Source organism: Phoenix dactylifera, chromosome 17 (genome assembly GCF_051530095.1).
Source record: "Phoenix dactylifera cultivar Ajwa chromosome 17, Ajwa_hap1_PhDact_Kaust_v1.1, whole genome shotgun sequence".
Lineage (NCBI taxonomy): Eukaryota > Viridiplantae > Streptophyta > Magnoliopsida > Arecales > Arecaceae > Phoenix > Phoenix dactylifera.
In genome coordinates, this window is record NC_143206.1 from 13,381,742 (window position 1) to 13,442,689 (window position 60,948).

General features: G+C 41.8%; 3 protein-coding genes and 2 pseudogenes across 7 annotated transcripts; 4 read left to right on the forward strand and 1 right to left on the reverse strand.

Moving 5' to 3' along the window:
• The first annotated feature begins 7,585 nt into the window (after nt 1-7,585).
• On the forward strand, nt 7,586-13,868 carry LOC103707923 (importin subunit alpha-1a-like). The gene is made up of 6 exons (XM_089928048.1): nt 7,586-7,756; nt 8,223-8,315; nt 8,424-8,555; nt 11,362-11,490; nt 11,829-11,956; nt 12,067-13,868. Exons 1-6 carry the CDS (start codon nt 7,586-7,588, stop codon nt 12,497-12,499), a joined length of 1,086 nt encoding a protein of 361 aa, XP_089784174.1. The 3' UTR covers nt 12,500-13,868.
• A 10,752-nt stretch (nt 13,869-24,620) lies between these two features.
• Nucleotides 24,621-25,521, forward strand: LOC103707921 (uncharacterized). The gene has a single exon (XM_008792635.6). It carries the CDS (start codon nt 24,931-24,933, stop codon nt 25,369-25,371), a length of 441 nt encoding a protein of 146 aa, XP_008790857.2. The 5' UTR covers nt 24,621-24,930; the 3' UTR covers nt 25,372-25,521.
• A 9,833-nt stretch (nt 25,522-35,354) lies between these two features.
• Nucleotides 35,355-37,148, forward strand: LOC103707920 (putative galacturonosyltransferase-like 7 pseudogene; annotated as a pseudogene). Its single transcript, XR_015974364.2, has one exon. The product of XR_015974364.2 is annotated as a putative galacturonosyltransferase-like 7 pseudogene (transcript).
• Nucleotides 37,149-44,565: 7,417 nt separating this feature from the next.
• LOC103707919 (COBRA-like protein 7 pseudogene) lies at nt 44,566-47,048 on the forward strand (annotated as a pseudogene). The gene has a single exon (XR_015974309.2). The product of XR_015974309.2 is annotated as a COBRA-like protein 7 pseudogene (transcript).
• Nucleotides 47,049-49,653: 2,605 nt separating this feature from the next.
• On the reverse strand, nt 49,654-57,227 carry LOC103707917 (two-component response regulator ARR2-like). Of its 3 annotated transcripts, XM_088713250.2 has the most exons (7): nt 56,736-57,227; nt 56,480-56,632; nt 56,005-56,391; nt 55,572-55,648; nt 50,599-51,966; nt 50,393-50,431; nt 49,654-50,256 (listed from the first exon to the last, which is right to left on the reverse strand). In XM_088713250.2, exons 1-6 carry the CDS (start codon nt 56,899-56,901, stop codon nt 50,429-50,431), a joined length of 2,154 nt encoding a protein of 717 aa, XP_088569376.2. In that variant the 5' UTR covers nt 56,902-57,227; the 3' UTR covers nt 49,654-50,256; nt 50,393-50,428. The 3 variants fall into 3 exon arrangements, with proteins under 3 accessions (XP_088569376.2, XP_008790853.2, XP_038973836.2); XM_008792631.6 differs by lacking the exon at nt 50,393-50,431 and having other exon boundaries at nt 49,654-50,253; XM_039117908.3 differs by lacking the exon at nt 50,393-50,431.
• Between the last annotated feature and the right edge of the window lie 3,721 nt (nt 57,228-60,948).

Consider the following 60,948-nt stretch of genomic DNA (forward strand, 5'->3'; position numbering starts at 1 on the left):
CCCTGTTTCAGAAGTTTATTTTTGGGATTTGACCGGCCGACGGTGGCCGGCCGGGGTCAATCCGGCCGAAATGGGTTCGGCCGGAGGTGGGTGAACGGGGGCCGGGCTTCCAGCCCCGGTCTCCCTCTCTTTCCTCCCTTTTCTTCCTCCCTCTCTCTCCTTCTTCTCTTCTTCTTCCCGTCCGGCGCCGCCTGTGAAGGTGGGATGGCCGACGGCGGCTGGCCGAGCGCCGCCGCCGAGGGCCACGGTCGGCCGCCGAGGGCCGACCGGAACCACCAGCCACCCCCCCCCCCCTTCTTCCTTTTCCTTTCTTCTTCTTCTTCTTCTTCTTCTCTTCCTTCTTCTTCTTCTTCTTCTCTTTCTTCTTCTTCTTCTTCATTCGGCCTGGGTTTTTTCCTGGCTTTGAAATCCGTGCCTCAAGTGGGGATCAGACCATGAACCGGTTTAGATTATGAACCGGTTCCACCTAATCCTTGTATTTGGTTTGATCTGGATTTGAGTGAATGGGTTTGGGTTATGGTTTGGATCTGAGTCAGAAATTTGGGTTAGTCTGACTTGAGTCTAATCTGGTCTGATCAGACCTGGTTTGGGTTGGGCTAGGGACCTGTTTTTGGGCTGAGTTGGGTCTGATTGGATTTGTGGGCTGGTTTGGTTTAGGCCCGAGATCTGATTTGGACCTGTAATGTGGTTTGGTTCATTTGGGCCTAATCTGTGTTGGGCCACAATTGGTTTGGGTCTAAAGAATTCTGATTTTTGGGATCTAGTTTACTTATTCTTGGATCTATGAACTTAGGAGTTTAGGAGATTGGAATTAGTTTAAATTATGTTTCTTAATTAATTAAATAATTAATATTTATGTTTAATCAGGGGTTCGTGATATCTGTGGCAGGGATTTTTAAGCGAGCTCAGGTAGGTAACTTTGCTCAAAGTAGATTTACATGTATTATGTATATGTGTATGATTATTTCCAGCATATTGATATGTTTTATATTCTTGGCATCATTATTATTTAGGAGCATGTTTTTGACTGAAAATCGATCATCTGAAAATCTATTATGTAGATATTGGTTTTGAAAACTTATGTTTATATTAAGTTTGATTGTTGGAAATTGTGGATGTGATTTTGGAGACCGCGTGACTATTGTCTAGGATTCCCGCCAATGGGGTGGAAATGTTGGCCCTGTCGACTTGTATGAGGAACTAGTTCCGGCACTATGGGGTGTTTTGGCTCTGCGGAGCATGCTCTGAGGAGCAGAGATTGGGCACCCTGAGGTGCAGCACTGCGGTGCAGGGCTCCATTTGGAGCAGAGTGTTGACACTTCGGTGTGACCATGCCACTGGGTGATGTGGCCGTAGTCATGCGGTTTGATCTGTGGATTATGTTATGCGTGATATGATAGACTGAGATGGTATATATATATATTACTTGAGTATCGGATTGGTTTGCGGATCATCATATTTATTTGTGCACATGACCTGTAGTTATATTGCATATGCTTTAATACATGTTATCGTGACTTTATGCATGTTGTTACCTACTGAGCTGTTGTAGCTCATACCTGTTTTTGACATAATTGCAGGAGATGATTGATGGGGGATTCGGGAGGAGAGGACTTATGACACTGGACATAGATAGATTTAGATTCATTTTGTCATAAGTAATTGATCTTGTAAATAAATGTCATCAACTTTATTTGAGACATTTGAAATTGAATTATTGATTTGATTATCATAAATGATAGATTTTTAGTATTGATATTGTGATCTGATGTTGTGACTTGAGTGTCTGATTATTCAGCCTTGCACGCCCGTGCGGTCCGCCGTGCGGGTGTGCGGCGTCTGGCGCGTCCCGGGCCTAGGTTCGGGTTCGGGGCGTGACAGATTTAGTGGTATCAGAGCTTAAGGTTAAGGTATCCTAGGGTTTATGTTCAGGCGAGTATCAGTGGAGAATTATGATAGAAAAACTATCAGAGATTTGGGTTATAATCACTTGAGATTGTAACAAGAATGATATTATAATCTAAGGTTTAAGACCACTAGGGACTATGGCCTTAGTGGCACTAAAGTTTGAGGTTTAAGATTATTGGAAAATGTGACCAGTTGGAATCTGAGCATATGTTTAAGATCACTAGGGATCGTGACAGAAATATATCATAGCTTAAGGTTATGACCACTTAGGACATGACAATTAAATTCAGTGTTTAAGCTGTAAGATCACTGGGCATTGTGATAAAATGTATGCATCGGTTTGGTTTTCGATGCATACGGAAGGAAAGTATAAATTGTCTTTGATCATGATAAGAGAGGTTTGACCTAAGATAAGTATAGGTCAACAATGGCATATCGAGTATACCATGTTTAAATATTATTTAAATGATTTGAAAGTTCAAATTTGATGGGGGTTTTAATGTGATCATACTTTTGGTTTTGCTGCTAATTATTAGAGTGGGATTTGTATGTTGATTTAGTATTGGAGTAAGCTAAGGAGATTTCATAATATTGAAGGGAACGTTCTTCGAAGTTGAAAATGTATGTGGATTATATCTGGTGTTGGCATGTTGGATATTGCAAATAGGTCTATTTCCTATGGATGTATTTGATTATTTTGAGGCCATAGAGTATGCATATTGATGGGAGAATTCTAATTATTTGAATTCGCATGTTTGGATTGGGCTCCTGAATTTTCTTATAATTGTTGGAGATTATTGGATGTGTTAATCTAAAACTCGAGCCTAGATTTAAGATTTGAGTAGGGATCTTTTGTCATTGTTGATGAAGCCACTAATAGATGTCATATTGAGTAGAGACTTCGGTCATGAGATGTTTACATGAATTATCATATATAGCATTGTTGATGGATGTTAAGAATCTTGGTGAAGAAAGATCTGGAGATCGATAGAGTTAATTCCTACTCATAGTGGTATTGGCTCAACAGATCTAACCTATTGAATTTGAAGTAAATTCTGTTGGAAGGAAAATCAATGTAGATTTTCTAATTAAATTGCTAAGGGAATACAAGAATTACCCCCTTTAAATTAAACTTAGATATTTTTGGATTCTAAGAAGGTTGTGGAGATCACGTAGTGACCTTAAACTTGACTAAAGGATTGGGGGTTAGTTATGATAACTATACTCTATATAAATTGAGGACAAAAAGATCTAGAGGTTTTGCTCTAGTTCTACTTGGAAATTTGAAATTTGGAGTTTCTTAGTCTCAATGCAAAGTGATACTTTAGTCAGAAATTATTTTGTGACTTTAGAGAATTAAATGAATTAAATCAGAGTGTGCAGCGGAAGTGTGGTGGTTTGACTTATTTTGAAACTGGTTAAGATCATTAATATTTGATCTAAAAGGCATTATGATGAAATACTTGAGTTAGTTTCAAGAGAATGTTGTTGATTCTATGGATCTCTTATTTGTTGGGATGATGTGGGGGAGAGGAAAATTCTGGGTCCAGAGATTATTCAGCAGACAGTGGAGAAGGTTCAGCTGATCAGAGAACGACTTCGGGCAGCTCAGAGCAGACAGAAGAGTTATGCTGATATCAGGAGGCGGGATCTGGAATTCCAAATCGGAGATCATGTTTTTCTCAGAGTGTCCCCTTCTAAAGGGGTAATGCGATTTGGAGTTCGGGGTAAGCTCAGCCCCGAGATATGTGGGACCATTCAAGATTCTCGAGAGAGTTGGATCTGTTGCTTATAGACTGGCACTTCCACCTGCTTTATCGGGAGTTCATTCTGTATTTCATGTCTCCATGCTGAGGAAGTATATTGCTGATCCAAATCATGTGATTGATGTGGCACCTTTGCAGCTTCGCGCCGATCTTACATATGTGGAGCAGCCTGTCCGTATAGTGGATAGGAAGGACCAAGTCTTGAGAAGACGCACTATCCCATATGTCAAGGTCCAGTGGAGCAATCATAGTGAGAGAGAAGCCACCTGGGAGCTGGAGGAGGAGATGAGAGAGAAGTATCCAGCCTTGTTCTCGGATTGAGGTATGTTTTTAATTTCGAGGACGAAATTTTTTTTTTTTGTTGGTTAGAGTGTAAGGACCTGAAATTTGGGCCCATTCTTGGGCCCAATGAACTGAAGTCGGCAATGGATGCCGACTTCAGTCTGTTCATCGTGGTCTTCCCACGATGAACACGCCGGCCGAACGGCCAGCGTGATCTCCGCACACCACCCCCCACCTCTTCCCTCTTCCCTCTTCCCTCTTCCCCTCTTCCCTCTCCCTCTCTATCTCTCTCTCTCCCTCTCTTTCTCTCTTCCCTGAGAGCCCACCCCTCAAAAAATTGGGTTTTTCCCTTCCTTCATCTTCTTCCCCTTCCTTGAGAGCAGCTGCCGCTGCCGCCGCCGGAGCCGCCAACGCCGCCGGAGAACCACACGTCGACGACTAGAGGTGAGAAAGGTAACCTATTTTTTTTTTTGGGGGGGGATTTAAGGGGAGAGAAATGAGGGATGCCAACCGGGTTCCATTCCCCTGTTTCAGAAGTTTATTTTTGGGATTTGACCGGCCGACGGTGGCCGGCCGGGGTCAATCCGGCCGAAATGGGTTCGGCCGGAGGTGGGTGAACGGGGGCCGGGCTTCCAGCCCCGGTCTCCCTCTCTTTCCTCCCTTTTCTTCCTCCCTCTCTCTCCTTCTTCTCTTCTTCTTCCCGTCCGGCGCCGCCTGTGAAGGTGGGATGGCCGACGGCGGCTGGCCGAGCGCCGCCGCCGAGGGCCACGGTCGGCCGCCGAGGGCCACGGTCGGCCGCCGAGGGCCGACCGGAACCACCAGCCACCCCCCCTTCTTCCTTTTCCTTTCTTCTTCTTCTTCTTCTTCTTCTCTTCCTTCTTCTTCTTCTTCTTCTTCTCTTTCTTCTTCTTCTTCTTCATTCGGCCTGGGTTTTTTCCTGGCTTTGAAATCCGTGCCTCAAGTGGGGATCAGACCATGAACCGGTTTAGATTATGAACCGGTTCCACCTAATCCTTGTATTTGGTTTGATCTGGATTTGAGTGAATGGGTTTGGGTTATGGTTTGGATCTGAGTCAGAAATTTGGATTAGTCTGACTTGAGTCTAATCTGGTCTGATCAGACCTGGTTTGGGTTGGGCTAGAGACCTGTTTTTGGGCTGAGTTGGGTCTGATTGGATTTGTGGGCTGGTTTGGTTTAGGCCCGAGATCTGATTTGGACCTGTAATGTGGTTTGGTTCATTTGGGCCTAATCTGTGTTGGGCCACAATTGGTTTGGGTCTAAAGAATTCTGATTTTTGGGATCTAGTTTACTTATTCTTGGATCTATGAACTTAGGAGTTTAGGGGATTGGAATTAGTTTAAATTATGTTTCTTAATTAATTAAATAATTAATATTTATGTTTAATCAGGGGTTCGTGATATCTGTGGCAGGGATTTTTAAGCGAGCTCAGATAGGTAACTTTGCTCAAAGTAGATTTACATGTATTATGTATATGTGTATGATTATTTCCAGCATATTGATATGTTTTATATTCTTGGCATCATTATTATTTAGGAGCATGTTTTTGACTGGAAATCGATCATCTGAAAATCTATTATGTAGATATTGGTTTTGAAAACTTATGTTTATATTAAGTTTGATTGTTGGAAATTGTGGATGTGATTTTGGAGACCGCGTGACTATTGTCTAGGATTCCCGCCAATGGGGTGGAAACGTTAGCCCTGTCGACTTGTATGAGGAACTAGTTCCGGCACTATGGGGTGTTTTGGCTCTGCGGAGCATGCTCTGAGGAGCAGAGATTGGGCACCCTGGGGTGCAGCACTGCGGTGCAGGGCTCCATTTGGAGCAGAGTGTTGACACTTCGGTGTGACCATGCCACTGGGTGATGTGGCCGTAGTCATGCGGTTTGATCTGTGGATTATGTTATGCGTGATATGATAGACTGAGATGGTATATATATATATTACTTGAGTATCGGATTGGTTTGCGGATCATCATATTTATTTGTGCACATGACCTGTAGTTATATTGCATATGCTTTAATGCATGTTATCGTGACTTTATGCATGTTGTTACCTACTGAGCTGTTGTAGCTCATACCTGTTTTTGACATAATTGCAGGAGATGATTGATGGGGGATTCGGGAGGAGAGGACTTATGACACTGGACATAGATAGATTTAGATTCATTTTGTCATAAGTAATTGATCTTGTAAATAAATGTCATCAACTTTATTTGAGGCATTTGAAATTGAATTATTGATTTGATTATCATAAATGATAGATTTTTAGTATTGATATTGTGATCTGATGTTGTGACTTGAGTGTCTGATTATTCAGCCTTGCACGCCCGTGCGGTCCGCCGTGCGGGTGTGCGGCGTCTGGAGCGTCCCGGGCCTAGGTTCGGGTTCGGGGCGTGACAGGTATCATACTCCCTCCCGCTTGGATGCTTATTTTTTTTTCAAACATATTTGGTGATTATTCTTGCTGTTATTGGGTATTTTTGATGAAATATAAATCCAAAACATTTTCTTGTCTCATATATTTTTTGGCAAATGGTTTTCCGTTATTATTAGGTTACAGTCATTCAAACCGACAATAGACTCAATTTCTTGTTAAATAATACTCTAAGTATTGTTTTAAGAGCATGATATCTTGTTCCAACATATCTGCATCCATGCACCTTAACATAATTGGAGAGCCAAACATAAGCACAAATTATTATCTTCTCGATGTGGCTCTTAAGCTCGCTTATACTCTATTTTATCAATAAGATGCCTACCCTTGTTTTGTTTGGCAAAACACTTGTTAGTCACTCCTACACTCTCTACCTTCCTTAGATTACTTGCATCTTTTGGGTGTTTATGTTATGCTAGAAATACTAATACTTGTCTCACCAAATTTGAACCTCATTCTCATCGAGTGTCTTTGTTGGTTTCTCTTACAAAGGGTTGTGAATAATCGACGTCTTGCATGGCTGACGCACAATCTTTTATCTCAACACATAGGATTTGTAGAAGAATTTACTTTCAGTAAAAGTAATAGAAGAGTCATGGAGGTGAATAGATGGAGGGGCATGTACAGCTTTGGATGTATATATTGGCAACTGTGATGCATGGGTCGAGAGGGGAGAATCCTGGCCATCCAATGGCTGTGATCTCATCCTGGCCATCAACTCTCCCCGCCAAACCGGTGGCGCCAACAGAGATTTTCCTAACGCTCGTGGGCTTTTCTCGAAGTACTCCTCGGTAGTTAAAACTACGCGCGATCGCTGGTTTTTAACTAACCGATGAAGCTATCAAGATTACCCGATTCTTCACAAACCGACAAAAGATACCCAGAGAAGCACCCTTCATCAGATCCGATGGAGCCCAATAAAATTTCTGCTGGTTCTTCGGCGGTCGTAGTTGCTGGTGCCTTAAAATTTTTGATCCTTTTAGAAATTTTTTGTCGCTACTATCGTACTTTTGGAGTGGGTCGAAATAGTGTTTACTCGTCTCTCGCGGTTGAAATAAAAGATTAAAAAAAACCTTTTTGTTTGGCTCATTTTCTTCCTTCAGTCCTTGCAATCCTTCGGTCCAGGCTTTTTCTTTCGCCTCTCTCTCCCTGTCGGGGGCGAAGGAGCGAGCTATGTCGTTGGGGCCGAGCGCGTGGGTGGAGGTCCGCCGGAGCAAGTACAAGGTGTGGTGGAAGCGGAGGAGGGTCCGCGGCGGAGGGAGCCTACAGAAGAAGCGGCTAGAGGGCATGCAGCAGGCCCAGCCCTTCCCCGCCTGCATCCACGCATCCGCCGTGGAGAAAATGGTGCCGCCTTTACTCTATTTCCTCCCTTCTCCATCGATAATTCTAGGGTTCTTATCGGCAGGTCGGGATCCTTGAGGGATCTATGAAGTTCAGATCCTTGATCGAATAGGAAATCCAGTTGCAGAAACCTAGAGTTTTGCGGATTTATATCATTATTTTTTTTTCTTATGCTGGATTAGCGGTAGGGGTGCTTGATTTGGAACTCATAGAGTTTCTATCTTTCTTATTTGGTATTGTAAATCTTAGTTGGAAAGCCTGCCCGCCGTTGTGGCTGGAGTTTATTTTTTTTGCTGAAACAGTGAAACCTGGTTGGAGTTTATTCGAGTGATCTAAACTTGCAGCTCCAAGCTACCACACAGTTTCGGAAATTGCTTTCGATAGGTATTCAATCAATCATAAAGTTTGAATTTTTATGATCTTTTGGAGTAAAAGTTTGTACTGATTGCAATGGACTAATTTTAAACAGAGCGAAGCCCTCCCATTGAGGAGGTTATCCAGGCTGGTGTTGTTCCACGCTTTGTTTAAGTTCCTCACGAGAAAGGATTTTCCTCAACTTCAGGTCTGCAATGGAATTCTGCATGGGTGGATCTTGCCATTAATTTGCTTGATTAACCTGAGATTATAATTACGTATGTACTTATTTCGGATCACTCGAGCAGTTTGATTCTTTGAAGCTGCTTGGGCGCTAACTAACGTTGCCTCTGGGACATCAGAGAACACCAAAATTGTGGTTGATCATGATGCTGTGCCGATATTTGTGAAGCTCCTAGGTTCCCCTAGTGATGATGTCGGAGAACAGGTATATGATTACTTGATATTGTTAGTAGTTGGACTTTTTGAGTAGTGTTACTATTAAAGATTAATTGTTGGAAATAGCCTTGTAGATAGTATCGTCTTGGTTGGAGTCTCTGGTTTTTGGCATACTTATGTTGTTATTGTTGTATCTTTTTTGGCATTTGGAGGCTGTGTGGGCATTGGGCAATGTTGCTGGTGATTCTCCAAGATCCCATGACCTTGTGCTTGCCAATGGTGCATTGGTTCCATTGCTGGCACGGTTTAGCAAGCATGCCTAGCTCTCTATGCTGAGGCATGCCAGTTGGACTTTGTCGCACTTCTGCAGGGGACAGCCGCAGCCATCGTTTGAGGAGGCTTATCTGTCAGCGCATGTTTGTGTCGTTATTCTGTATTCTGTAGCGCCATGGCTCTTGCAATGCTTATATGAATTTTTTTTCTTCTTCATGAGCAGACAAGGCTCGCCCTTCCAGCATTTGAGCACCTCATCCATTCGAATGATGAGGAAGTTCTCACTGATGCTTGCTGGGCGCTATCATACCTTTCTGATGGTACAAATGACAAAATCCAAGCAGTAATTGAATCAGGCATCTGCGGTTGGCTTGTTAAGCTTCTTCTGTATGTGATTTTATTTTTTTCCCCTGAATAATTTGATGATATGATTTTTTTTTCTTTGGCACATGTTTTCAATTTTCGCAAGTAATTTTTGTTTTTGAATCTTTGTCCTTGCATTCATCCCTCACCTTCAGTTCTTATACCCGCCTTTTGTATTGTTGGTGACATTGTTACTGGGGATGATGTGCAAACACAGGTGTATTACGATCTTCTAATGACAATATTTATACTTTGGTATCGCTCTTACATTGTTACATATTAGTCTTGTTCAGTCATACTTCACAGTTCTGTCACACAGGTGTACTATGATCTTCTAATGACACAGTTATTTATGCATTGATGTTATTCTTACATAGTTATGTATTAGCTTTGTTCAGTTATACTTCACAGTTTTGCCTATTAAGCCCTTTTCTCCCTTCTAATTCGAAACATGTTAACATCTTAAATGTAAGAAATGAGCATGCATGTCGGCTCCTCAGAGGAATTTTTTGGCTCAGATGTTCCCGTACTTGTAAATCTGTAAGTTTGGCATAACATACACTTGGCTGGTTGGTAGCACGACAATCTGTCAGTATATATAGTGTTTTGCAGTAATAAGTTGCATATTGCATATCATCTTGGTGTTCTCACTGTTCATCAGCTATCACTGTCTGTATAGTGTTTGGATTTTGTCTGTTTCCACTTTGGTTTTTCTATAGTGGATGGATCCATGTTTCAAAAGGAGGCCACATAGATCTTCTTTTTGATGTAGGCTGGGACTCTGCTGTCTTGCCTGGGGTCCAGCTCTCCTGGGAGGCCGCTGTACATGGTGTGTCCACCCACCATGCTGGCATGGCCCGCAGGCTTGTGGCAGGCTCGACAACCTGACATTAGGCAGGGTTAACTAAGGTCACTAGTTGTTTGGGTTATAAAGCCCCAGTTTCCCTCATCTCTGCTCAAGGGGCTCTAAGAAGTTGACCTTAGTTTACATGCTACAAATTTCAACATTTGGATTGATTCTTTATTTTTTGTAGCAGTCTGATTGTTTACCTAAACCTTCAATTTGATTGTTTCTTTCTTGTTTGAGTTTCTTGTTAAAATTACTTGAATTACACTTTTTTCTTTTCTTCTTTTTTTTTGGATGAAGTATTGATGTTATTTTGTTATTCCTTGGAAAAGTGGTTACATAATTGACATGCATGTTTCTTCTAATTAGGTCCTTATAAGAATACAAGTTTTCTCCGTTTACATTAATTCTGGTCTATGGTCCATTTTCTTGAATTGGTACTTTATAATAGATAAGTTATGAGAATATATTATTAGAGAATATCTAATGATAATATTTTGCAAACCTGACAAATATGCTTCACTTATCCCATTTGACCCAACCTTGATCTGCACTGAATCAGTGTGCTCTACCTACTAAAATTTGGAGATGTCTCGAGATTGGGTTATACAAGATGAGCTCTGCCTCCAAATAATACGGAAGGAGACAGATGTCCTAGGTGACTAGAGGGGGGACAAAATAAGAGTGGTGACAGAGAGGAGGATGAAGAGGGAGGCTTACTATACTCCACCCGCTCCTGCCATCCCTTTTTGGAACCATTTCAAAACACCCCTAGCTGCTTGGTTTATTTATATATGTGCTTTCGAGTCGGCTTAAACTCTATCCTTGAGATAATGTTTGGGCTATGTCTTGGATGGGTTTTCAGCATAACCTAAACAATTTATCGGGCCGTGGGTTGGAGGTAGAGCAACTCGACCAAAGCCTAGTTATCAGCCCAAGTGCTTTGTAGCAGAAACAGATAAAAAGTGTGGTGGTTATTGAGATTGGGCAAATAAAATGCTCGATTCTGTGTATCACTGTATTTTGATTATTGAGATTGTTTATGAGAGGCAAAGTTGGACTGTTCTGATGAATTTTTTTGCTTATCAAAGCTATAATATGGGAAGTTTAAGCATGATCCCAGCTTCAGGATTTCCCCCTCCTTTTTGTATTTCTGTTAACTTGTTACATTTTGAATTGGTTTTTCACTTCTTTGTCTGTGAGATAGACATGCTATATATAGCTCTGATCCCTCTAGCCAGTAGTATATTCATGCATAGCCACCTTTTTGCATTCTCATGAATTTCATCTGGCATATATTCTTTCATGTTTGCTCATAGAAAGTGTTAGTTCCATTTGTCAAGTGATTTATTTATTTATCTTTTTCTTCTAGCATGTCATCAATCATCAAACACTTACCTTCCTTCTCAATCTTTCGGCACAAAATCATAAGAAAAGCATCAAGAAGGAAGCCTGTTGGACTATTTTAAATACTACTGCTGGAAACAAGGACCAGATGCAGGTATGGTGTAAGAAAGCGGACTTTATGTTGTTTAAATGTTATAGATGACGATATATTAATAGAAGAACTTGGTTGACTTTTAGATACCAAGGTTATGGCAATCTTCCTAATGAGTATAAATCAGTTGCTTCAAAAATTTGAAATTAGTTTGGAAATATGGTACTTGAGTGAAGATATTTGAGAGTAGACATTGTTACTAAACTGATACATCATACTGAAGTAACTGATTGTGGATGAACAATCTAATAACTGATTACCAGTAAATTGTTCTCCTCATCAAATGTGCCATAATTTCCCATCTTTGTCACGCATAAACTTTTGTTGCATCTTTAAGCCAGGCTGTAATTACTGCTGGTATCATTGGTCCTCTGGTACGTTTGCTTCAGACAGCTGAATTAGATATCAAGAAAGAGGCGGCATGGGCTATTTCAAATGCTACTTCAGGCGGTACACATGATCAGATAAAGTATGTCTCTGCCAACTTAATCTTTAACTATTTAAATAAGATTCATACATTGGAGGCTTAAGTTTTTTTTATTCTCCTTGACATGATTGGTTGTAATTTGTCGAGTATAGGTTCCTGGTGAGCCAAGGCTGCATCAAGCCCTCGTGTGCACTTCTTGTTTGCCCGGATCCTAGAAGGGTTACAGTCTGTTTGGAAGGGCTTGAGAACATACTGAAGGTCGGCGAAGCTGAGAAGAACTTGGACACTACCAGGGGATTGAATCTCTATGCCCAGATGATTGATGAAGCTGAAGGGCTAGAGAAGCTTGAGAATCTGCGGGGCCAGGACAACACTGACGTCTATGAGAAGGCTGTTAGAAAAATTAATTGGCGTGTGGCCCGAGATGCATGTCTCGAGCGCGCGCATGCACTCTCTCTTGTGGGCACGCTGGCGCCAGCGCCCGCTGGCCCTTCGTGGGATGATTGCGGACGCGTCTGTAGAAGACGCAGACGCGTCCGCAATAATGTTCCCAAAATGTGCATGCTTCCTTTTTTGGGCCAATGAGACGTTGGCCCAGGAACCCTATAAATATCCCTCTTTTTCCTCTCATTTTGACACGAAAAAATAGAGAACAATTCTGAAAAAATTCAAGAAAAAAGTTCTTCCTCCTTTTAGACACTATTAGTTAGCGGATATAATCACTAGATATCACATAAATTCAATTTTTAGAAAAGCCTAAGTGCAAACTTAAATTACTTATTATGGATTAACCAATTTTCAAATTTTCAGTTTGAATGGATCTGGAAATTACTTCTTGAGGAGTCCAAATGGAGGTATGATAAACCTCTTGGAGGTCAAGCAAATTATTATCTTTTTAAAATAATTGATTACTAATTTTGTGCTAACAAAAGAATTATTATAATTGAGATCTAATATGTCAATTCAAGGAATTATATATTAGAATAATTTATTACCTTATTAGAATAATTGATTACTAATTTTGTGCTAGCAAAATAATTATTGTAATTAAGATCTAATATGTCAATTTAATAAATTATATATTAGAATAATTTATTATCTTATTAGAATAATTGATTACTAATTTTGTGCTAGCAAAACAATTATTGTAATTAAGATCTAATATGTCATAATTCAATGAATTATATATTACTAACAAAAAAATAAACAAATACTTCTTTGGATTGTTAGCAATATATCACCTAAATAAGCAAGTAAAACTATAATTATAATTGATAGAGAATCTTAAAAAGAATAATATATATGTATATTATTTAGCATCAAAAGAAATCTATTCTAGCACAAAAAAATCTATTCATGTAATAAATTTAAAACATAAAATTGTAAATGCTACAGATCTCCTAATATTAAATGTGAAATAAAGACAAAAGAAAATAGCCTGAAAGAAGGTAGGTCGAAGCGCGTAGACGCTGTCCCAAAGATTCCAGAAGGACAATGCCCCAGCTATGGTGATGGGGAAGTCGTTGGTCAATTGGGGAGTCCTCTCATGTTGGTCCGAGTCTTGTCATTCCAGTTGCTTGTGTGGTCGAGGCATTGCTGCTCCAGATGAAGAGGGTTTTCTGATGGAGACATCAAACGCTATCCCTTTCTATGGCTATTTGATGATCTGGTCAGACAAGTTCCCTACCTGTCGATGTAAAGGGTAAGCCAGTGAAGGGAAGGTTACCTCCATTTCAAAGTATCTTGTTACATGCAATAAGCACCGGTTACAATCTCTTGCATCCTGTATTAGCATGAGTAAAAGAGTGATTTCTGTGAGGTCTATAAGAATTATTGTTGGTTTGGTTTATCTCATTATGGCCTTCCTGAAAAGCATACATTTGTAGGCTGTCATGTGGGAAAGGATGCCTATTGAACAAACAAATGAAGCATATCATTTGTTCTGTTGTTTTCAGTTCTGTGCTTGATAGTCGATGGCATCTATTGTTATTGTTGTTTCAGCTTAATCTGGTCATGGTCACTATATTTTTTGAATTATTTCAAATTTATGATTCTTTTATTTGATAAAGAATTCTCCAATTTATAATTGAAGTATATGAACTAAACAGGAAATGGTCAGCTATTCATAAATCGATGTCTTTGCAAGTGAATCAACTAGAATATTCAATTATTCGTGGATCTTAGTATTTCATTCAAATTATAAACAATTTATTCTAGAAATATTCTCCCATGCTTCTTGCGTGCATTAATTACATTAAATATTTAAATTCTTTACTTTTGTAGTTCTTAACACTTTTGATTATCTCGATTCTTTCCAAACTTTTGTGAGGTAATTTTCTGAACTGTGACTCTTGGCACCCTGTCAGGCTGCAGCTGGTCTTTCTTGCTAAATAATGAACCGTGACCAATTCCTTAAGCCTTTTCCCTTGGAAGGAATAATATAAATTTCCTGTAGCCTTTGTTGTTTCCTTCTCCTGTTATCCATTTGTAAGTCCGATTTCTCTTTTAGCAATTGTGTTGGTTTGGCATATGGTTTCGTTGGTGACATCGAGAACCTCTTCGGTTCCATAGTAAGTTGTTATCAGTTATTTGATTATTGCTGCTGTTGTTGGTACAAAGTTATCTTCATGGTCATGGAAGATTGTACCAATGGGCAATCAAATTGTTCTCCGATACTTTATATATTATCGGTGTCCAAATAACCCTAGGTTACAGTCCCTGAAGTTTGTGTTTGTGCAAGTTCTTTAACCTGGTTCTTTGCCCAAGGCCAGAATGGCTAATGGTTTATGGAGCAGATGAATTGAAGGATTTGGGTTGTTTGTTTTGCATGAAAAAAAATGGTGGTTCTTCTTTTGCGACGTCAACAATTGGATCGCATTCTGCACAACATCTTCAAGCACTCCAAACTCTTTCATTCATCTATAATCTATGTCAAAGTCATAGCCTAATGTTATGCGAGGTCCACCGGAATATTAGTATCCTTGGTATCTTTCTCATTTACTAGCAAGTGCCTTCCTATTCTTTAGTATCTTTCGCATTTACTAGTAAATACATACCCTATATTATGCTTGAATTATAAATGTGTTCCATGTTCGCTAAAGGGTGTACAGTCTGTGATTGTGTGAGATGGCCAGCTCTGAATAAAGTATGTAGTTTAAATTGTCATATCATAAAGCATTAATTTATACAATTTATTAAAAAATGATAGTGAAATGTTGGGGGTCAATTTCAATGGGGAAACATCTTTTCTTTCTCTTTTTAAGAATGAAAATGAGAGCACCATCCATCTATTAGAATTATACGTTGAGAAAAAAAACATGTAAAGATTTAAATTCAGATTTTGCTTACAGGTGGACAGCCGCAATGACTGGATCATAGTATGTTTAACTTAAGATTATAAAGTATGATCCTCTTTATCGCAAGTAGTACTCCGAGGCCAACAATTATCATGTAATGGCAAACCACAAATGAAGGGTAGTTGATCATTAGCAAGTAATGGGTTTCCACACATGCATCTCTCCTCCCTTCAACCTTATAAACTCCCATCTTTAACTAATCTTTAGTTTTTTATGATGAGCAAGAAAATGTAACAGCTAAGAACACTATATTCATTTAATTATATATTTTTATATTAAATATGAGAATTGTAATTGTTCTTGCTTTCTCTAGCACATAATACATGCCTAACACTATTCATAACAAAGCTAACTATAGTTGTTAATTTTGTATAGGGTGGGATTTTTTCTTTTTTGCCTCGATTTCTTCTTATGACCATCTTAATGAGAAACCCAGTAGTCAAATAGAAATAGAACTTCTCCTATTAACAGAGTCCGTTAATTCCATAACTTCAAAAAAATAAAAAAAAATTACGTGCCAGTAGAGACTGCGTGCAAAGAAAGACCATCGCATCCTCTTTCTTCCTCATTAAGCGATAAATACTTATCGACTTCTTAATACATATTGTAAGTTTTTTTGATACACACCTAGTAGCAACCTAATACATACGTTACAGTGAATTGATATATAGTATTCAAAATATTATATTTCACGAGTATATAGCATTTGTCTAATTGATACACATATAGTAATATAGTCATCCAATATTCCAATATATACTTCTAGATAAATCAATACATAGTTTACAGGATATAATGCTCACTAGTCACGCTACATGACCAAATGATATATACTTGTCGGCTTTCTGATACATACTGCAAGCTTTTTGATTGTACGCATAGTAGCAACCCAATACATATCTTTAGGTAAATTAATACATAGTTTTCAGAACATGATATTCACTAGTATAAATTGTATAGTCAAGTGATTCATATTTAGCCAAATAGTCATGAAACGTTCCAGTACACACATTTAGGTAAATCGATATACAATTTCTAGAAGGAAGGAAAAAAGTGACTTGAAAGGAGAAGGGAAAAACATTACGGATGGAAAAGATGGCTTGATGAAGAAGAGCATAGAAGGAGAAGCTTGATGAGGAAGAAAGAAGATATCGATGGCCACTATTTTTTTTGTTTGTTAAATTAGAAGACTGATGGAGTTTATTAGTTAAGAATTTTTGGATTTTATCTTTCCTCCTATGATGCCAACCTCATATGATTTTTGTTCCCAAACTAATAGCAATGACACCTAACGATTGCCGACATTACTCCACGTCACCCTCGCATGGAGACATCCTCATCCACTAACGTTCCATGTGAAGCCCACCAACAACCATCCTTTTCTCATTATTCCGTTCCACCGATCCCCGTCTCCGCTTCCGCTGCACCGCCCCTGCCGCGAGCCATCCGAGTCTGTCCCTCCCTCACCACGAAACAAAAAGCAAGAAGGGAGAGAAAGGTAAATAAGTAATGAAACCGTTCGCTTTCGGTAGAAGCATCCATTTAAACATAAGACGTGCCATCGGCACACCAAACCGGCATCATCAATAAGGTAGACAACCGAACATCAGAGAAACTGAGAAAACATTACATTATTTACGAACACTTATTAACTAATAATTACTCTCACCATCAACAAATTCCTGCATTATTTCCCCCTCCCCTCCCCCTCTTTTTTTTCCTATACCTTCCATTACAATAAAATTCAACATAATATCACAAAAATTACATAAAAGTAAAAATTAACGGAAATGGAGGGCTACAAACGGAGATCGGGAGAGAGGAGTTGAGACTTCGTGGTGCCGCCACCGCCGCCGCTTGTGGGAGCAGAGAGGGGCATTTTGGGAACGCCCAGGAGCCCATTTTGGGAATCCTCCGGAAATTCCCCAGTCCTCCGTCTTGTTGATCCGGGACCTATGATCAAAGAGCTCACAAGAAGAGGAGGAGGAGGAGGAGGGGAATGGAGGAAAGAGGCTCCAAGCTAAGAGACCGCGAGTAGGACTTCGAGGGAGGGGGAGGGCTATAATAGTAGAACGGGACATAGGGCGAGAAGGGGTTCGGGGGCGGCGGCGCCGGGTAGTATCTGTTGGACGGCGGAGGGTGGTAGTACGAGCCTCCACCGCCGCTAGACGGAGGAGGCGGAGAGGAGTAGACGTAGGGCGGCGGAGGGGAGTAGTAGGGGATCCCGCCCGAGGATGACGGCGGCGGAGGGGAGTAGTAGAAGATCCCGCCCGATGATGACGGCGGCGGCGGGCACTCGGCCGAGGAGGATGGGGGCGGCGGCGGAGGGGAGTCGGCGGGCTGGCATGGGTTGTCGCACGAGGAGCACATTGAGCACGAGACGTCGTCTTTCATCCGGGCCTTCGCCGCCGCGATCGGGGGCGATGAGGCGGCCAGAAGTAACAGTAAGGCGAGATGAAACGACGAAAACGGGGCGGCGAGGCGTTTCGCCATCAACGAGAGTTGCGGCACTCGCGTCCTTTTCTCCTCCACTTACGAGATAGAGAGAAGAGAGTGATGGAGAGTGGCGACGCCACCCCGTGGCCATCAGATATAAGAAGGGTTGGAAAATTTTTAATCCGACGGCTTTAGCTTTTACCCACGCTCCCACGTTACAACGGAGATAGGTGACGTGGCGGAAGGAGGAGCGTCGGCGTAGAGAGGACGCAACTCGCACGTGTGAAGGGTCTTTTAGATTCCGTCTACGTCTGTCGGGCGGGGAGAAGGGGGAAAAAGCAGAAGTCGGCGGCTTGGCGTCCGCGGGGTCGAACCATCGAAGAGATAGGAGCATGTGCCGCAACGGAGGGGTGTTATTTTATGGCGGAGCATGTGAATGGATGGATGTGATCAGAGGAGGGGATAAGGGACGTGTGGCTGGGATTTGGTGGGTTGGAGGAGAGAGGAATTGGGCAGCGGAGAGATGTGGGTGGAAATGGATGGGGAATCCAAGGCTGCGCTGCATGTGAGTGGGTGGGCCTTCCCAAACTTGGGCTTCAGGAAGAGGGAAAAAAGTATGAAAGGGTTCGTAGCAGGGACGGTGAGATGGAAGAAATGGCTTGGATGTGGAACTGATTTCTTTTGGTAGGAACTGATGAGGGGCAAAACGGATTGTTCTACTCACAACAAACGAACCGCTCAATTTCGGCTAAATGGGCCCTCAGCACCGACCGGGCTGAATATCGGCCCCCGCCAAGAGCCAATCCGAGCCCATATTCTACCTAAGGCATAGTTGACCTCAGCCGAATTTCTCCGCTACTGCAGCCCATAGTAACCCTCGGTACGCCCCAAAAGCCTCTTTGACCTTGAAGTGCCTCCTGTATTCGCCGACTCGCCCTGGTCAAGCTCGGAGCGCCTCATGTATTTGCCAACTCGCCCCGGCCAAGCTCAGAGTGCCTCCTGTATTCGTCGACTCGCCCTTTCCAACAATATGCCCCGACTCTTAAGCTCGAAGCGCTCTGCCGAGCACACCTCGGTACCCATCAAGCCGACCTCGCCAAATGTATGATGTCACTTCTCAACGGGCATGGCCTAGTCAACGGCCGTACCCATGTGCATGCCCCCGCCCTCCTACGTGGCCGTACATTGCGACGCCAACACGCCATGCTTAGCCTGCTGGCCTACGACAGTCAAGGACAACGCATGCTACTCCGGTCATATCCTGCTACCTGTCAATGCCTTACCGTCGCCAAGAATGAACTGCATCACGTGCCACAAGTAAGCTCTGGTTATAGGCTATACCTCCACTATCTAAACATCCCTATCGGGACTATAAATAACCCCGTCAGGTAACACCTAAAAGACTTTTGGGCTGGACCAATTGAATACCACCCTAACTTGATCGTCAGAGGACCCTCATCGGAAATACCGGTGAAATTTTGTGTAGGTACTCCGCCGCGCGGGAAGTGGTTCTCGTCCTTTTTCTCCACACTCCGGCAGCTCCTTCGACTTTCCCGGTGTTGTCATCTTGGGGCCAGATTTGAACCACAACAATAAGTGTTTATCATCGTTTGGCTGTTGAATTACTTAATTGACGTCAAAGGAAAGATTTTGGCTTTATGTCTCTCCCTCATTCGAAGCTTTTGGATCCTTTTTCCCCCGTTGCGGTGACCTTTATTGAGAAGCTGTGCCTACTTTTGGGCTGGGCAGCATTGTGCGATGCTTGCAAGCAACGCATCTACAACATGACATGGGGAGAGAGAGAGAGAGAGAGAGAGAGAGAGAGAGAGATGGGGGGGTGCAGTCCTGTAGAAGAGCAATGCTAGGGCAATGAACAAATTGGTGAATCTCTGCCGTGAAGCCATGGTCCACCGTGAGCAACCCTTTTTTTATTGGAAGTTACGTTATGTGTACGTAACTACATAGCACGCTGTCCCACCAATTTTTTCTACGGCAAGCCAAATATCATTGATGGCGAGACTACTCCAAGCAAACAACAACTCATGAAGCTACAAGACAAACCCTGAAAGAAGTTGTGGAAACAGCGCATAGAGTAGCCCGCGAAGCCACGATGGACGTGCGTCCACAGTGCATGGCTGTCAGGTTGGAAATTATATTCTAAGTGGGATGCATTAAATGGCTGTGCAAGCCACCAAGATGAGCGTTTGACGAATGAGATGCAATGGCTATATAGTGTACGTGATATAGGATAAATTTTTTTGTCGAGGGTTCTAGATAGCCAAAAGCCTTGAGCATCCTCTAAATGGATGGACAGCTCTCATGTATTAAGCCAGTATCTCCTGATCCATGTATCGATACAAATTGAGTCAGCTGCGAATCCTTGCGAGATCTGCAAGCGAGAATCCACATAATGCCACTACATACATATATTTTCTTAAAGAATAAGAAAAAAAGACACTACATAGACAGAATTTTCACGGATTATCTAAAAAGTAGGGACAAGGTTGTACGAACAGTAGTTGGCATGGGATTACACAATTTTGAGTTAATTTTAACGACCCAATCCATGCAAAATCCCTCACACAAGTGAGATCTGCAAGATTAATAGAGCAGTTTATACGCGACCCCTTGGATATCTGAATCTGGATCCCAGTAGAATTTATAGTTCCATTCGTACCTAGACTCGGTCTGACCCGATTACTTGCTTTGTAAAGCTGAGATCAAAATTTAGATCCAACCACCCTAGACCCGACCAGACCCAATGGCATGCGAAAGCCCTTGGACTTTTTTTATAAATATTTTATGAATATTTTTAGACAAAAAACTCTCAGTAGCAAGTAGTTGGAAATTACTCCTTCCAATTTTAATAGTCGCTTCTCCATGCCAATATTCTTCTTCAGTTATGATCGGCCAAGAATAACTTGGAGGGCTTGAGAGCTAAATGAATGATACGGAGAGAAAGTCCTTCAAGCGAATACTAAATGAGCAACGCCGATCACTGAATGTTTAAATTGCGTGATGGGACTCACCACCACTGAAGAGATCTGATGGAAACCTAAAACCTTGTCTTCCGACCTGAACTGATGGAAACCAAATGAACTGGACTTGAAACTAGGCAAGGTTGGTAATGGCCTGCTGCAGTCCAGATTTTGGATGCTCTCGAGTCTCAACCTTGTGTCTCGTTCAAATCATACTTTGTTTTGGTGGGTCAGGCGAGTGATTGAACAAGATAGTGGAAGCCCACAATAAAAAAAAGAAAAGAATGGACTTGAACTCCATTGGCCATTTTCTTTTTTATATATATACATATATTGAAATTAGAAAGCCTAGCAATTTTTTTCCAAAAGAATTGTTTACTAGGATGAATGGGCTACCGGGCATGTTCAGCAACTAGGGCATTGGGCTGGGCCCCAAGCCCATAAGTTAAATCAAACAACAGCGAGACTCTTGGGATGCATGCCAGAGCTCTATTCTTTGGGCCTTAGTTTATTATTGTGCTAATTTGATAAACATATCGGATTTTCAAATAGGCACCTCTCTTGCAGCTTTTTATCTAACAAAAAAGGTGGGATGGATTATTAATGTCGGAGAGGATTTAGCTATATGGAAATGGCAACTAATGCAATAAAGAGCCTCATTACCAACTCTATAGAGATTGGAAGTAATGTCACTATAGAGCTTTATTCACAACCATTAGCAAAAGCAGACGGTGGCACGCTACATCACATCCTTCCGTAGTAGTGTGGCTCAAGTTCGGGTCTATGACATCTATTCTTGTATGCACACATATCCTATAATACTAACAGCTTATTGCTTGACTATGGCAATGTCCTCACAACATTTAATTAAAAGCATAGAGAGGAATTCATGCAACTAATTTAGATGCTCCTAGCTAATTTTAAAGGTCATAATGTCTATATCTAGAAGAACCAGTGAAACTACTACAGTGACCAGAAGGACCACAGTAAGATCCATGTGGAATGGGAATGTTGAATGTATAAATACGAGGAATCCAGCCACTGATGTCTCAAGATTACATGACAATGATAGGATCATGGGACATATAAAATGCACTGACCTTCTAGAGATTCTATGCATGCTCAGTTCATTGTTATGACTTTACATATCATCAACTTATGGAACTTGCTCAATTTGATTCATGGGGTTATCAATTTTTAGGGCTTTAGTTATTAATTGAAACTTAGTTTGGACTCTAATTTTTAGGGCTTTAGGTCAAGTGATGCCAATTCCTAAATGTACGTCTGTGTATGTAGGCTTAAACCTACCAAAAACATAACTCAAGAATCCGAATCGTTATAAATGAGATTAACTGTGTACAGAATTAGTATAAATGACAAGTACAGTGGTCCAAACTGAGTGTGCTATTGTGTTTGTGGTCCTAAACTGATCCAATTATACGTATGTTTGCCAAATGTCATCTCAGTATGATTTTGGCACCAAGTTGGGCCTTTTATGCCATGGTAGGTTGTCTGTGGGCCCGATCACCCTAGTTTGGAGTTTTTTTTTTTAACAGAAAGATTCTAGCGTAAAAGCAACATTGTGGAGAAAAGCCCAGGCCTGAAGACTGGGATCCCATGCAAGTCTATGACAAACTGAACCATGCGAAATTTGTGGTGAGTGCAGGTGACGAATAAACCATGGGCATAGAGTTTAGATTTCAGCCCAGCCCAACTTTGTTGATTGGTCCCCATGCAGGGCATAGAGCATCATGTTGAGAAGAATAGAGAAAAATTCTCCTACGTGATTGATAACTTCATTCTTCAGTCTTTGTAATGCAAACCACACAGGCCTTGAGCTAGGTCGAGATTATATTCTGAAGTGCATGTCCATGTTGTCAAAAATTTTGGCATCGTCCAATTCCATCATGGACATGCATGCATCTTTGGCGCCCCATGAAAGTTATATGCTACATTATCTGTTTCATCATGAGAGGGGATGACTTTAACCCAGATGGCGCGTAGCTAGAAATTACTTGAGGCGCACGGTGCAGTCCATTCTTATGAGCGATAGGGTATTGACAGTTATAGCAGGATATGGCTGGGGTAACATGGTGTTGTCCTTGGCTGTCGTTGGCCGGCAAGCAAAGCACGGCACGGAGGCGTTGCAATATACGACCACATAGGCAGGTGCGGGCAAACTCGTAGATGTGGCCATGAGCGAGGCCGAGCTCGTTGAGCGATCGTATCATATACTTGGTGAGTTCGGCTTGACAGGCACTGAGGTTAGCTTAGCGTTCCTGATTCCGAGATTTGCTCGGTAAAGTACCCCTAGCTCGGGGGTCGGGGCACATCATTGGATAAGGCACCCCGAGTTCGGTCAGGGTGCATTGGTGAGTATAGGAGCGCCCTGGGCACGTTGTCTATGGAGAGCGTTGTCTATGGATGCCTTGCTATGAGCATCAGAGAAGGTTGACACAGGTTGTAGCAGTGGGCCTGTCTGAGGTCGGCTGAGCTCTTGACGAACTCGGAGCTCGAATTGATTCTTAGCGGAGCCGAGGCCCAGCTCAATCGGTGCTGAGGTCTATTCGGCCAAAATCGAGTGAACCTACTGTAGTGAGCAGGACGATCCCCCCATCAATGCTTACAGCTTATTGCTTGACTATGGCAATGTCCTCACAACATTTAATAAAAAGCATAGAGAGGAATGCATGCACCTAATTTAGATGCTCCTAGCTAATTTTAAAGGTCATAATGTCTATATCTAGAAGAACTAGTGAAACTACTACAGTGACCAGAAGGACCACAGTGTGATCCATATGGAATGGGAATGTCGAATGTATAAATACGAGGAATCCAACCACTGATGTCTCAAGATTACATGACAATGATAGGATCATGAGACATATAAAATGCACTGACCTTCTAGAGATTCTATGCATGCTCAGTTCATTGTTATGACTTTACATATCATCAACTTATGGAACTTGCTCAATTTGATTCATAGGGTTATTAATTGGCCACATTCGCCTAAGACTAGCCATGGTTAGTTTAGACTCTAATTTTTAGAGCTTTAGGTCAAGTGATGCCAATTCGTAAATGTACGTGTGTGTATGTAGGCTTAAACCTACCAAAAACATAACTCAAGAATCCAAATCATTATAAATGAGATTAACTATGTACAGAATTAGTATAAATGACAAGTACAGTGGTCCAAACTGAGTGTGCTATTGTGTTTGTGGTCCTAAACTGATCCAATTATACGTATGTTTGCCAAATGTCATCTCAGTATTATTTTGGCACCAAGTTGGGCCTTTTACGCCTTGGTTGGTTGTCTGTGGGGCCGATCACCCTAGTTTTGAGCGTTTTTTTTAACAAAAAGATTCTAGCTTAAAAGCAACACTGTGGAGAAAAAGCCCAGGCCTGAAGACTGGGATCCCATGCAAGTCTATGACAAACTGAACCATGGGAAATTTGTGGTGAGTGGAGGTGACGAATAAACCGAAAAAATAAACCATGGGCAAGAGTTTAGATTTCAGCCCAGCCCAACTTTGTTGATTGGTCCCCATGCGGGGCATAGAGCATCATGTTGAGAAGAATAGAAAAAAATTCTCCTCCATGAATGATAACTTCATTCTTCAGTCTTTGTAATGCAAACCACACAGGCCTTAAGCTAGGTCGAGATTATATTCTGAAGTGCATGTCCATGTTGTCAAAAATTCTGGCATCCTCCAATTCCATCATGGACATGCATGCATCTTTGGTGCCCCATGAAAGTTATGTGCTACATTATCTGTTTCTTCCGTCGAACCACCTTGATTTATTAGACGGCATGTCTGTAAATTGCCATGCATGCACGTTTGCAGGCATCATCATGCATGCGCATATGGGCTGGTGCACAATGCTCTCGCTCTAGACATTCCAACTCTTTATTCCGTCCGTTTGCACAGATCTGGAGGCAGCTATTGCGCGATCCAATGGTTGAGGTCGCGAACGGGGGTGAATCGTTCCTTCGGGTGAAAGATACGACCCGAACCGGCGAACCCCATCGATCCCGTTCCCCATCCCAGCAACCAGATCAGCGGTTTTAATCTGACGGTGAGCTGACCGCCGCCCCATTAAACGAACCCGCGACCAAATGTAGGTGAGAGGATCCCCCATCCCCAATAAATGCCCCATCGTTTTCTCTCCTGTCATCCATCCCCAGGTCGAACCTCCATCGCGGCAAATATCGGAGATCGAGCGGATAAGGGCGAGAGCGAGCGAGATGGAGGCGTACAAGGGGGGGTTGAAGGGGTACTGGAAGCGGAGGGCGTACCAGAGGCTGGACGGCAGCGGCGGAGGAACGAGGCGGCGGAGACGGGCGGAGCTCGGCGGCGGGAGGAAGCGGCGGTTCTGGCGGATCCGCATCGCTCCGCCGAGGCTGAGGTTCCTCGCGCGGGTGGCGTCGCCAAAGCGGTTCCTCGCGCGGATCCGCGACGCCTACGTGCGGATGATGCTGTCGTTCGCCTCCTCCGGGGCGATCGCCGCCGGGTACACCGAGTACGGCGGCGACGCGGCTGCCGGGTTCCGGCGGCCGCAGCTTAAGGAGTACGACGAGAAGATGATCGTCGAGATCTACAAGTCGCTGGTCGCGCAGGGATCGCTGATCTCTGCCGCCGCCGCCGCCTCCGCCGGAGGGGACCCCCAGATCACAGTTCGGCGGTAGGTAGAGGTTCTTCCGTTACATTTCAATTCCTCTCAACAAGAGTAAGCTTTTTTTTTTTTTTGACTGTCTTTGTCGTAACCTTTTCATTTACCATGTCGCCGACGATTTATAAATTATAACGTGTGTGTTTGGTCGACGGAAGTGATCGAATCCGTTATCTTTCTTTACGTAACTAATTCAATGGAAGTAGATGCTTAGGCAAGCATAATTAACCATCTTCTTTTTTTGGGCTTTTACTGGGCAATTTAATTACTTCACAAGAAAGGTATTTTAGGAATACAGGTAAGCATAAATATTTTGTGGATGTATCGAGTCGAGGTGTTTTGAAAAGGAGGTCTCGCCGGAGAACCGCGAGCTCCATTTTTTCGGGGACGGAGTTTGACCTCGATCTAACTCATATGTCATGCTACTAATTCTGTTCACGGTAACGAAGAGGCATTAGGGCGACGACGTGCGGCTTTTGCTTGGACCTTTTCCATCTCTATTGACCCCCGTGCTTACGTGCAAGAAGATGATTGGATGAAGTGGCGAGTCGTGAGGATGGAAGAGGACGGAAGTTGTTAGGCAAGTACGCAAGGGACCTTTTGATATTACCCACGGCCGGCCCGTAAGCACGGGGGGGATGTGACACTGGGCTGGTGGGGCATGGGGATTCACGTGACGGCTACGTGGTTTGGCTTCATTCATACTTACCGCGCCGTGGCCGTTACACTTACACCCAAGGGGACCGGCCGTAACTTTCCGGCCCTGTGTCACGAGCTTCCTGTGGGTCCCCTGTCTTACGTAACGTTGCAGTTGTACCAAGGGACAAATTAAAATTGGTTAAATCCCAAAATGCAACTCTTGCATCTTCCCATCCAGGCTTATTTTGATTGCCAGAATTAGTCTGAGTTTCCTCGGTTCCTAACGCGAAGGTAACTCGGCTGTCGTAATCGACTAGATCTAAAAAAATCCATATGGTAATGAAGGGAGACATCCCTTGCTTCAAGATATTTGGACGGTGGTTGGAGATGGATTGGCCTTTCAGGTTCAACATGTGTAGCGAGAGGCTAATGAGACGGCGGATTGGATGGCTGCATATATGGCAAGCCAGGAAGAAGACATTTTATAGGCCGAAAAAAGAGTTTTCCAGTGCACTTCGGGACTTGTTGTTTAATGATTCTATTGGATCTATTCATATTCATAATGTATGAAATATCCGTTTACGCGCAAAAAAAAAAAAAAAAAAAATCTAGTCTGAGTTAGAGCCCATCAAACCTGAACCTGCTTACGAAAGTATCCAAATACCTATCAAGTTCGGCCAAAACTAGTCTAAACCCACAGTAACTGACCGAGAATAACACTAACTTTTAACCCAGATATGTTCATTTTATTTTTGACAGTAACTTAATTTTGTTCCGACCAAACGGCATTTCCTTTTACTATGAAATGATTGCCGAGAATAACACTACTTTAGTCAAATGACATTCAAATTTGTTTCATGACTAGAAGCATCATGAAGGTTATATGAGGAAACATGGATGGTTATCCTACTTTCTCCCATCCCACAACCAAACATGGTTTGAGGGTTACTTTGTTCAAAGATCAAGATTAGGGCTTGGGCGCTAGTGATATGCCCTGGTGAAGCATTTGTTCGCATTTTCATGGTCTGTGAACTAAAAGTCGACAGTTTATATGGGCTTGTTCATGTCAACACTTTGACCTAAATTATTTATTACAGCTCCATTGCGTGATACCAAATCCTACGTACCCACAGGAATTTCGGAAGTTCTACAAAATTGTTTCCATGAAATTCTACCAAATGAAGATTTCTGCTACCAACTGAATTTTGTCTTGCAACCTAGTGTTATAGTGGGGAAAAAAAAAGGACGGAACAGCCTAAGCCAATAGGCATGAACTTCTCTAGTTTCTTTGAAATCTGATTGGCTGTTGGTTATATTTTTTTGTCATATTACTGCTATTCGAAATGATTAACTTATCAGATTTATTGTACCACTTGAAAAGATGATGTCTAGTTAATTATTTTCATGTTTAACATGATTTTTTTTTTCGAATGAGAAATACAAGACCTATGCATGACATTTGTAATTACAAAAGAAAACAAAGCAATACCTTTGCAGTCAACTAAGCAACCTAGCTTCCCAACTCTATTCCACAAATAAAAGTATTATAAAATGATAGATGAACTAATATTTGAAGAAGAACCTTATTTCCTTATGTCCTTTAAACATAATAATTATAGTTGGCCGCTTGATACACCTTCGAGGGTGAGCCAAGAAAGGCAACTGCTAAGATCAATTGGAATTGGTACAAAAAAACCTGGGTTCGAGTCCACACTTCGCTTGAATGTCAGCTAAAATTTTTCCCGTCTTACTTCAAGAAAATACTGCCAATTTGCACAACCAGCTCAAAAAACAAGCTGCGTTGAGTCTACGGTGATCACAGATGGATGATAAATGGGCTACAAACAGGTCAACTGACTTAACCCAGTTACTAAATGAGTCCCAATTTTAAATTGGAACCTGATTCATTTAATAAATGAGTACAATCAAGTTACCATATCTACAAGCCACACATGTTCACGTCAATTAGATCTAAAAAAAAACAACAACAAGAAAAAGGACTCATTCTCATTCGCCTTTCACCCCACACACACACACACACACACAAAAAAAACTTTTTGGGTTCTTAGGTTCATGATGATGATGGGTCTGGTTAGCCAAAAGTCAGGTAGAATTCGGCACGCAGTTGGCTTCCCTAATTAAGCTAGGTTAGAATCTGCTATGCCAAATCATCCTATGCAAAATCGGAGTGGTAAATCCACAAGCTAATGTACTTGGGAAGCAGAAATATTGAGCCACAGCCTAAGATTCAGAATGGGAGATTGATCAGATGCTGTAGCTGGAAGTGGATAATGGAGGACTAAATCAAAATGAGCTTCATCTCTTACGCAAAAGATTAGGGAGTGCCAGAGATTGCCGAGCACAGAAAGAGACTTTCTCACAGCAGAAATCAGAATACAATGGCTTCGTGAAGGTGATGAGGGGTGTAACATGCTGGAATTTTAACTTCTAATCAGGAATCAGTTTAGAAATTATTTCATTAGTAGATGGGTGCAATCAACTCCTTGTGATCCATCAAGCTTGCCTTCAATTAAAGCATCGCTATGCATTAAGGATCATCATTAATTAGCACTCATCAATGATAATTACAGATGTGATTATTGTAGCTCACATGTCCATGGCCTCAGGTAAAGTGCCATGATGCGTTTCCACCCGGTTTCTACAAAGTGTACTGTAATTTTATTCATGTTGATATTTGTTGTGCTATGATGGATTTTTTCAAAAAAAGAAAAAGAAAACAAAAATTAAGTAGATACTAAATGCTTAAAACGCTACCATTGTTGTGCTCTTTCCTAAACGCAGCAGCCCTAGTTCATCTCAACATTACAAGCTTATTAGCCTTTGCAATACCATCTATATAAGTTGATTGCCGGATGTCTTAACACTTTATATTAAGAAAGCTATTCAAAAATTAATTTCGGAGGAGCAGCATGCCTATCTTTCTAGGTGCAACATCTCCAATAATATGATTTTGGCACTCGAAATGCTTTGCTCCTTGCATCATACTTTTTTTCTCAAATTATTTGATGGCTATCAAGCTAGATATGAAGAGAACTTATGATATAGTTGATTGGACATATCCTGAATCTTTGGTACCCCATTTCTAGCAGTAATAATTAATTAGATTAAAGGTCATGTGGTTTGCCCTTCCTCTGATGTGTTAGTTAGTAGGTCTCTTACTGTTTGTTTTTTAGATTGCCAGTGAGGATGCCTTTTATCTCCTTATATATTCACTCTTTGCTATGAGATATTACATAGAGGTGGGGACATGGGAGTCACTTATGGCTATAGGCCTACTAGAGCTGTCATGCCACAAATTCAAAATATAATACGGCGATGCTATCGAGGGATACAACCCACGATAACATGATACCAAATATTTCATTTAGCTTCCATATTTCTATCAAACAAAATATAGAAATCCAAATTCATCATTTTATTCAAATAACAAAGTTAACATTGGTTTAGCGCATCTACGTTTAAACATAAACACTCAATCCATAAATCGTAATATTTAGAAAATTACTAGGCAAGCCTTTGGCTGCTCGCGGGAGTTCGACTCCTAATGGTAGTTGGAGTCTTCTTCTTCCCCCTTTTGTTCTTTTCCGTTTGATAGAAATATGGGCTGGGCCAAAGCCTGATCGGGCCGGTCTCGTGGACGGGCCATCACAAGAACTAGCCCGTTTGCCAATATTTTGCCGCTTGCTGATGTCTGCTTGCGGTTTAGGACAGCAGAGGATTTAAGAAGGCCAAATCTACCTACCGTGCTCAGTGAGGGCAGCGTGTGAACTTGGACAAATCGGTAGTACCTTTTCGCCCTAAAACTCCTTCGTCTCTAATTCAGGAAATCATGGATTCGTCTGAAAATGACTGGCTTGCGGTGCATTAAGGAAAGCATCAACCTTCGGCTGGATGCATGGAAATGGAGGTCACTTCTTTATCTGGTCGGCTGACTCCTGTGAAGTCTGTCCTTTGCTCGACCCCAATTCGCTTCCTTTCAAAGGTTGCCGCTTTAGGGACCCTTTCATCTTGTCATACGGAATTTTTTTTTTTTTTTGGTACAACATACGGTATTTTTTAAGGGGTCATGAACTTGATAACTAGACGTTACATACTATTTCTTGGTCTTCTGTTTGTAAACCTAGGAGTCACTGAGGGCTTGATATTCTGATATGCAAATTTGGTGTGCTTAACTTATTGAAGTGGTGGCTGGGAAATTGGTCTCACTTCTCCAACCTGGAAAGCAATCACCATGGCCAGCAAGCAGAAAGAGATGGTTTTATATGGTCGATTCGGGTAGTGGGACTATAGATTGTGCTTCCCAGCCGTGGCTCTCCAATGTGCCATTTCCTGAACATGGAGCGTAGCAGATGTTGCATACTTACAAGACGGACCATACAAGCATACAAAATTACTGATCAAATCTTATAATCTCAAAGCAATAATGATACTCTTTGATTCCTGAAAATTAATTTAATCGAGATCTAAGTCTTCCTCATAATCAATAACATAAGTCAAAATTTGCTAACTAATTATTATAATTCAATTCAAACCAGATGTTCAAACTAAAACAGAAGACTAAATTAGAAATTCTAAATAACCGCGAATATCTTTAGCAGACATCCTTAGTTTTAAGCAATCATTGTTCAAGATCTGAAAAATAGAAAGAAAAAAAAAAAGAATAATGAGCCACACCAACCTAGCATGCAACATAATATATTAAAGTAGGGTCTAAGCATGCCAAATAAATAAACAATCAAATAGCATAATACTGATTGGAAATAAATCAAATTTTGAATGATACGCATTTATATTTTTTTCAAAAATTATTTTTCATAAGCCGATAATAGATGCAATATTAAGTTGTGGCTATGTAACCAAGTGGCATGGGTCAGATGGTAGATAAAAGGTGCACCAAGTGCTAGATAATAGATACCACTATTCTAATCATCGGTAGCTCGGTATCAAAACTAGTTTCTCAGATTAGAAGTCGACAGGGCCAACGAATAATTCACATTGGCAGGCCAGATAGCAGATCATAGCAGTGCCAAGAATACATAAATAAAATAATTTTTATAAATTACCAAGTTATATTTACCAAAAATCATCTTATATGAGTATGAAAATACATAATATATTTTAAAATAATTATTAATGTAGTAATAATATGCTTGACCCATTTAATGAAATATAAAACAGAAATCACAATGAACTAATTGTAATTTTGTCCCGGTTAGAAAATACGCTTTGAAATGTTAGGTTACTTACCTCATGCCACTTCAAAATTCTACTTCAGTTAGATGGGTCAGATTCATCTATTTTAATATCATTAAAATATAATTAATTTTTATCATTATTTTAGAAGCCAAATAAAGTTAGAATCCTATTAGAGATGCAGCCTCATGCCCAAACCAAAGTGAAAGAAAGGCAACGTTGATTAGGGGGCGGTACCCGACAAAATGCGTCCATCTGAACAAGGTGAACTCAACCGGTCAAGATTAGATATGATTTAAGCAACTCAATGAAGATCAACTGTGACCTAATTCCAAAAGGATCTGGCAAGTACCGTAGTAATGGGTCGGCCTACCCTCGAGTATCGGGGTGGTTCAGGACCTCTACCTTGGAGTCAACTTGGATCTAAGCAAAGTAAGTCAAAGCTTGAACTGAGATTTCTAGGTCTTGTAAGAAAGACAAAGAGGAAGAAGAGAGAGAAAGGAGAGAGAGATAATAACAAAAATTAGGAAGAAGACGAGAAGAGGAAAGAGAGGATGAATAAGAAGAAAGAGGAATAGGAAGAATAAGAAGAGGGACAAGGCCAGGTAACCATGGTGGTCGACAGCTAGAAGTCCGGTGACAAAGGGGCAACTGACGACGGTGACAGGGCGGCCGACAATGAAAAGAAAGGAAGAAATGGCTCTCTTCCTTCATGATCTCCGATGGTGGGGCTCCAGTGATAACCTAGAGTGGCATAGGGGACCAGTCCTCATCTCTGGCGACAAGCGCCGACAGTGGAGGAGGCCGAAAAAAAGGGCATTTTGGATTTAAAAATAGGAGTTTGTCGGATCTTAAAATAGAGCCTCTTATTCTAGGATTTTTTTTTTTTTTTTTTTTTTTTTGGGGGGGGGGGGGGGGGGGGGGGTACAATGGCTTAAATAGGAATGGAGGCTAGGTTATCCTAGCCTATAGTAAAGCCCGTGGTAGAGGAGGACTCATCCTCCTCCGCCGTGATCTACTAGGGCACTACCCTGTTTCAAATCCAGACGGGGCCTTTGGGCCTTCATTTGGCACCGGGTAGGCCAACAAACCTGCCCAATGAGGCTGGGTCTCACATGCTATATATCTGTACATCCAACTCTGGACCACTTTATATTATTGCATGATAGTTTTCACGACCTAGGATCTCACCAAAAAAGACTAGCTGGAAGATTTTTTTGGGGTTTTTTAGTCCTATATAAGTACCCAAAATCTTTCTAGCGAATAACCGATGTGGGACTAAACACACGCTTGCAAGGATTCTTAGAATGGCAATTGGAATGTTGAACTGTTGATTCAGTGCTTCCCTCAGATTATTGCAGACCAAATTATGTTTGGAGAATGGGTTCAGGGCCTCAACCTCAATCTCTGTTCAAGAAGTGTATCGTTCACCGTATCGGAGGTATCATGCCTAGCTATGGAAGATCAAAGCTCATCATCCATTACTTTTCTTCTTGTGAAAATTGCTATGGGGCAGCCTGCCAACTTCTTCTGCTAGTGTCACGTGGTCTTTCTATCTCTCCAAATTGTCTTCTTAGCAGCAAAGAAGAGGAGTCAATTGATCATTTCTTCTTCTTATGCCATGATTCTAAAAGGCTTTGGGAGTTGGATGATTTGCCTATAATATCTCATAGTTAGTCCCGGAAGAAAGCCATAATTGTGCTAACTGCTCCATCAAATTATAGCTATGACACAATAAAATCCCAATGAACAAAATGTTGAAGACATTTTGATGCATTTAATTCTCCTATTTATTTTTTTCATTCGACAGTGAGTTTGCCGACTTCATCGAAGACCATGTCATTGATAATTCTAGCATCTCTGGTTGCCGTATTGCTCGCACCTTTGTCAATCCATCTCATACGAATGCCATTGCTTGGCAGCCCCCACAACAAGAACATATCAAAACCAAATTTGATGGATGTCTAATTTTCCTCCTCTCCTTGTGCTTCGGTTTGTTTTTCTCTGAGTGTCATGAAGGAAAACCCTTCTTGAACCAATAAAAAAGAAAGGAAAATGGTCCTCTACGTTTTGACCTTACTTTGGTTGTTATTTTGACTAAGATTCACATGCTTATAGTCTTTATTTAATTTCAATTGGATATAATATTACCTAGAAGTTATGGGCGACTAAATCATAGAGGATTTGTTTGCACGTCTCAATTGTTCAATCATTCCGAAAATTTTATTCCCAGAGTCCGGCATTTTATTAGTGAAACGTTATTGGTCAGACCTAGTTAGCTGACTTGCCAAGTCATTCACATGGGTCATGCACGTCCGATGGGCTTCTCACCTGCCTCCCCTCTCCCTTCTCCCCTAAGCTATAAAGGTAAAACAATTTTAAAATAGGAGTGGCACATAAACTAAAAATAAAGTATACTTTTCATTCCTTGTATTACCTCACATAATGACATTTTTAATGTTTTGCAAGTTGTAGAACTTGATTCCTATTTTTGTTTCATGTACCCCTATCAAAACCTTCGCATATAAGATCGCAAGATGGGGAGCGCATTAGAGAGAAAATATTTATTAATAAATAAAAAAATATGGCAAGAAAATCTATTTCCATTCATAATTGTCACGCTTCAGATTTGGAACATAATTTATCGCTTTCTAGATCCAAAGCATGGCATGATCATACTACCGAGAGGTACCGCCCATGATAATACAAAGCCAACATTACATTTAGCTTCCAAATTCATCTCAAATATAATAAAATAAATAAAAATCTAATTTTATTATTTATTAAATGAAATTAATGTTGGTTCATAGCATCTACATTCAAGCATAAAAAGTAACTCCATAATTTTTATGGTTTAAAAACTCACTAATTATAATTTTATAATCAACTGAAAATTAAGGTTTTGGTTCCTATCGACCTACATTGGATTTAATTACGGGATTTGCCTATTTTAATTAAGTATTTCCACAACGGCTGTTTTTCCCGAATCCGTTGGACCTGGTCACTGTCCTTTTCCCGAAGAAAAAAGAAACCCGTCGCGGCATACAACGGCGAAGCAATCCATCTTCCATCGATAAGACCGTAACGGGCAACCGTGCGAGCTCCCGTCACGAGGACTTTTGGAATTGCCGACGATTCCTTCCTCCCCAACCGCGACAGCTCGGCGAGCCAAGCAATCCGATCCCCTACAAACCGAATTGCAGGAACCAGCATTTCGATGGTTTAAAATCGTATAGGTGTCCAACCGTGCAATGCTTAGGTGGAATTGTAAGATTCGCCTAAAATTAGAGGGTACGGCGGGGGTCCTTTCCCGCCAAGCCGCCCGAAGTGGATGCCAGGCTGGCTTACTGTATACTGCGGCGTGCACGCATCTTGAGGCAGGACGGATGCCAAGGTGCACACCATCACGACGCTTCCGGGTGACGAGCTGGGGTCGTACACATATGCCGTGCGAGACTGAGGAAGCCCCACGTGTAGCCCGAAAAGCGTGGAGCCCGCTTTTGATAGCCTATCCGTTGGTTCCAGCGAAGCGGAACACCGGAAAGAGGGCTCGGCATGTCATACCTCCCGTCGTGAAATGTGGGGGCAATTCTGTCATTTCGTATAATCCGGTCAGTTGACCCAAAAAAATACGGATTCGAATTACCTGGCTACCACCGACTGTTTCTCGTTTAATTTAAATATATCCCCAAAAAAAAGACGCCAGGTTTTAGCAATAATCTCACGTGTTAGCAAATTGACCATTTTGCCCCTTGGCGAAAGAGGGACCGGAGAAGGGGTATCGTGATCCAGGAGGGCACATTTGCCATTTAAGGGAGATAGACGGCCGTGATTCGTCGTTGTCATGGGGAGACGGAGCCAGCTGGGTCTCCACTGGCGCATGGGCTCGAGGGGATTTTTCAATTAATTCGGCGGACAAAAAGGAGGCATTAGAAGTTGCCGAAATCTTTACCGCAGTTGGAAACAATTAAATAATTAATTACAATTATGATAAATTATTATAATTAGCACTGGAATACTATAATTTAAAACGAAAAATAGTTGGCAATTGGTAAATATTCGGGGCCGCTTCATCATGTGGTTGGAAAAAAGGGTGAGGGTGAAAGTTAACTCATCTCCGTTCCTGCTGCCGCTTCCTTCAAGAGGGATGGGGATTGGGGAAAAAGCGCGTAAGCGATGGAAGAAAAGGGCACCAGAGAGAGATAAGCTCACCGGTGGTCGATTCACCGAACCGGGCTCTGGTATCCGCTCTTCCTTCTCTCCGGTTCCACGCATCTTTCTTCTGTATTTTTCCTTATGGATTATTCCCGCTTCCTTTTCATCCACCGACCTTTCCCTGTGGGCGATCTCTTCGCCCCCAAGGGATCCGAGCTCTGAATCCCCGCGGTCGGGCGATTCCACCCGAGGGTTCCCCCACTTTTGCCCCCGCTCTCTCCTAGGCTGGCAGGCCTCAAGGGAACCCTAGCCCTCCTCCTCCTCTCCGCCTTCTCCCGCTTCGCCGATCTCTTTGATTTCAAGACGCGGCGGCGGAGGCGGCGGAAGGCCGGGTATCGGGGCGGCGGCAAGATGCTCTGGATCATGCGGGTCTCCGGCTTCTTCTCCGCTGCCATGGTCATGGTCGTCATTTCCCCATCCCTCCAGTCCTTCCCCCCAGCCGAGGCCATCCGATCCTCCCATCTCGATGGTTACCTCCGATTCCCCGCCGGCGCCCGGGGCCGCTTCTCCTTCCGCCAGGCCTTGCCATTCCGCAATGCGGAGGAATGCGGCAGCCCCGGAGACAACAACACCTCCTGCAATCCTACCTTTGTCCATATCGCCATCACCCTCGACGTGGAGTACCTCCGCGGCTCCATCGCCGCGGTTCACTCCGTCCTCCAGCACGCCCTCTGCCCGGAAAACGTCTTCTTCCACTTCCTCGTCTCCGATACCAGTCTGGAAACCCTGGTCCGCTCCGCCTTCCCTCGGCTCCGCTTCAAGGTCTACTACTTTGAGCCGGAGCGTGTCCGGGGCTTGATTTCCACCTCCGTGCGGCAGGCGTTAGAGCAGCCGCTCAACTACGCGAGGAACTACCTCGCCGACATGCTGGAGCCGTGCGTGCGGCGGGTGATCTACCTGGATTCCGATCTCGTGGTGGTCGACGACATCGCGAAGCTGTGGAGGACGAGCTTGGGGTCGCGGACGGTGGGGGCGCCGGAGTACTGCCACGCCAACTTCACCAAGTACTTCACGGGGCGGTTCTGGTCGGACCCGCGGCTCGCCGGGACGTTCGCCGGCCGGCGGCCGTGCTACTTCAATACGGGGGTGATGGTCATCGATCTGGTCCGATGGCGGAGGTTCGGGTACACGCGGCGGATCGAGCGGTGGATGGAGGTGCAGAAGGGCGGCGTCGGTGGGGGCGGCGGAATCTATGAGCTGGGCTCGCTGCCGCCGTTCCTCTTGGTTTTCGCGGGGCACGTGGCGCCGATCGAACACAGGTGGAACCAGCACGGGCTCGGCGGGGATAACGTCAAGGGCAGCTGTCGCGACCTCCACCCCGGCCCGGTCAGCCTCCTTCACTGGAGCGGCAGCGGCAAGCCCTGGGTCCGGCTTGCCTCGAACCAGCCATGCCCCCTTGACGCCCTCTGGGCCCCCTACGACTTGTACGGCCCCGCCCCCTGACCGCCTCCTCCCGGTAACTTCCATTTTTTCCCACCTCCCCCCGAACCACCTCTTTACGGCTTGTCATATCTTCCACCACTTTTTTTTTTGGCCTCGTCCCTGCTTTATATTCTCTTTCTTTTATTTTTATTTTTTACGCTTTTGTGGCCTCACCATCCACTCACCGGTCTCCATCCTGTTTTATGTTTTTCTCTTCTTTTTTTTTTTTTGCGAGGCGATTTGTATTTTACTCCATTGTCTTCGCTTCCGCAAATAAAAGAAACAGATATTCAATTTGTTTTACCTTCCCGATTTATTGCTCTAAGAATATTTATCTGTCCTACCGGTAGGTGCCGGTTTCTTTCCTGCTTACAGCGTGATGATGTTATCAGATCGCTTCTCCTAGCTCGACTTTTAAAAGTATTGAAAACTAGAAATCCATGGGGTTCTTCTTTGAGCTAGGATGAGGCACCGCCGGTTTCCGGACTTCATTGGCCGGCGGGGATGGGTAGATTCGTCCGCGTCTGCTTAAAATTAATGAAGAGTCGTGGAGTTTTTTTTTTTTTTTGGAAAATAGGTGGTGGGGTTCTGCGTGGCGAGAGGGATCGGGGTTGTGGAACCGTGCCCTTTGGTTGCAGCAAAAGACTTGTGAACTACCGCCCAAGAACTGTCTCGTTCCCATTTCTATATGCCCTCCTTGGCCCTCTCCTTCCTCTCTGCGTTTTTCTCTTAATTGTTCCCTCCCCTTTGCTTACCATTGATATAAAGTTGCAGTGCTTTTTATATCTTCTGTCACTCCCACTACGATGCTGCCACCTTCCGTATCTTATCGAACCCCGTTCATACGTATTCTCTTTTTATTTTGTATAACCAAGAGGAATATCGGTGTCGTCTTTGCATTATTAGGGGCAGTCCCCACTCGCTTTCCATGGGAGAGCACTTCCGAATCCTCGAGGTGAAATGGGACCGGGTGACTTCTCCTTAGTTAACACGTGTCCGCGCTCTTTGTCCGCCCCCCCTTTTCTCCCCGCTGCTGCTGGGCTTCGGTAGATTGTGGTGATGGTGACACCCCATCTTCTTATACCTTGTTTAATTAGCAGTTTAACTTATTCTCGTCTTATTCTGAAACCAGGCCCCCGGGGTCGCTTTTTAGCTCTTTTTCTCAGCCGGGTCAGTAGCCCAAAATCTAGTCTCCGCTCAGCAATGCTGGGCGTTCTCTGTGTCAGCTTGTTCTGGGTTGTTGTTTGGTTGTAGATTTGACGTTTTTACTGTTGCTAGCTTATGTTTGTATTTCCATGTATAAGTAATTGAGATCTATTCCTTAGCTTGACAGCCGTTTTATGTTTGATCCCCGTGAGTAGATCCTTGATTTGGATATCCATTTTATCTTTCAATTCCTTGTCGCGTTTCAGCGGGTATAGAATCAGGGATAATTACGTTCAAGGACTAAACAAGCCTTATTATGTATAAAAAACACATGTTGGAATATGTGCGAAGATCAAACAGAAGACCGGGTGTTTTTATATTGGGAATGGTTAGGTTCATCCTGATATTCTCGATGGTGCACTCAGTTGCTATAAAATATTTGTGCCATGAGTTCTATTTATTTTTTTTAATCAGTACAAGTTAGGACGAGGAGTAAAGAAATGAACACTTCATTTATATATTGTAAGTAACTGCAAAATGACCTCGCCCTTCGTGATTAGTCCACAAGAGATTTCTGGAGTAGAAGGGGTTGGTATAGAAGTGCCGTATATTACTTTGCTGCAGAGGCTGATGGGCATGGCTGGGCTTGGTGGAGGCATGCTGCTGTGGTCCTGCACCATGAAATGAAAGCCCATGAGCTTCTGTGGGCCATCTGATGGTCGTGTCCTCAACCACAACCACCCAATCCTTGGGTTGCATTGTTGATTGCTAAAAGAATTGATCAGCAGAGTGTGAGGCTTGGATAGGAACAAAAAAAGATCAATAGGAATTTGATGAACGAGTCAAGCCATGCAGCTCCTGTGACACGGGACCTAAGAGTGAGTCATGGACCCTTTGGTGGTGAGTTGAGATCAACGGGCCCATGATGGTGGTGGTGGTGATGTTCCCGCTTTTGTTTGTACGTACGGAAGGTCGTAACGAGCACTTCAGGATCACTCCTCCAGCTGATATTTTCATCATATGATTCTGCATGTTTTCTAATTTATCGTAGGTGTGTGATTTTACTCTGTGATTAGAGTCTGGTGAATATACATGCAGCATTTAGAGGCAGTTCAATCCGGTGATTAGACTCTCTGATTATGAGTGATATATGCTTGATAGTCTAGCAAGCCAATTCAGTCTGTCTCTACTCAATTCGGGAGTAATTTAGAGGCTTGTACTGGGGGTGAATACCAACATTCAACCCTTGATTACCAGGCTGGTCGGAATGTAGTAGAGACAGTAGCTCAAAAGTAGGGATGCTGTCGGGCTGTTATAAGAAATGTGCCAAGATCGAATGGAAGATCTATAGAAGCATCTGTGGTTGTAGAGGCAGGAGGAATCCAAAAATAGATAGCTGCAAGTATTGAGGTTGAGCAACATAATTTAGCAATCCCTACTTCTAGAATTCCGGTCTTTGTCCCACCTTTCTGTCATCGAGCTAGTTTATTTTTAACCGCCTAAAAAAAATTAATAAATAGTCCAAGTGGAGTTCTCTAACTTAAAATTTTTTTGGACATTGCTTCTGGCACCCACCCACCTTACTCAAGTCTCACATGAGTTCCCTTGGGAACTGCTCATCAAAGTTGGCATCAATTCTGGGTGTTCACCCCTTTGGTTCCCAGCCTGGCAGCTTGTTGACTGCCCTCCTGGATATTATACATGTTTACCATTTGCACATGTGATGTGGCTTTCTTCAAGGAATAACAAATCTTCAAGTTGCAAGCTGTCGGCACTTGATGTTCCTTGAATCCTTCTTTTGGTCAACATGTTCTTTGAATCAATATTGGGCAGGTTATGTACTATGTTTGTGTAGGCAAGCATTGGTATTGGTTGTGATGGATTCATAAATCCTAGGTCCTTTCCCGAACTTTAATCCATTTCTATTTTTTTGAATGACTAAAGAAGATGTTTTGCCAGAACCTATAATCAGTATGTCATATTATGCTTTTATTTGAAACAAAATTTAGTTTACATGGTTCAGAAATTTTTATCATGGATGCTAGGCCTCTCAGTTAAATGTGGTTTGAAGTTTAATCAAGCATGTTTTGCATACGCAAGGTACATAGTGATCTAAGTACGAAATACAACAGTGTGCGTCCTTTCTAGCTTATTTTGTCAAAGTAAAGATTCATTAACTATATCTATGGATAAAATGGAGAGCATCTGTAATTTGAAATGCATATATTTGCTATAGTCATCGAAATCAAAGATTCTATTGTGTAAGCCAGCATGACCTTTTTCTTGACTTATTTAAGTCGGAGAGTTTAATCCAATTCACGGATAATATGTTATCATGTTTATGCCATAAAAGACAATAATCCATCATTTGATAGGTGAATATAATTCCAAGTTTGCCTCCTAACTTGGTGATTAGAGAATTCATATAGAATCTCTTGCTGATGTATACTAACCATCTGTTCACTAACAAATTGGATTGGTTATTGGTAATTTCAAGTGGGTGCAACCTCACGTATGATTGATTAATCCATTATGAGAGCTACTAGCTAATATCCTGTCCTCTGGGCCAGCCACCGTTATAAATTATGCTGATGTTTTCAATGACACAGTGCTCACCGAACCTTTCTATCTGTAATCTTGCATTGGATGCTCTCGGTGCTTTTGTTCTCTTCCCCTCGTTTAATTGCTCTAAGGTAGTCAGGTGAGACGTCCCAACCTGACCTCTCTTAATTGAGATAGGATATGGCTTTGGCTGCCGTTCATACTGCAGTCTTTATCGAAACGGAGATCAGTCTCTTTGGCTGGGAGCCACTGGCTTCCATTTATTTATTTATTTATTTATTTTATAATAATTTATATAGTTTTAATTTAAGTACAACCTGCCAAATCAAAATCAAAAGAAATCCGACACCTGCAATGGGAGTCCAAAACTGTGCCCGTGGGTCCACGGCCAACCAACCTCCGCCCCAGTGGTAAAAATATAAGTTTGTACGCCGGCTCTTGTACTGTTGTTTGGCACCATCGAGGGTCTAAAATACTTGCCACATTGGGAAATGGATGTGGGACGGAAGCAATTAATAGGTGGAAGATTGTGAGATGCCTGTGGGGAACCATCAGGAGTACATGGATTATCGTAGAAGTTCACCTCCTTGCTTCTGCTCTTTATTGTATATGTACATGGGTGACGTGCACAAAAACATAACTAAATTGGGTGTTAAAGTGCATAATATATGAACGACTTCTATAATAATGATTCGATTTACAAAATTAACTTGAGGAGAAATTTTGAATTTCTGACATAAAAAATCATCCATAGGGTTGGATACTTATGCAGTATTGGATTCGACACCAGATTAGCAAGACGAAACTCTAATAGCTTAGACATAAACTCAAATTTTTTTTTTACGAGCAAAAAATACTAAGCTGATTACTTTTTCTGCGCATGTAACAGAAAATAGCACGCAGCATTGGCTTTGGAACCAACGGTCCAAGTCTTTTTCTAATTGATGAGACATGTATACTAGATTTAGCATAAGAAAATTTACTAGTGGATAGTAATGTCTATGGTGGATGCATAAAAAAGAAATTGATAAAAGCTTAATAGAATATTTTAAAAATATAAACATAAATAATCTGCTCGAATTCCTAATGACATGGGAATGACTCTGTTTGCCCAAAAAAATTAATTAATTAATTAAACAATTATAATAAAGTGCTTGATATTATTGCATCAAGATTTAGTTAATTATTTATATTTTTAATAATTAAAGGGATCGTAATTGGTTGCTTGTTATTCCCACAAAAGGTCATATTTAAATGGTTTCTGGCTGAAATTAATTATTTGATAGAAGTTATCTGAACAAATATAAAGAAACCCCAGAACCACCAGAAGAAAGTTATCAAGACAAGAAACCATCCAAAAAAGGGTGGTTATTGGTAAAAAGAACTGTCACCCTGCATCATAAGAAGGGAAAGAAGCCTTATATAAGATATGGCTCTCACTCTACATATATTGACATTTGATTATCCTTTCATGGGCAAGACTTCTACACCTCTCGTATGTATCACAACTGCATTAAAAGTATTTTGCATCTTCGAACATGATCCAAAGTTCTTCACCGCAAAGTCTTATTCTAATTTGAAAGTCATAAACCCTGTTGTACTCGAATAATTCATAAATTGTATCCTAATAGGGTATGTTATTCAGTTTCTTTATTTTTCTGCTCATATATTAGTTATTACATTTTATCTTATTCTCTTCAACATATCTCATCTCACCGGAAATTCTAAGTTTTTCATTTAAGGCACCAAACTTGTTTTTCTTGGCCGTCCATATTTATTCATTCAATATGTTACCAAATTTGTCATACCTATCATCCTTGACCCATTTGTATAGGAAGCCCACCGAAAGCACAACTTCTGAATGTGTTCCCTGCTCAGCATGGGAAGCCTTGTTTTTACCAAAGGCCAAGCTTGTTCCAGCTATATGGAGTCGGAATTCTCTGTGGCGCGTGTTTTGCATTGTAGAATCGATGTAGCCCGACATGGAGATGAATGACCAAGATCTCAAAGCACTTTATCATTCATCTGTTTGCCTAGATCTCAAAGTGACCAGTGCACGATTTGGATTCGAGTGAAGGAAGGTGAATCCTTCTTTAGATACAAACCCTAGCATGCTAGTGACGGTACTTCGAGCAGCAGTAGTAACCCGACCCCACATTTCTTGCCTTTGATATTTTCTCTCAACTGCCTCTCTTTGTACAATGGAAATGCTCCTATTTGTATAGATTGTGCTACATGCAGTTTGTATTGACTCTTGTAACTGTGTATAAAATAGTTTGATATTTCCTGTCCGTTTGGTGGAAGGTCCCTTGTCCTTGCCCATATTCAGGGTTTTTAGCCTGAAAGCTCAGTTAGGCCTGTTTTGAGAAAAGTCCAAATTGTTCAAAAAGGCTGGCCCCAGGATAAGATTTGTTGCCTGCAAATGTAAATTAGGCTTAAATTGGGCCAGTTTGCCGTGCCTGCTATTGGTTGGGCTCGAGCATGGGCCTTCGAGGACGGGGCTGTTCCGACCTTGCTCCAACGTAACACATTGACAGCCCTAAACTCATTAAGGAGCACACGCATGATATCCTGGTTTCTAATTTACTGCGAATTTACTAAGGTTCTTTAGGACGTGCATATCAAGCTCAGGGTAATCTTATCAAGATAACAATGATCTCAGCTTAGTTCCAGGCCTTGAGCAGATGCAGTCATCATCAGCATCATCATTTGCAATATTACATGAGATGTGGCTAGAGAGACATTAAAAGGGTCCCAATGATGGCTCGGCTCTTGCGAACATAATTAATACACACTGCAGCTAAAAATAGCATGACAGTTAATAGTGAAATGAACCATAAGTTGTACTTTTATTAGGTGATAATCCTTTACAATGTGAATATTTCAATATGAAAACGGGATCCTCTACAGTTCGAGTTCGACCTTTGCACTGTAAAGTACGATACCACCGTGGATTGCTACCACTTCATATATCTCGAAGATGAATGGCTCTTATTCATCACCGCGACGCATCATGTATCACCCTAAAGGTGCCTCTTTATATTCCAGAAATAAGTGAGAATCGTCTATCTATAAGATGTATGATATGGCGGCTATCTACAATGGTATCGTACTCCGTGATGTAAAAGTTGCACCAGAAAGGATTCAAACTCTTTCAATATATGTTCTATATGGTCCAGCCGAAGGGGGTAAAACCATTTAGATTTTGAAGTTATCTCGTGTGTCTCGTACATTCCAGTTGGCTGATTATGATTTTGTTTGACTTTTTCCTTAGGTCTATAAGAAGTCATGCCGCTTCTCCATACTTTGCCGAACATTGGCTATCTGAGAGAACTGATGTATTGGATATGGGCCACAATGAGCCCAAACATATCAACTTGGACTTAGGTGTCAATATAGGAACTTCAGTCAGGACCAGGTACGTAATCACCGAGGCCCAAGCCTGAAACTGAACCAAACTGTCAGCTTGGACCTGAGCGAAGTTTGGCCTTCTTGGATGATTTGAACCCACCGCCTGTTCCATTCCCTAAAAATGTTTCTCGGTGAATCGCTCAATCCCTATATGATACACACCTACTCCTGTGTATTACACCACAAAGATCAATTGGGCTAGAGATTTTAAGCGCCATCCAACATGATTGTCTCAATTCAACGTTTCCTCTGCCTTCCAGGGATTTCAGGGGAGCGTATTTATCTACCTTACTAATATAACCAAAAAGAAGAAGAAGAAAATACACTGAATAAAGGGAATAAAGTTAAATAAAAAAAAATAACAAGTAACAGCCTGTTAAATGTTAATCAACCTTCCGAATACATTTCAGCTATTCTAGGAAGTATCCAACAAGTTTCTCTCTCTCTAATCAATTACCGTCTGAAAGATACGCATACGGTGGGCCACGCTAAATGTGGAAAGTACAAAAGAAGGTATAGACCTCTCCTAATTTTTCAACTTGTAACAATGATTTCTCAATACCCTTATTTCGCTCCCTTCTCCTGCCGTCCTTCCATCTCCCACGGCATAAACCCTACGGTACATGCTTAAACCCACGGCTCCCCAAACGGTAACCCCCTTTTTCCCCGAAGGCCGAAACCCCCACCCTTTCCCAGCCTGCATTTCCTTTCTCCCAAACTAAAACCCCACGCCGCGCCCGTTCATCCCCTCCCAGCTGTTTCCGCCGTCCCCCACGCGGTTTCCAGAACTCGAGAGACCGATCAATGGCTTCTCCCGAATCCCGTTTCCATCTCCATCGCATCCTCGTTTTCGTTTCTTTTCTTCTTCTTCTTCTATTCCGTCCATCGAGGTCACAGCAGGGGTCTCCGCCTGACGCCTCCGCGCCGGCGCCCTCCTCCTCGGACTGCAACGGCGTCCTCCTGACCTACGACTTCCAGCGCGGGCAGCGGCTCCGCCCCTTCGTCCAAGACCCCAACAAGCAAACCTGGGCCTTCACCGCCACCGCCACCATCCTCAACTCCGGTACCGCCGACCTCGACGCCTGGGAGCTCCTCATCGGCTTCCGCCACCGTGAGATCCTCGTCTCCGCCTCGCCCGCCATCCTCACCGACGGCTCCCCCTTCCCCTACTCCACCCCCAACGACTCCGCCACCTCCTTCTCCGGCTTCCCCAACCACAACCTCAAGTACCCCATCGAGGTCGCCGGCGATCTCTCCCAGATCAGCGTGCAGATCTCCATCGGTGGCATTTTCTTCGGCTCCCCTCCCCCTGCCGTCCCCCTTCCATCCTCCCTCTCCCTCGCCGACCCCGCCTTCTCCTGCCCCGTCCCCGTCGTCCCGTCCAGCACCTCCACCTCCATCACCACCTGCTGCCTCCCCAATCCCGACTTCAACTCCAACACCACCACCAACTCCTCGGATGCCGACGGCTCCGACTCCTTCCTCCCCCGCCGCTCCGGCGACCTCACCATATCCTACGACGTCATCCAGGCCTTCCCCAGCAGCTACCTCGCCCTCGTCACCATCGACAACCACAGCCCCCGCGGCCGCCTCGACAACTGGCGCCTCTCCTGGGAGTGGATGCGCGACGAGTTCATCTACTCCATGAAAGGCGCGTACCCCCTCCTCGTCGACGTCTCCGACTGCATCTACGGACGCCAGGGCGAGTCCTACGAGGACCTAGACTTCTCCAAGGTCCTCAGCTGCCAGACCAAGCCCACCATCCTCGACCTCCCGCCGTCCAAATTCAACGACACCGACCTCGGCCGCATCCCCTCCTGCTGCCGGAACGGCACCATCCTTCCGGCCTCGATGGACCCTTCGCAGTCCTCGTCGGCGTTCCAGGTCCAGGTCTTCAAGATGCCCCCCGACCTCAACCGCACGGATCTCCACCCTCCCCAGAACTGGAGGATCTCCGGCAGCACGATCAATCCCGAGTACAAGTGCGGCCAGCCGATCCGCGTCAGCCCGGCGCTGTTCCCCGACCCCAGCGGACTCGAGTCGAACACCTCCGCCATTGCTAGCTGGCAGGTGGTCTGCAACATCTCCACTCCCAAGGGTGCCAGCCCCAAGTGCTGCGTCTCCTTCTCGGCCTTCTACAACGACTCGGTCGTCCCCTGCAAGACCTGCGCCTGCGGTTGCCCGGCGAACCGCGGCGGCCGCACCTGCAATGCCACCGCCCCTGCCCTCCTCCTCCCGGCGGAGGCCCTCCTCGTTCCGTTCGACAACCGGACCGCCGGCGCCCGGGCCTGGGCTGAGATCAAGCACTTCCACGTCCCGAGCCCGATGCCCTGCGGGGATAATTGCGGCGTCAGCATCAATTGGCACATCAACACCGACTACACCCGGGGTTGGAGTGCGAGGATGACGCTCTTCAATTGGGAAGAAGTGAACTTTGCCGACTGGTTTGTTGCCGTGGAGATGGGCAAGGCCTACGACGGCTACGAGGATACGTATTCATTCAATGGGACGAAGATGGGGAACAACACGATCTTCATCCAGGGCCTGCCAGGGTTGAACTATCTCGTGGCAGAGACGGATGGGGCGAACCCGGCGACCGATCCCAGAGTGCCAGGGAAGCAGCAGTCTGTGATCTCTTTTACGAAGAGGACGGCGCCTGGGATCAATGTGGCTCAAGGGGATGGTTTTCCATCCAAGGTCTTCTTCAATGGGGAGGAGTGTTCGTTGCCCGACATCATTCCGACAAGCCAGGGTTTCAGGAGTGGCGGTGCTGTTGGTCTCTTTAGCTGCGTACTGCTTCTGGTTGCTTCAACTCTTCTACTGCTTCATCAATAGCTTTAAAGCATGCTGCTGCTTCCGCCGATTCTTTGATTCCTTCGATGGTTGATGGGTGAACTTGTGCCAAACTGAGTGTTTGGCATTTTGAATGGGCTATGGAAAAAAGGGATGTGGTAATTAAGCATTGTTACAAAGTGGTAGAAACGTTGGGAGTTTGCTCACCTTCCCTGTTGTTAAGGGGAAACGCATAGCTGCACATTGGTTGGGTTCAACCAGATTAGGGTATTCCAGAATGACTTGAGTCAGTAATGTTTGATCTTCTCTCCTGTTTTTTCTTGTCTTTTATACTCATAGGAAATATGTCTAATATTCAGTATTATCCTCCATCCAAACTCGCTACATCAGCTTCATTTAACTTCCAAAGACTATTTGTAAATTATCGGCTTGATCTCTGTTTTTTTTTTTTTTTGGCTTGATTTCTTTCAGTTTTATACTACCAACTTCTTGGAAGGAAGTGGAAGTGAGGAAGTTGCGAGAATTGGGACAAGTGGGAGTGGCTTGAAATTTTGAAGGGCTCTCTTTTCTTGTTTGGCCTATTTGTTGGCCAGGTCGTGGGAAGTTTGGGCTGTCTTCTTTGTAATAAAATTTATTTTGATGGGTCATTAGCCCTCCATTTCCCTTAAATAAAAAATCGCAGCAGGGAACAATGCACTTTTTCTCTTTGAACTTTTGTTTACAAGCATCTAGGACCTCATTATGTGCCAAGCTTAATACCGCTATTGATGGCTGGTGAAAATAATTGCATGGCAATCTTATTTTTTCAAAAATTCCATTGATTTCTTATCAGACCTTCAAAAAATTCCTATAAAATATATATAAGAGTGCAGCATGTCATGTAAAAGCAGTGATACGCTCGTCCATCTCAAGATTTTCATGGCTTTGTGCTGGACTACTTGCTTGCCTTTTTGATCAGCGTGAGCTTTTATCTTATTAGAATATCTGGAGAGATTGAATGGTTGGGTGTTTATACGATGTCACTGTTCAGTTGTTGTTGGATTGTTTGCCGCATTTTTGTCAGTGATTTTTGTTATGTGGGCTGCACAGGATGTAACATGATCAGCTGAAGCCTGTTCTCTGCCATTATAAATTCATTGATTTTTAGGCTACGTAATCTGCAGCAAGTCAGTAATATTTGTCAACTTTGCTGTGCAGCATGTATTTATTCCACAAAATAGTCTGTTTACTTCCATTGTAAGGTCATGCAATTTTTAGACCCTCTGTTTCATTTTTCCATGTTACCAGTAAGAGCTCCAGGTAACCGATGCAAATGGGCTTCTAGCTGCAGTTTACCTTTCCTTGCTTGATGTAGGTTTCTATTTAATCAGGTGTTGTCATTTACAAATGCAAGTTTTTTCAAGCCAAGTTGGAGAGATGGTTAATCCTTTCGTTCTTCCTATCATTTCTTCTAAACCTTAAGAAAAATACTCGAAGGTGCACTGGATTTCGGCATGATGTCTGTAAGGCTGATGAAATATCTTAAAAACTTTACGGGTTGCACCTGTCCGTCTGCATGGCATGATGATAAGCACAAGAATACTTGGGCTCCGATTGATGAAGAAACCTGAGAGCTGGGAGTGAGTTTGTATTGCCTTTGCTCAAATATGGGTTCTCTAGTAATATTTAAGCGAGCTGGAATCTGCAAGCCTAGGAGATGAGTCTTCCAACAGTTTCATTTGAGTCAATAATGTTAAGTCTGCTCCACTTTTTTCATTGTCATAAACATGTAATTTTCTATATAGAGCTCTTCTTCTCCATGAAAACCTCGGTGAATCAGCTTCCTTCCATTTCAGAAGACTTTTTTGTTGAATTGTTTTCCGATTTCTTTTCTGCTTCATCTTTAAATTTCTTCCTTCTCAACAATACTTGACTCTCCCGCTTCCAATAAGTTTGTTGTTACAGCTTTTGTTAGAATTATGCATATTATTTTGCCTGATTAACTTTGAAAATATTCCAAGAAGTATTTAATCAGATGCTGTGAAGATTCATTGTCTAGAGATAATTAAGAAGACTTTAATCATGATGCTCTCCCAGATAATTGCCTCCTCAACTCTCTACTCATTGGGAAAAAAAAAATAAAAAAACCATCAAAAAAAAAAAAAAACCAACTCCATTGTAAGGTTCTTGTATATTCGATGATGAAATTACCGATGAATTGACGCAGGTGTACATTACTGTAAAATGTGGATATTTTACCACTTCAATTCCAAGCACTTTTCGTCGTAACCTTCTAATATTAGTAGATTACAGCCAGGATTTTAATTCTGAAATTTTACAAACAATAATCTGATTGCATGAATTGAAGTTTCGGATAAATTTGGAACTTCCACACAAGTTCAGGATTTTTGGTGCAAATAACCCTTTGTGTTTTAAGTGGCATGATAAATACAACATAAATACGATCTTTTCACTACACCCATCATAATATTGATCAATTGAATTGATGGCTCTCAAGACTCCCATTGCCGTTTAGCATCTTAATTTAATTATTCTAACAGGAGGAAGCTCAAATTCATTTCCCACACACAAACGTAGATGATAAAAAAGCACCTACCATTAACGAAAATTAGGACAAGGGTAAAAATATATAATGTTTCATTAGGAGGTCTGTAAAAATGTCACAATAACACTATTTAGTAGTTTATGCTAATGATTAACGATGTATTTCTTATAATATTGCCCTACTTTCCTCTAGTATACTTTTTTTAAGTTTCCATCGACATCTATTTGACAAATAACAACATATGATACTCGAGGACAATCTGGAAACACTGATAGACAGCATATGATCTACTAACAAGGTACAAGGTGTGTAGAATCTTAGCAGCAGCAGCAGCAATCAAGAGAAAAGAAATGGTGCAACCTTACAAATGAACAATTAAATAAAGGTACTTGTTCATGAATCAGTAGAAAACTGTACATGCTAATTGTAATTCTAAAAGCAACAAAACAGCAATTGGAGTTAGGAAATACTCCCCTGAAATATTGAAGAGAGTAACTGAAGGCTCCTATTACCCAGCGTCAAACAACTCAAATCACACCACAACCACACAATTCACATCCTCCATTAAACTAGGTCTGTCTTGTTAGCACGAGCGAAAGTTCAAAACTTTTCAGGTATGCCTTTGCATACCGGCCATTATCTTTGATGCCACCGTGAATAAATTCAGCAGCTCCAGGACGTTGATCTGCACTAACTTCACATTTTCTTTTCTGGAGAGCTCCTTGAGAGAGAGAGAGAGAGAGAGAGAGAGAGAGAGAGAGAGAGAGCTGCCATGAGACAGGTTCTCGATTTTTTTCCGTATCTTGACTGTGACAAACAACTTGTGCAATTCACTGCAGAAGCTCATAATCGGTGGCATCATTGGAGGATGCCAGTGAGCTACACCTGAATGTCATCCCAGGAATATCCATCAAAATTAAACTCAGGATCAACCTGTCCAACACCTTCCTGCTGCTGAAATTTAAGCAAAACCACAACATGAGACACCAGTATCTGACACCATCCATTTAATTAACTTAAGAACTGATGAATGTACATTCTGAGAGATTTATACAATAAGCATCAGAAAAATTATACAAGAAACTAAAACCTTTTGATGTATCAAATTTGAGATGTAGGACCATGTTTACTGAAAAAGAAAAAAATCAGCATGTGAAGCAAAGCTTTATGGTTCATGGTGTTTGGATTAATTCTATAATTAAATCAAGTGTTATAAAAAAGATCTAAAGCCAGAAAAATATAAAACGAATGACTTAAAAAGAATATTATATATAGATGACGTAAAAGAAAACTGACCTTCTTTCCCACAACATTCATTAGCTCGTTTTGTATGATATTGTCATCAAAAAGCACTTCTTGATAACTTAGATCTGACATGCCCTCGGCCATTACTCTGAGAGAGTTTTCAACAAGAATGGTACCATTGCGTTGAGCAGTACAGTCTCCCTTCTCATGTTCAATCTCTGTTCTTACTGACAATATCTCCTTCCTAACAGTGCATGCATTCCTACTCTTATCATCTTTTATAGCAGCAATCGAATCTTCATGAGCCAATCGTGAAGAACCAAAGTCAATATTGCTTTGCTTGGAGCCAAGTTGTTGGGCTGACTGATAAGAAACATCTATATTCTGTGACTTCCAGTCTTGGCTTTTACTTTGACGAACGTCACTAAGGAGATCATAATCTGGAACAAAGTCCTTCGCTCCTTTAACGCTGGCGGAATTACCTAACGTTTCAACATTTCCCACCGGGGGCAAAGCTTCTTGAAGCATACCAATTGATGTGAAATTGGTCGTTCCTGCACCACTTGCAAGAGGATAGCAACTTCCGGTTGATTCATTCATGCCGCTATTAGAAAAATCAGCATACAAAGCATGAGAAAGTGGACCATATGAAGAAGCATTCATGTAGCCCTCACGCAACGATGTGCGCACATTCATATTACTCCGACCTCTTCCTGAGACATGACCTGAAACCTCATTTGAAACAATTTGATGTCCCATGGGTGTCGAAAGCCTCGAATCATATTCACCTAAAATTTCATTTAGTAGTTGTTCCCTTGTTTGTAGCTGTCGTGGCATACTAATATGTATTCGATTCTGTTGCTGACACACAGAAAATTGCTGTCCTTGCTGAGTCATTTGCATAGGTAAAGAGTTACTCAGGTTTACGTTGATGGTGCCTCCCGGAAATGAGGTGCTTGTTCTTTGTGAAGATGGTAGGTTAAAAAAACCTGATGCACCTTCACCGACTCGCAGTCCCATATTTCCATATGATTCGACCAGTTGTTGTGACTGACCATGCTGCCCTGACTCCATATTGGTGGAGGGTCCAGAAAGGAAGTTCAATTGCTTATTGTTCATCTGTTGCATCATTGCAGGCCTTATATTTGAAGCATTAGCCATTTGTGCGCTAGAATTGAAAAAACCTACTTGATCAATAGAAGGCAAGCCTATGCCAGTAGTTGTAACTCTTCTGGGCCCAGAATGTAGAGTCGTAAGACTTTGTGGTGGAAACTGACCAGAAACAGCAAGAGCTTGAGTATCAAGCCCATCAAATGAACCAACTGAACGAAATGTTGCTTCTGAAGCGCCTGTATATGGTGTATCAAGTCTGGCCTCATGTTGTGGTACGCTTAGTCTCCTCAAATACAATCGGTATTTCTGTTGTATATCATTACATTTGTCAATAGACTATCAAAGGATGAATTTTAGAACAATGATATAAAAGAGGGAATCATGTGCATCAACATGAAGCATGTGACTCATAATATGCTCCAGTTGCCACAGCGACAAAAACTGCTCTAATTAGAGAAAAATGACGAGAGAGAATTCAAAAAGCAACAATTTCACACAAACAATACCGACCACATATGTGAATAATCAGCACAAATATTCTTGTAGACCTATAGGGTTATCTTTATTGACCCATTAAGAACCATGATATTACAAGTTTCACTGCAAATATGAAGAGAAAATTGAGTAGTACACATCCAAATACATGACTATACATGATTGCACGAAGAGTTCATGCAAATGAATGTATGCAAGAGCAGCTGAGCAGATAAATAATAGATCAACAACTCAAGAAAATAGATGCGGCAGAGGCTGGCACTGTTGAAGATCTTTGAGAACCCTAGCATGAAACACATTCTCAGATGTTCACTACTGCAGAACAGCAGTATGTTATTATCTGACATAACTGCAATATATTGTTGAGCCAAGGTTCCCAAATAAAATAATGCTATGATAGACACGACAAAGTAACTTATCTCGCAGTATCTAATAATCATCTAAGAGACAATATATGAGAGACACCATTTTCTGTCTAAAATCCGTACATTTCTTAACACGAGAAAAGTAGCAAAAACAGGAGTCTTCTCTATAAAACAAAGGGTCATCTATCCCTTTTCACAGCTTGCAAGAGAGATCTTTGGTGCCTTGTCCATCAATTCCCTTGACATTTTTCTCACCACTATCAATTTCATAATATGGGAGCTCAGTGCCTTGTGAAGTTAGTCAACAAGAAAGAGCTTCTCTCTGCTACAAGGATTAACTGTCTTTGCATGTTTTTCTTTTTCTTCCCAATATATAATCACCTCTCCAATATTTTTATGCCTGCAGTCGCAAATATTTTTCAGGCAGAGACATGTTGATTATGCTACAGGATTTATTTCCTTCTTGATAAAGCTACTTTTATTTGCATAACTGAATAAACATTCTCCATGATTAGGATTTAATCAGTCAACAAAGTTCACCTAGCTTGAGAAGCGCATGATAAGTTCTATCATATAGACAATAGGGCTATAGCCTAAGGGCTGCACCTCTCTTCTGCTGAGAGGAGGTTCCACATTTGAACCTTGGATGGTGTCTCCCAAGCGTTTGATATGCAAAATTTGTCCACTTCTATGAGGTGATTGTTGGTGCTCCTACAATTTATTCTCAAAAGGATAAGAAATGTCATATTCTTATCCATGAAATGCTTCACATGCCTTCGATGTCTATAAATGATAATTCAAGTTATCAACAATGGATTAGAGGTCATGCAAATATGAAATGATGAATACGTGGTCAATCCAAAATGCAATTTAACAATGGGAAAATATTCTCATGTAGAATTTTGAGGGATGACAGATAATGACTGAGTTTATGAGAATGTATCAAGAGAGGAAGGGGGAATAAATAACATGCAGAAGGAAGGTTTCTTTTTTGTGAGAATAGGCATGTAAAATATAAAGGGATCTAACACACGCCTTAACATCAATCAAATGGCCTTATCCCATCTATAGGATGTCAAACAATTTGGTCCATCAAAATTTTGGACAAACCATACAAAGGGCTAGTTGGTGAATTGAGAGAACTATGTTGTTGATCATGTTATTGAAGCGAAATCCTTTCAAAATCTATGTATAGGGAAAAGGTGATTCATGGATACTAGTCAGAGGTAAATTTGCTAACAAGAGAAAAAGAAACACATTCACCAGTCCAAGAAAAAAAAAAACTCCTATAGATATGGGATCAAATTCAGAACTTTTAGAGTCTTTTCTTCACTCCTAAAGAAATATAAAAATTCCATGCAACCAACTGCCTCAAATGATAGAGGCACGATGCTCACAAGTATCGAACAGCTATCATACAAGGAAAAGTAGTTTGTTCGGCTTTGAAAATTCCTATGCTTTTATCTAATTGTCATGCAGACTTTTAGATTGCTATAGCTATCCACTAGTCTGATTTGCTAAAGATTTCCTTTTTTTCTAAAGATAACAAATGTCATGGATTTTACTGAGTTTTTCTATGTATCCTCTTCTAAACAGAGAAGCATTACTTCATTTAATCTTTCCACAAACATTATGAACTAGATATGTGCAAGATTGCCTTATTCAACCTCTCAACAAACATTGTGTACTAGGTATGCTATGTTATATCACATTTAGGCCATTTAGCCATAGTACTGGATGGTGATATATGTCCTTCAGGACAACTCATCCCATCAAAATTTTCTTTGTGCTTTCAATACTTTCTATAAAATAGCACAAGATAATGGAAAGCTTACTTTTATGAAACTGTTAAGGTAACATAAGACAGGTTGATCTCTGATATTCGATGTCCCAAATTTTGCTTCAATAACTGAAATCGTACAGTTCTGTGAACCAAGGGGCCCCAGTGCAGGATATGCTTTAACCCACATTATTCTGCTTTTTCATATTTGGTGCTCTATCGTTTGCACAATGAGTAACATCTAAGCTACTCTCATCTTTACAATCCATATGTAGGCTTCCCATGTGGTTCTATCTTTATCTCCGCCACATTATGCCAACAAGAACACATATCCTCACTTCTCCACATGAAAATTAATGGAAGTGGAAAATTTTTACTCATACAGTTTGAAGTATTTTTGTGGGCATGTTCCTCACCAAAATCCAAATACTAAACTTTTTCAGCAAATGATATTCCTTAAAGATTTTGGTCTTATTCACATAATGGTGGGTAAAAGACAGACACACAACTTCTGGTTGGACACACCAGGTAAATGTACAATGGTAGCATGCTTTGCATATCTATATTTAGAAAGATATTTCACAAAGGAGGGAATTTGGGAGGCAAATTAACTTGTTACCTGTCTTAGATTGAATCTATAGAAGTCGAGGATACCAGATATTGAATGTGGTGAGCTAATAGTTTATGTTTTCTTACTCTGAAGGCCTTTTGACATAAGAGGGGACTCAATTTTGTTCACAAAAAATGTTTTGAAATCCAATGTTTCTGCATAAGATCCAATACAACTGTTCTGGAAAGAATACTCCCAGCAGAAAAACTTTCAAGGTGATTGTTGATTGAGAGTATGCCCTTTGAACAGCTTATACTTTGTGGGACATTAGCACTTCAATTTTTGAATAAATTCAGTTAACAGTCACGCAAGAGCATTGAGCAAAGAATTCCATATGAGCACCAATGATGCTACAGCGTTTCTGCTTTTTTTCTTTTTTATTCACTCTCTTAAATACTCTCAAGTCAAACAACAGAAATTATTCAACTTAATTATGCTGAATAACAATGTATTGCATCTACTGAATTCAAACATTTTTACAGAAGGTAATTTATGATTTTAGTAATATGAAATTTATCATATATGCAAATCAATATTTACAAGTCACAACATAAGCATCTGAACTACTACATGCCAGTTTGAGAGAGAGATATAAGTCGAGAGTTTCAAAATCGCATACGGAAAAAAATACTGGCTCACACTTTTGAACTAACTAGTGTACCTGCAGGTGGCTCGCAACATTTTCTCTGGTAAGTCGAGGAACCTTCATCAACTCAAGGATTTTTTTTGGAACAGCCTCTGCATGACACAGGACACATTTAAATAAGATTACAGAACAATGAAACCAGAAATTACGAAGACTGAACAATCACATGATCGGATGGGGAACTTCTTAGAATCTAGGCGCAAAGATGTCTTAAATAAACTAATTCAACTATTGAACAGCAACTCTTTTTTTGTCAAAAAAAAGAGTAACACTTTCCATTTTAACTAACTTGTCGTCCCTATCGGTACCATGATTAATTTGAAATGATGATAGCTAATATTACTGGTTTCTTAATAATTTTTCACTAACTAAAACTAGATCGAATTACAGAAAGGAAAACAATTAGCACTCCAAATATCACATAAGAACAAAGAGAAAGTCCACTTACTGTCAACACCTAATTGGTTCACGGCAGCCACAAACTGCTGGTGGAGATCAACAGACCACACCACCCTCGGTTTCTTCAGCGTCGAAGGATCTTCGCGCTCCTCAACCTCCTCCCCCTCCTTCCCATCCTTCCTTCTCTTCACATTCTTCCAATTCCCCTCACTTGCCGAGGATGCGTTATCCCCATCTTCCAAAGCTCTTTTCTGCCTGTCATTCTCCTCTGCACTTCCTGAGTGCTCCAACTCCTTCAACTCATTCCTCCTCTTCCTCACCACATGCTGCCATATATTCCTCAGCGCCTCCATCCTCACTGGCTTTATGAGGTAATCGCAGGCACCATGAGTGACCCCCTTCATGACAACATCCCTCCCGTCATCGGCCGACATCACTAGCCATCAACGAAAACAATAAAAGATGAATCAAAAACACGCTCCGAATCTAAGGCCACACCCAACCTAATCCACATGTTCACTTACTGATAACGGGAAGGTCCATCTCCAACCCGATGTGCTCGAGAAGCTTGAAGCCATCCATGTCCGGCATGTACACATCACTCAGAACCACATCGAACGCTCCCCTCCTCTCCCGCAGCATCGCCAGAGCCGCCGCCGCCCGCGTGCAAGTTGTCACTGCACCAAAGGAATCATCCACTGTAAAAACCTTTGAAGTAAAGTACTCGATCGGCGAATTAGAGTGATCGATACTGGAGAATAAGTAGAGAAGCAAGGGTACCGTCGTAGAGGCATTTGCGGAGCATTCTATCGAGGATTTTTAGGCAGGTGGGGTCGTCGTCGACTACCAGCACCCTGAGGCCGGCCGGGAAATCGGGCGGAGGGCCGACTCCATCCCTCGGCCTCCCCGAGCTCGCCGTGGATGCGGCCGCTCTGCTGGGATCCATCGTTCCGAATCCCGCATCCAAGAAATCGAGATTCCAGAGGATATCCGTGAGAGAAGTACTACGAAGAAGCCTTTGGGGGTGGATCTGAGGTCTACGAAGAGAAATAGAGAGAGAAGAGGGGCGATTGTTGGACTGACTACTCTGCTCGGTTGGACTCGTTCTGTTTGATTGCTCTCTCTCTCTCTCTCTTTTCACAGCTTTTTCTTTCCTTCACCTCTTTCTCTCTCTATTCTAAGCTCCAACCTCTCCCCCGATAGCGGAGGAGCCAGCTCATTTTCCTTAACCAGCCAACCGTATTCTCCTCTCTCTCCCCCCAGGTTGGAAACGAAACGCCGTTAAGAAATGTGGCTTATTTCTAAATTCTCCGGGTCGCGTGAAATTAGAATTATTTTATTCCATTTTCTCTACAGTCTGTGTTTCGAATTTCGATACATTTTAAAGGCCTCATCATATTATTATTATTATTATTTTGCTTTTAATTCCTTTTGTCTCATTTATAGCATTTGATGAATTTAGTGAGAGTATGCTTGCACTCGTCAAAAATGATTTTGAATCCAAAACCAAGATGTTAAACGTTAGGCTACAATCTAAAAATAATTTTGAATCGTATTAAAGATGTACCAAAAATAATTTTACTACTTGCAGCCCTCTTGGATTCTACTAAATACTTCAATTTTGTTGTAAGTGCATGAATGTGTAGAAGAATTAAATAGCCACAAGAAAGTGTATTTATTTGACTGTGTAGGAAAGGCAAGAGAAGCTTCAACAACAATATTTTTTAAATATATGTACATATAAAACTTGTAAGTATATGTGAAAACAATGATATTGAAAAGTTGAAAGAAACACGCAAGTTTGGCAACTAATGTGGATTTACATTTTTTTTTTTTTGGGAAGTTCGTTAATTGAGGCTTTACATAATAGCATATCTATAGACTAAAAGTACTTTTTGATAATTGATTGATTTTTAATTCAATCTTCATAAAAATAAATGTGGAATGCCCTTTTCTCTCCAACACATGCAAGACAATTTTATAAGCAAAAAATTAAATTTGTTTCCATAAACGTATCTATCAAGAAATACCATTGTAGGAAATTATAAAAAAAAAGGAATGGTGGTGTGGCTCGTATCCTTAACCACAAATTTTCTTTTCAAATTGACATAAATTAATTTATGAGATGACGGACACACTTTCATCACAAACTTTCATTTTTAAATTTAACAAAGACTAATTACCACATAGACTTGACAAATGAATATGATATCAATTATGAAAGAAAAAAATATAGTATGATGGCAACAATGGGTTGGGTGGAGCCAACTAGTTCCAACTTCATGAAATTTTAATTTCAGTTCCAAATTTAGTTGAGGTATTAACCTAATTGAGTCTAACCCTACCCTCATGTTATTTATGGTAATCCTGCCCTATATATCATGTTAATCAAGCTAGTTTTCCACTCCCCATAGTTTTTCCAGGAACTAAAAAACACCAAATAGGAATCATCAATTGCCAAAACCTACTATTTATACCTTTCAGATTGGTCAATGGCAGCAATGGCGTGCTCGCTTTAGCTTAATTAAAGAACTAATTTAACGTCTAAACGTGGAAAAACTGATTAAAAGGTAAATTTTTTAAAATAATAAAAAGTGGATTCCGTGACCGCCTACCTTTCCAACGGAACTGACCGTATCCGGTTCCAATTTCCAAATATCCGCTCTCCTTTTCACGCCCCGTCCACTCACCGCGGCACACTCTAACGACTCGTAACCTACATCGCCGGGTACAAAGGATTTAACGCGACCAGCGGCGACTTTTAGTCGGACACGTGGCGCACCTCCAGGGGTTTCCTCCCGAGGCCAAAGATCCGCCGTGGCACATCATACCGCGCGCGGTAGGTTTTCTCCCTCTCCGCGGTGGAATGAGCTCCGGCTTTACATGTGGCACCATCTGACGCGCCGTACGCTTCGATGGTCTCGTGGAAAGCGGAATCTAACGGTTTCCATTAACTTCGGGTGAGTCGGTAAATCATTGATTCTTTCTCTGCTTTTATTTCTCAACGAAATCTCCCGATTTGAGATAAAATCACAAACGTAGATTTGAAACGGAAGATAAGGAAAGTGGGGAGGGCATAATTTGTTATAGAAGTTGGGGATGCATTCATGGGGTTTGTTATGTTTTTGTAACTTTTTGTGACCTTTTTTTACTGGTGCACTGCAGGGGTGCTTTTAAGGGAATCGAACATGTGCGACTGCGCACATTGATTCACGCCGGTACAAAATAATGGGTAAAATTTGAGGGTACGAACTGAACGCTATCCATATGGGAATCGACACGCGTCCAGACGCATGGACCATATGCCGGGAGCGAGCCGGTTGGACCGAACCGATCTACACCGAGCCCGGTTCAGAACCTAGACCAGATTTGTAAACCAATTGGGTTGTGAGATAGACGCATGGAATTACCACCAATATTAGATTAGATGAAAATAGGATAATCAAAAGATAATGGCTTTAATTTTTAAAAAAAATTGCTACATAAATATCCTCATAAATATCGAATTTTGCATGAATATCCTTCCAAAATTGATATTTTCCTGTATGTCCTCATCAAAAACTTGTTTTGTCATTTTACTCTTTTTTTATATTTTTATTTTTGCATATCCACCCATGCTATCTAACGACGTTAAAAAATTAATGGTTTCAAATTAAAATGACTAAAATACCTTTAATGGGTAGACATGCAAATAGATCGTGATCCCGATAGCAGAATAAGCAGACAACGGCAATAACGTAATTTTAAAATTTTATTTTATTTTTAATTAATATAAATATGTTTTTTCTTAACACCGTTAAAACAACCGTTATATTACGAGCATTTGTACAATAAAGAGTTTTACGAAGATATACATGCAAATATCAATTTTGGAAGGATATTTATGTAAAATTTGATATTTAGAAGGATATTCATAAAAAAAAATTTTAAAAAAAAATATAATAAGATAGGATAAAGGAAGGCCTATAATTAATTACTTTATCTCTATTACTCACGAATCGCGAATCATGATTCTATTAAAAATAAACTGGTTTTATTGATCAGTCAAATAATCTACAGTGATATAGCTAAAAACTGCTGAGTAGCCCCTAAGTTTCTGTAACCAAGACTCAAGAGGCATCCTTCCAAGATACTGAAAGGAGACAAATTTAAAAGAGAAGGATAAATAAAGGAACCAAGTCACATCCGAGAGCAATCATAACGTGAGCAATGGAGCACAACTCTTCCCTGCAGCAATATTGGCCTCAAAGGGGAGGCCGATCCACTTCATTAACTGGCACGGATAACGACCCAAATGCGGCCGCGGTCCACACGTGAGATTGTCGCTTCGCGCCCACCCGGTGCTTGACGAAAGATTTGCCCCGAGACCGGGCTAACCATCCGGTTCGGTGCGCGCCCCACAAATTGGCTCCGGAGCCTTTGGCGTTGCTCCACGCGGGCTGGCATGTCCCACTCATCGATTTTAATGGTTGAAAAAGTAGTTACTGGTTAGGTTTGAGCCGGATAATGAAATGCTGGTCCCATGGGTTGGTATCAACTTTCTCTTTAGTTATATCATCTGATTAGTTAGGGTTTTGAACTAGTTTTGATTGCGTAGGGATAAGAACAACCCACCTACAAATTAGTCAAATTTTTGAAATTGTGGTATCCATCATCTAGTAGGGTGATCCAAGATTGTGATGGATCGAGACTTTGGTTTATCTCTCTGTCAAGGAGAGAGGACAATTTTTTTTACAAAAAAATGAAGATGTTTTTAGATCTTGGCCAATATGTTCTAACTAAAGTTATCAAAGTCTCCACTAACATGATAAAATTGGGATTAATGATCACTCTTAGATGTTAATATTGAAATTTATTAATTAACTGAAGGAAATATTTAAAAGGTTAAAAATGTGATTGAGAAACAATATCCTGTATATTTATTGTATTGATCGATATCTCAAGATGTATTAATTTATATCAATTGAGATAATAGTGACTCAAAATTATTGTA

Excerpts from the sequence above, each read along its gene's own strand:
- LOC103707923 (XM_089928048.1), top strand. The coding sequence starts at position 7,586 with ATGTCGTTGGGGCCGAGCGCGTGGGTGGAGGTCCGCCGGAGCAAGTAC. Across the intron at positions 7,757-8,222 it reads CATCCGCCGTGGAGAAAATG|AGCGAAGCCCTCCCATTGAG; the intron begins GTGCCGCCTTTA and ends AATTTTAAACAG. Across the intron at positions 11,491-11,828 it reads GAAACAAGGACCAGATGCAG|GCTGTAATTACTGCTGGTAT; the intron begins GTATGGTGTAAG and ends TCTTTAAGCCAG.
- LOC103707921 (XM_008792635.6), top strand. The coding sequence starts at position 24,931 with ATGGAGGCGTACAAGGGGGGGTTGAAGGGGTACTGGAAGCGGAGGGCG.
- LOC103707917 (XM_039117908.3), bottom strand. The coding sequence starts at position 56,901 with ATGGATCCCAGCAGAGCGGCCGCATCCACGGCGAGCTCGGGGAGGCCG. Across the intron at positions 56,633-56,735 it reads CCGCAAATGCCTCTACGACG|TGACAACTTGCACGCGGGCG; the intron begins GTACCCTTGCTT and ends CCTTTGGTGCAG. Across the intron at positions 50,257-50,598 it reads TGAATGTTGTGGGAAAGAAG|CAGCAGGAAGGTGTTGGACA; the intron begins GTCAGTTTTCTT and ends CTTAAATTTCAG.